General features: G+C 40.0%; 3 protein-coding genes across 13 annotated transcripts in view; 2 read left to right on the top strand and 1 right to left on the bottom strand.

Moving 5' to 3' along the window:
• Positions 1-10,928, top strand: part of flna (filamin A, alpha (actin binding protein 280)) — a 109,578-nt gene extending 98,650 nt beyond the window's left edge. For all 3 annotated transcript variants that reach the window (XM_061903107.1, XM_061903108.1, XM_061903106.1), the window contains 7 exons: positions 1-2; positions 1,835-1,950; positions 6,799-6,931; positions 6,993-7,169; positions 7,230-7,448; positions 7,515-7,712; positions 10,017-10,928. The exon at positions 1-2 is cut by the window's left edge and continues 136 nt beyond it. In XM_061903107.1, the coding sequence (XP_061759091.1) occupies positions 1-2; positions 1,835-1,950; positions 6,799-6,931; positions 6,993-7,169; positions 7,230-7,448; positions 7,515-7,712; positions 10,017-10,201 (1,030 nt within the window). In that variant the 3' untranslated portion in view covers positions 10,202-10,928. The remainder of the gene's footprint in view (positions 3-1,834; positions 1,951-6,798; positions 6,932-6,992; positions 7,170-7,229; positions 7,449-7,514; positions 7,713-10,016) is intronic.
• A 15,072-nt stretch (positions 10,929-26,000) lies between these two features.
• emd (emerin) lies at positions 26,001-42,900 on the top strand. Of its 2 annotated transcripts, none has more exons than XM_061903104.1 (7): positions 26,001-26,156; positions 28,270-28,348; positions 29,764-29,859; positions 30,880-30,914; positions 34,054-34,079; positions 40,557-40,613; positions 42,534-42,900. In XM_061903104.1, the coding sequence occupies exons 2-7, from the start codon at positions 28,270-28,272 to the stop codon at positions 42,742-42,744; spliced, it is 504 nt and encodes a 167-aa protein (XP_061759088.1). In that variant the 5' UTR covers positions 26,001-26,156; the 3' UTR covers positions 42,745-42,900. The 2 variants fall into 2 exon arrangements, with proteins under 2 accessions (XP_061759088.1, XP_061759089.1); XM_061903105.1 differs by lacking the exon at positions 26,001-26,156 and adding an exon at positions 26,254-26,317.
• A 948-nt stretch (positions 42,901-43,848) lies between these two features.
• On the bottom strand, positions 43,849-69,053 carry si:dkey-93l1.9 (uncharacterized protein LOC562339 homolog). 8 transcript variants are annotated; one of them, XM_061903103.1, is made up of 5 exons: positions 65,280-65,445; positions 54,464-54,698; positions 51,061-51,199; positions 48,284-48,339; positions 43,849-48,181 (listed from the first exon to the last, which is right to left on the bottom strand). In XM_061903103.1, the coding sequence occupies exons 1-5, from the start codon at positions 65,340-65,342 to the stop codon at positions 48,159-48,161; spliced, it is 516 nt and encodes a 171-aa protein (XP_061759087.1). In that variant the 5' UTR covers positions 65,343-65,445; the 3' UTR covers positions 43,849-48,158. The 8 variants fall into 7 exon arrangements, 3 of the variants coding, with proteins under 3 accessions (XP_061759087.1, XP_061759084.1, XP_061759086.1); XM_061903100.1 differs by lacking the exon at positions 48,284-48,339 and having other exon boundaries at positions 65,280-65,439; XM_061903102.1 differs by lacking the exon at positions 48,284-48,339 and having other exon boundaries at positions 51,061-51,196; positions 65,280-65,439.
• Between the last annotated feature and the right edge of the window lie 3,036 nt (positions 69,054-72,089).

Genomic DNA, 72,089 nt, shown 5'->3' with positions numbered 1-72,089 from the left:
AGGTGAGATAACAGACGCATGACGTTTTACACACATGAATAATTAGCTGGCTTGTATACAGTTCATTGGACCGGAGGAGCATGCCCCCAAACTTTATTGGAGTTATTGAATCTACATGTGTCGACTGAAAGGATTCTTAATGATTTTCACAGTATGAATTACTCATCTTAAAATAAAATACTCATTGGTTTTAATTAGGACTGAGGCGATATGGCTGAGAACTGTATCACAATACAAGTGTTTAATATCAATCAACACCAATAATTGTTGTTTTTTTATGAGCTTTGAAAAATAAGCATTTTTATTTGAAATTTAACATTCCTTTGATTTATAATCCCCTCGGCTATCAAGGCAGAAATGTCACCACAAGCATGGAAAATACATAAACGATTAAAACAAAATAGTAAAATCACATTGAGCACTTAACAAGCTCTTAAAATGAAGGTGCAAAAATAAGGAATATGTAAGATGCTTTATGAAGTGTAAGAAAATAGTGTGAAAATGTAAATTTAGAGAAACCTATTTTCTGCAGGTTTAGTGGCAGGAAATATAACTGTGCTCTAAAGGGTAAGTGCGGCAAAGGGGGTGTGGTATTGGCGGTCGTGCCTTGCATATTTTGCAGACCACATCGGTCTGACTACGTTTGGTGGGGGAAAAAATAAAAAATCCAAAAACCCGTCCAGGTGACTTCCTCAGGTGATCACTTCCTGCGTTGCTCGGTCACCAGAGAGCGAGTGCCTTTGGGGGACGGCGTGGCGAAGTTGGTAGAGTGACTGTGCCAGGAATCTAAGGGTTATTGGTTCAATCCCCACCTTCTACCATCCGAGTCATGTCCGTTGTGTCCTTGGGCAGGACACTTCACCCTTGCTCCTGATGGGTCCTGGTGAGCGCCTTGCATGGCAGCCTCCGCCGTCAGTGTGTGAATGTGTGTGTGAATGGGCTAATGTGGAAATACTGTCAAAGCGCTTTGGGCTCCTTTTTAAAAAGGGTTAGAAAAGCGCTATACAAGTACAACCCATTTACCATTTGTTCATGCAACCAATCTTGCTTCCATACTTCCGCATTCTTTCTACAAAAATAAATGTAACATTTTATCGAAAGTAGTTTTCATTGATATTGATTACATGTCTATTTAAATTTATTTTGACATTGTTTTATCCAAACTATTTTTGTATAGCAGGTCTAAACCTTGTCAAATCATATCTATCATAATTTATGCTTTTTTTTTTTTTTTGAAAATAAATTCCTATTAACCTGTGCTGTTTGTAACCAACACTTTGTATCCTGTTCTAAATTATTACGTGCTTGCTTTTCTTCCTGTGCTACTCATTGGGCTAAATCTGGGACCTCGGCTACCAGGGCCAAAAACAAATCAATTGAAAAATTGTTCAGGAATTTACTTTATTTAGTGTAAAATAAGAGATTTAAAACGATATATTTGCATTTCTTCCTAACACACTTTGATCCAAGAATGACCCTTTTACTAACACTGCACGCCATAGAGGACAATGAAAATGTCCACTATATTAGTGACAGAGCAGGAGGGGGCTTTATAATTTACTGGCATTTTATATGCTGCTCATAAAGTGAACAATTAATTTAGATAGAAAATTAACACATTTGTGCTTAAACTTCTTCACGTCTTCTGGTTGTTAGCATTACAGCCACAAGTGGGAGAAAAGCGTATTAGAACTGCGGTCCATATGAGCCACAGCTTGGAAAAGTATTTGGCGGCCTCTCAACCCCATGTTTAGGAAACCCTAGATTAAAACGTGTTTCTGGACGCCATGGTAGCGATTTGACGAAATAACCTTTTTGTTCCATGCTGCTTTAGGGGACTACGAGGTGTCGATCCGTTTCAACGACGAGCACATCCCTGATAGCCCCTTCATCGTTCCCGTGGCTTCGCCTTCAGACGACGCCCGACGCCTCACTGTTGCCAGTCTTCAGGTGAGGCTCTGAGACACACACACACGTCCGCGTGCAAGCACCCGCCAGGCCGCAGGTCATTGCCCAGAATGCAGCAGAAATCCTCCTCAGACAGGTGGGGGTACACTAAAATAAAGTAGATGGTAAAATGTAATAACGTAGATTGTAAAATTTAATGACAGTTTGTAAAAGCAAATAACGGTTGATGGTAAAAGTAAATAACGGTCGATGGTAAAAGCAACTAACGGTCGATGGTAAAAGCAACTAACGGTCGATGGTAAAAGCAACTAACGGTCGATGGTAAAAGCAACTAACGGTCGATGGTAAAAGCAACTAACGGTCGATGGTAAAAGCAACTAACGGTCGATGGTAAAAGCAACTAACGGTCGATGGTAAAAGCAACTAACGGTCGATGGTAAAAGCAACTAACGGTCGATGGTAAAAGCAACTAACGGTCGATGGTAAAAGCAACTAACGGTCGATGGTAAAAGCAACTAACGGTCGATGGTAAAAGCAACTAACGGTCGATGGTAAAAGCAACTAACGGTCGATGGTAAAAGCAACTAACGGTCGATGGTAAAAGCAACTAACGGTCGATGGTAAAAGCAACTAACGGTCGATGGTAAAAGCAACTAACGGTCGATGGTAAAAGCAACTAACGGTCGATGGTAAGAGCAACTAACGGTCGATGGTAAGAGCAACTAACGGTCGATGGTAAGAGCAACTAACGGTCGATGGTAAGAGCAACTAACGGTCGATGGTAAGAGCAACTAACGGTCGACGGTAAGAGCAACTAACGGTCGACGGTAAGAGCAACTAACGGTCGACGGTAAGAGCAACTAACGGTCGACGGTAAGAGCAACTAACGGTCGACGGTAAGAGCAACTAACGGTCGACGGTAAGAGCAACTAACGGTCGACGGTAAGAGCAACTAACGGTCGACGGTAAGAGCAACTAACGGTCGACGGTAAGAGCAACTAACGGTCGACGGTAAGAGCAACTAACGGTCGACGGTAAGAGCAACTAACGGTCGACGGTAAGAGCAACTAACGGTCGACGGTAAGAGCAAAAAACACGGTCGACGGTAAGAGCAAAAAACACGGTCGACGGTAAGAGCAAAAAACACGGTCGACGGTAAGAGCAAAAAACACGGTCGACGGTAAAATAAAATTGTAACATTTTTAATAAAATAAGATAGTAGATTGTGACATGAAATACAATTTTAAAATAGTGCTTTAACCAATGGTGGGGTATTTAGAAGTTTGTGCGTTTCGAATATGTGATACCGTCAATTCTTTATTTAGAATTCTACTTTGAATATTAGATAAAGTGGAGCTGGTTATAGGATTGCACTAATTATGATGAAGAGTAAAGAAATATAAATAGCTGACAGAGTAGACAAAGTGTGCGCAGCTGCTGCGTTGTTGGGCAGTGCAAGGCTTCTGGCATCCCAGAGGATTGTGTGTGTTTCTCGTGCCTCATTCTAAAGGCTCCCAACAGCCTCTCGCAGTTATGAGGCGCTAAAGGGTTAAAGAGGTCTGATATGGGCTGCTTTTCTCTCTGTTCTCTCACTCACTCACACACACAATCAAAATTACATCACAACTTGAAACTCAAGTCAAATACGTGATAGTAATCAGAATTTAAGTCAAAATTGTATTTGATATTCCTTGTTTGCACTCATGCACAGTTGTGCACCTACTTGAATGTTGAAATATTCTTCCATGGTAAAATATTCCTCCATTTGGCACTCATGCACACTTACATGAATGTTGAAATATTCCTCCATTTTGCACTCATGCACTCCTACAAACCCCGTTTCCATATGAGTTGGGAAATTGTGTTAGATGTAAATATAAACGGAATACAATGATTTGAAAATCCTTTTCAAACCAAAATTCAATTGAATGCACTACAAAAACAAGATATTTGATGATCAAACTCATAAACTTTTTTTTTTTTGCAAATAATTAACTTAGAATTTCATGGCTGCAACACGTGCCAAAGTAGTTGGGAAAGGGCATGTTCACCACTGTGTTACATCACATTTTCTGTTAACAACACTCTATAAATGTTTGGGAACTGAGGAAACTAATTGTTGAAGCTTTGAAAGTGGAATTCTTTACCATTCTTTCTTGACGTACAGCTTAAGTTGTTCAACAGTCCGGGGTCTTGTGGTCGTATTTTATGCTTCATAATGTGCCACACATTTTCGATGGGAGACAGGTCTGGACTGCAGGCGGGCCAGGAAAGTACCTGCACTCTTTTACTACGAAGCCACGCTGTTGTAACACGTGGCTTGGCATTGTTTTGCTGAAATAAGCAGGGGCGTCTATGGTAACGTTGCTTGGATGACAACATATGTTGCTCCAAAACCTGTATGGACCATTCAGCATTAATGGTGCCTTCACATATGTGTAAGTTACCCATGCCTTGGGCACTAATATACCATCACAGATGCTGGCTTTTGAACTTTGCGCCTATAATAAACCGGATGGTTATTTTCCTCTTTGTTCCGGAGGACACCACGTCCACAGTTTCCAAATATAATTTGAAATGTGGATTCGTCAGACCACAGAACACCTTTCCACTTTGCATCAGTCCATCTTAGATGATCTCAGGCCCAGCGAAGCCGGCGGTGTTCCTTGGTGTTGTTGATAAATGCCTTTCGCTTTGCATAGTAGTTTTAACTTGCACTTACAGATGTATCGACCAACTGTAGTTACTGACAGTGGTTTTATGAAGTGTTCCTGAGCCCAATGTGGTGATATCCTTTACACACTGTCGGTTTTTGATGCAGCACCCCCTGAGCGATCAAAGGTCTGTAATATCGCTTACGTGCAGTGATTTCTCCAGATTCTTTGAACTTTTTGATTTTACGGACCGTAGATGCTTAAATTCTTTGCAATAGCTTGTTGAGAAATATTGTTCAACAATTGCTTACAAATTGGTGACCCTCGCCCCATCGTTGTTTGTGAATGACTTAGCATTTCATGGAAGCTGCTTTCATACCCAATCATGGCACCCACCTGTTCCCAATTAGCCTGCACACCTGTGGGATTTTCCAAATAAGGGTTTGATGAGCATTCCTCAACTTTATCAGTATTCGTTGCCTTTTCCCAACTTCTTTGTCATGTGTTGCTGGCAACAAATTCTAAAGTTAATGATTATTTGCAACAAAAAAATAATTCATCAGTTTGAACATCAAATATGTTGTCTTTGTAGCATATTCAACTGAATATGGGAGGAAAATTATCATTGTATTCCGTTTATATTTACATCTAACACAATTTCCCAACTCATATGGAAACGGGGTTATTACATAAATGGTAAAATATTCCTCCATTTTGCACTCATGCCCATCTACATCAATGTTAAAATATGTAGTTTTGCTCTCGTGCACACCTAAATAAATAGTAAAATATACCTCAATTTTGCCCTCATGGCCACTTACATAAATGTTAAAATATGTAGTTTTGCACTCATGCCCACATACATAAATAGTAAAATATTTATCTTTGCACTCATGCACACCAACATCAATGTTAAAATATTCTATTTTGCCCTCATGAGCACCAACATTAATGTTAAAATAATTATTGCACTCATGCCCATTTACATACATTTTTAAATATTCTATTTCTAAAAATATATAAAATATATTTTTGCATTCGTGCTCACATAACTAAATCTTGCCAGCACAAGTGTTTTCCTCACTTTGTCAATGTGTTTGTCCAGCCCTCCTCTTTAGCCCTGTTAGCGAGCTCCTGGTAAGCAAATGTTTGTGTACTTATAAAACATGTATATATCCTTATTTGTTGTATGCTGTGTATGTCCATACAGTGTGGCAAAAAAGTATTTAGTCAGCCACCAATTGTGCAAGTTCTCCAACTTAAAATGATGACAGAGGTCTGTAATTTTCATCATAGGTACACTTCAACTGAGAGACAGAATGTGGGGAAAAAAATCCCGGAATTCACATTGTAGGAATTTTAAAGAATTTATTTGTAAATTATGGTGGAAAATAAGTATTTGGTCAACCATTCAAAGCTCTCACTGATGGAAGGAGGTTTTGGCTCAAAATCTCACGATACATGGCCCCATTCATTCTTTCCTTAACACTGATCAATCGTCCTCTCCCCTTAGCAGAAAAACAGCCCCAAAGCATGTTTCCACCCCCATGCTTCACAGTAGGTTTGGTGTTCTTGGGATGCAACTCAGTATTCTTCTTCCTCCAAACACCACGACTTGAGTTTATACCAAAATGGATACATGGATGATACAGCAGAGGATTGGGAGAATGTCATGTGGTCAGATGAAACCAAAATAGAACTTTTTGTTATGAACACAACTTGTCCTGTTTGGAGGAAGAAGAATGCTGAGTTGCATCCCAAGAACACCACACCTACTGTGAAGCATGGGGGTGGAAACATCATGCTTTGGGGCTGTTTTTCTGCTAAGGGGACAGGACGATTGATCCGTGTTAAGGAAAGAATGAATGGGGCCATGTATCGTGAGATTTTGAGCCAAAACCTCCTTCCATCAGTGAGAGCTTTGAATGGTTGACCAAATACTTATTTTCCACCATAATTTACAAATTATTTAAAATTCCTACAATGTGAATTCCTGGATTTTTTTTTCACATTGTCTCTCATAGTTGAAATGTACCTCTGTCATCATTTTAGTGGGAGAACTTGCACAATTGGTGGCTGACTACTTTTTTGCCCCACTGTATGTGCTGTATGTGTATGCCCATTAATGGTGTATATTGCAAATGTCCACACGTGGCGTGTGTACGATGTGTCCACACGTGTGGAGTTTAATGGTGTCATCCGCCTGCTTGAGTGTGAGAGTTACTGTGTTGAGCAGGAGTCTGGCTTGAAGGTGAACCATCCGGCATCGTTTGCGGTCAGCCTGAACGGCGCGAAGGGAGTGATCGACGCCAAGGTCCACAGCCCTTCAGGAGCTTTGGAAGAATGTTGCGTGACTGAGATCGATGAAGGTAGCTGCAGAGATGGTTGCAGGCGTTGAAGAACAAGTCTGACTTTGATATTTGCACGCAGATAAATACGCCGTGCGCTTCATCCCGAGAGAGAACGGTCTCTATCTGATTGATGTGAAGTTCAACGGCAGTCACATTCCCGGTAGTCCCTTCAAGATACGTGTTGGCGAGGCGGGGCAGGCGGGAGACCCCGGCATGGTGTCTGCGTACGGACCCGGCCTGGAAGGAGGCAACACAGGTAACCTTGCACGCACCTGAGCCGGATGTTCAGCTCGCTTGAATCCATGTTGACTTGCAGGGACCGCCTGCGAGTTTGTGGTCAACACCAGCACCGCCGGCCCCGGGGCCTTGGCGGTGACCATCGATGGGCCCTCCAAGGTGAAGATGGACTGTGTGGAGTGCTCTGAGGGCTACAAGGTCACATACACGCCCATGGCGCCTGGCAGTTACCTCATATCCATCAAATATGGCGGGCCCTACCACATCGTGGGAAGCCCCTTCAAGGCCAAGATCACGGGTGAGAACCAAGACTGAGCGCAAGCGGCGGATGATACAAACTCACGTTGTCGCCACCCTCCTTCAGGTTCCAAACTCGTCTCCAGCCACAGTATGCACGAGACCTCCTCCGTCATGGTGGACCCTGTGACACGTGCCATCAGCGCCACACAGCAGGGGGCGCCCGTCAAGTCGGACGCCAGCAAGGTGGCGGCGAAAGGCCAGGGTCTCACCAAAGGTTTTGTTGGTCAGAAGAACAACTTCACTGTGGACTGCAGCAAAGCAGGTGTGTTCCCCTAGTTGACCGTTAGGGGGGTTGAATCTTTGGGCAAATCCCGGGTGACGATTGTCGATTCAACGTGATTTTCTTAAAATGTTACAGGTTAGTTGACAAGTGGCCTAAAAATTTGTTTTAATTCCTCCTAAATGAATTGATATTCCTCTAAAAATATATATTTTATATTGATTTTTGACAATCTATTTAAAAGAATAACCATCGTGAATCAATGATTTGTACCCCAATAGTTTTTATCAAAATGTTATAAGTACACCTCTGCATGCTTATTGACATTAAATATAAATCAACTTAAAACAAAAAACTTAGTTTTTAGTGCATCGATTTGCCTGAAATTTAAAACCATTTTTGGACTGACTTGAACCTTTAGCCATGAAAATTTAATACATTCAAGTTGATCAGCAAAATTCACTCGGGAGCACAACAAATAAAACCTTTAATGAATAAAACAATTTGTGCTGATTAGTTTTAATCAGTGAGATGGCGACTTGTCCAGGATGTATGCTGCCTTCCGCCCGAATGCAGCTGCGATAAGCTCCAGCAACCCCGAACGGGACAAGCGGTAGAAAATGGATGGATGGTTTTAATCAAAATTAGGAAGTCAGGATTGTTTTGTCGGGCACAGCTTTTTAGAGCCATATTTATGAAGCATGAGAATAATGAAGCTTGTTCCTCCCCAGTGAGACCCTCTCCACAATTTGAAAAGAACTACCTTAAAGCTTACAAACAGCCCTTCTAGATCTGCATTTTGAGAAATATTACACAATACCATGCTTTCCAGGCTATAGAGTACAGCACAGATAATTAAGCCACACCCACCAAATTTTAGGATGAAAAATATATTTTTACATATTAGCCACACTGGGCTGTATTTTGTCTATTATAAATATACCCCAAATGTATGTGACACAGCAGTAAAACGGCTGATCAAATAAAACAGAAGTCATCATGGACCCACTACCTGCGCACAATAATTCTCCAATCCGCTAAACAGATGCAATAACTTCACGGTGAAGTTTTGGTTAATTTACTTAAGAATTTGTGAAACTGAAACGATACAAAAGAATGCTGCTGTTATAACACTAAAACAGTGGTAAACATGTTAGCATATTAGCTAAGACTGACGCCAGCTTTATTACATGATAGCACGAACAAATATGCCTAAAAACACTCCGACAGACAACACGTATGGGACAGTTTAGTAAGTGTAGTTATATTGTAGAACTTTTGAGCAGATGCTTTGACAGTTATACTTCCAGTTCAAGGGACAAAAACAGGAAATACATTTTCAACCCCGCAGTACCTGCAGTGAGCGAACTTAAACAATAACACACCTTTTCATTGAAAACTCTTTGATACAAAAACATTATGACCGTCCGTGAAGAACAATCCATAAATCAACCGCACCGTTTCATAAGCCGCTGGGTCCAAAGCGTTGGGAAAAAAGTAGCCATTGAGTTAAAAATACAGTAAATAATAGGGCTGTGAATCTTTGGGTGTCCCACGATTCGATTCAATATCGATTCTTGGGGTCACGATTCGATAATATATTGATTTTTTTCGATTCGGTTTCTCAATTCAAAAACGATATTTTTCCGATTCAAAACAATTCTGTATTCATTCAATACATAGGATTTCAGCAGGATCTACCCCAGTCTGCTGACATGCTAGCAGAGTAGTAGATTTTTTTTAAAAAGCTTTTAGAATTGTAAAGGACAATGTTTTATCAACTGATTGCAATAATGTAAATTTGTTTTAACTATTAAACGAACCAAAAATATGACTTATTTGATCTTTGTGAAAACATTGGACACAGTGTGTTGACAAGCTTATGAGATGCGATGCAATATGTAAGCCACTGTGACACTTTTTTTTTTTTTTTTTAATAATTGTCTAATGATAATGTCAGTGAGGGATTTTTAATCACTGCTATGCTGAAGTTATAACTAATATTGATACTGTTGATTTTTGTTTCATTACTTTTGGTTTGTTCTGTCATTTTTGTCTCCTCAATTGCTCTGTTTATTGCAGTTCTTAGTATTGCTGGGTCAGGTTTTGGAATTGGATTGCATTGTTATGGTATTGCTGTGTAGCGGTTTGTTGGATTGATTAAAAAAAAAAAAAGATTTAAAAAAAATAAGAATCGATTCTGAACCGCACAACATAAACTATTTGATTCGTATTCGAATCGATTTTTTTCCCCACACCCCTAGTAAATAACATCAGTCTTGTTCGCCAAAAATATTTCATTCAAGTGTCTTATCTCACGCATGACTTTCCTTTTGTGTGTCGCAGGTCGCAACATGCTGCTGGTCGGGGTGGACGGCCCCAAAGTCCCGTGCGAGGAAATCCTGGTCAAGCACTTGGGCAACCGCCTGTACAACGTCAGCTACCAGCTGAAGGACAAGGGCGAGTACGTCCTGGTGGTCAAGTGGGGGAACGACCACATTCCCGGCAGCCCCTTCCACGTCTCCGTCTAAGACAGCGAGCTGCAGCTTCCACTCTTGTTGTTGTTTACAGCTCCAAGTCCAAGCACGCCACACGCAGCGCTTCTTTTTTGCACCGACTACAAAACTTTACAAATGTCCTAAGAGCGTTCAGAACAATTTTTCCCGCTTTACAATCTGACATATTTTGACCAAGCAAAGTGTGTAGGAGAAGGCACCTTTTTTTTTGTACTGATGGTAAACTAGCACGTCATGTTTGAAACCACTCGGCTCCTTCAGATGGCGTCAAAGTGCCTTTTTAGGGAACAAGACTGCTAAAGTCTTAGTTGTAGCGCTAGCTCGTCCACTAATAACCTGCTGAGTGTGGCAATTTTTAGGCACTGCTGTTCTTTAGAGAAGCTCGTCAAAAGCGGGAAGCTGTAGTGTCACCTGCATGCTCACATTGCTAAAACAAAAAACTAACAAAAGTTTTTTTCCCCTGTGTCCTATTTCTAACGTGCGTGCGTGGATTCTCTGTAAAACACAAACACGGCGAGCGTTTGTTTCAAAAAGGGAACTTTTCTAAAACTATGCTGGACAAAAGGGTTAAACATGGCGTCTTTCCAAGACCGTGACCAAAAAACAAAAACAGATGTTGCTATTTCTCCTTTTTGAAGCGCCTTCTATTGCATTCCTGTTCTTTCAGCTCTATCTCTATGAATAAAAATGCTTTAAGTGTTTGTAAGACAGTATTTTGATACACAATAAACGTTGTCTAGAAGTTTTCTGCTTTGGTTTTTGTGTTAATGGTTTTACTCTAAAGCATGGGTTTCAAACTCTGGCCCGTGGGCCAAATCTGGCCGGCCGTGTAATTTCATTTGGCCCTTGAGGCAAAAAACCCTTGCAGCACTAACTCTTCCAGGATGCTACAATATCCACCCCCGCTAACACCAAACCCCACCACCACCCAACCCTGACCACCTCATTTTATTTTCAAATTTATTAGCTAGTGGAAAAAGTTAATGCTGAAATTTACTTCAAAAGGCTGCAAATACAAAAGAGGCATTACATTTTTTATTTAAATGTTATTTCTGTGATGTTTTTTCGTATGTTTTTTGAAAGTTGATTTTGCACTATTAGGTTGTATAAGCGTTGTTAAAGCAAATCAGTGTAGCAAATTGAACAATAATTAAGGTTTTCCTAATTCACTTTCTCTTGCTACTTCAAGGCTTAAATGTTTGATTCATTCCTTATTATTTTACTTTCAATATTTAATTTTATTGGCCTTTGGAAAATTTATTTTGATATTTACCTCAGAAGGCTGCAAATAGAAAAGAGGAATCCAATTTTTATTTAAATTTTATTTGATATGCCATTAATATTTTTTAATTACTATTTGAAACTCAATTTCGCATGTCACTAGAAAGTTATATAAGCCTTGCTTGTTCAATATTCAATGCAAATTTTGTTTGGGTCCCCTATTAAAAGGTTAATTTGTTTAACCTTGGCCCGCAGCTTTGTTCGGTTTAAAATGTTGACCCACTCTGTATTTGAGTTCGACACCCCTGATCTAAAGGGTGATGCAACTTCTGCACACACATCAAATTGCCAATCAGCGATTTTTTTTTTTTTGATTGATTCTTTTGTTTTTTTTTGATTGATACTTGTATTAGTAGATTGCACAGTTCGGTACATATTCTGTACAATTGACCACTAAATAGTAACACCCGAATAAGTTTTTCCACTTGTGCGCCACTCATTAGCTGTATGGATAATTTGCTGGATTATAAAAAGCAAATTAACCCTGTGTTCCACAAGTTTTGGGCACATTGCAAGATGTATAAAAGGGGGCACCAGGTAGCCCGTAAGGACCAGATGAGTAGCCTGCTGGCCTGTTCTAAAAATAGCTCAAATAGCAGCACTTACCAGTGAGCTGCCTCTATTTTTTTTTAAATTGTATTTATTTACTGGCAAGCTGGTCTCGCTTTGCTCGACATTTTTAATTCTAAGAGAGACAAAACTCAAATAGAATTTGAAAATCCAAGAAAATATTTTAAAGACTTGGTGTTCACTTGTTTAAATATATTCATTTATTTTATTACTTTGCCTCTTATAACTTTTAGAGAGAATACAAACATAAAAATGATTTTAGGATTTTTAAACACATATACCTTTTTAAATTCTTTCCTCTTTCCTGACAATTTAAATCAATGTTCAAGTCTTTTCTTCTTCTTATTGTAAAGTATTACAAATTTTAATATAATTCTTCATTTTAGCTTCTGTTTTTTTCGACGAATATTTGTGAAATATTTCTTCAAACTTATGATTAAAATTAAAAAATATATATTCTGGCAAATCCAGAAAATCTGTAGAATCAAATTTAAATCTTACTTCAAAGTCTTTTAAATTTCTTTTAAAATTTTTGATCTGGAAAATCTAGAAGAAATAATTTGTCAGAAATATAGCTTGGTCCAATTTGTTATATATTCAAGTGCAGATTGGATTTTAACCTATTTAAAACATGTCTTAAATATATATTTATTGTGAGAAATCATTAAGATGATCAGTGTTTCCACAAAGATAAATATCAATAGAGTTAAATGTAAATTGAGCAAATTTGCTATTTCTGGCAATTTAAGTGTGTATCAAACTGGTAGCCCTTCGCATTAATCAGTCAAGAAGTAGCTCTTGGTTTCAAAAAGGTTGCTGACCCCTGTCGTACATGAATGCCACTGGTACCATTTTATAACTAAATTCATTAAGATTTTTGTAATGCCAATTTAATTTTTGATGCAGTAATGATGTTCACTCCACCATAAAAGGCATTTTGTGTCTTTGAATTTGCAAAACACAATGTGGAATGCATTTGGCAGGATTTGGACTATCTGCTTAAAGTGTGCCGACATTGAACATTCCATGAAAAACTTAAGATTGCAAGCTTCCAGAATATATCAGAAGTCTTTTTATATCAATAATTTTTTAGATATTTAATGTCAAAATGTGCCCAAGACTTCTGGAACACTCTGTATTAATAGTCTGTATGTGATTTATGTTGTATTGCTTCTCTTCACTGGATTGGCCTGTTCTGCGTATAATATGATAGTAACTCTTTTATAGACCCCCTGTTAAATTCCTGGGGCCCTGGTAAGAAACTTCTGCTTTGTTCTTATGACCCACCCGGAACCCTGTGATGCTGGCCATCATTAATTAGTTATTTTCCGTTCATTTCAGTTAGGCCCTATTGGAATTGCTTCATTATTCTCCCACTTGGACCGTATTTTAGAGCAGTAATGGCATCGTGGGCTGGAAGCTGATTATTTTATTTACTTTGGAGCAGGTTAAAAATAAGACGATAACTTATCAAAAAAAACAAAATGTATAATTTAATATGTTCCACATGGCAATATGTGTACATCTGGGAGAAAGTGAAGAGGACACATTTTATTTTTACTGCTGCGATGCCATCAGCAGGCCAATCCTCGATCATGATATCCACGCAATATCAATACATATCATAGCAACATAATGCCTTTATTTCACAGAAAAGAGCAATTCGTATTATTTTTAAAGTACAATATAGAGACCACACAAATCCACTCTTCATTAGGTCAGGATTACTAAAACTAAAAGACATTGTAGAATTGAATACTCTATTTATGATGTTCAAAGCGAGAAATAAAATTATTCCGAAGGACATACAAAAGTTATGTGTTCACATCTGAAGATGAGAACCACAAAAGGCCGAATGACTTAAAACATCCAAAAGTGCGAACAAATTTGAAACAAATGTGCTTGTCTGCTGTTGGTGTGAAAGCATGGAATTCTCTAAACAAAGACGTAAAAAGCTGTAAAAATATCTTTGTATTTAAAAAGAGTTATAAATAGAGAAAACTGGAATGACGTCAAACTGAATTTTGATTTAGATTGGACGTGTCATTGTGAAAATGCTTTAAGTCATCCAAAATAATTTGTGTTAAAGAAGGGGCGGATAAATATAAGAATGTTATTCTTCCATCTGCTCCTTTCTGATCATGGAAATGTATAAGAAACAAAAAACAATGAAAGTGTCAATTGTACGTGGCTTTTATGTATGAATTTTCATGAAAGGAATAAATATAAATGATGATGATGATGAACTAAATCTTGGTTGTCAAACTCTGGCCCGCGGGCCAAATTTGGCCTGCCCTACAATTTCATTTGGCCCTTGAGGCAATATCAAATTAACATTAGAGCTGTCCCGCCGGTACTATAAAGGCACTGCCTTTAGCGTTGTCCACAATATGTTGTCACGTCCGCTTTTACTCCATACAAACAGCGTCCCGGCCATGTCACATGATATATGCGACTTGTACACACACTCACATAGCCATACAGGTCAGACTGAGGGTGGCCCTATAAACAACTTTAACACTGTTACAAATATGCGCCACATTGTGAATTGTTGGATTTGGTTGTCTTTTTATTTCCTCGTCAGATTTTAGAACAGCTAAATTGTGAGCCTTTTACATAGACCTTGAATTTGGAATGTTGGAATGAAGACATAACAATCTGTTATCTCAACTGTCCGAGGTAGGGAGGAGAAGAAGAGGGGCAGGTGAGAGTGAGTGAGGAGGGAGAAACTGACATTTTAGGATTAGATCAATTTGGACTGTGCCTTTGAAATGTATCTAGATTGATCTCCCAATGCGCTTTGGTTATAAAATATCAAAATGAGCAACCTCTGTCTCTGATTTAAAACCAGCTTATGTGTCATAAAAGAATCAGGGGGCGTTGACCGAAGGAAGAACGGGTCAGAACACAACAATTTGGGGGCTCGTCCGGGATGACACGCTGAAAATTGGACTGCTCTTGCAAACTTACGGACAGACTCACTTGGCCAACATTTAGGGTAAGCAGAGCCTTTTTGTAAAATCTGCATTAGGAGTCTGTCCAAAAGTCTTGTAAGTCAAACACTGTTATGTACCACAGAGACAGGGTGCTGATTTTGATAGGTTGGTTGCATTATTGCCTTGTCCGCCATTGCATAAAAGTTGTAAATAAGTGGTCAACTCAAGTTATTGTGTCTACACCATACAAGAATGACCAACACATTTCGGAAGAACATCCACACCGTAACACAACATAAACACAACAGAACAAATACCCAGAACCCCTTGCAGCACTGACTACCACCAAAACCCACCCCCCACCACCAACCCCACCCATCTCATTATTATTTTATTTTAAGATTTATTAGCCTGTGGAAAAATGTAATGTTGATATTTACCTCAGAAGGCTGCTAATAGAAAAGAGGCATTAAATGTTTTATTTAAGTTGTATTTATTTGACCAATTTTTTTTTTTTCGTTTGTTTTTTTAATGTTGATTTTGCACTATTAAGTTATATAATTATTGCTTGTTCCATATTCATTGTTCAAGCAAATCAGTGCAGCAAACTGAGGAATAATTAACAATTTATTCATGCGCTTTCTCTTGTTACTTTAAGGCTTGAATGATTGATTCATTCATTATTGTTATTTTTTTTTCAAATTTATTATTAGCCTGTGGACAAAGTGTATTTTGATATTTACCTCAGAAGGCTGCAAATAGAAAAGAGCCACTCAATTTCTATTCAAATTTGATTTGATATGCCATTGATATTTCTTTATTATTATTATTATTATTTGAAACTCGATTTTGCATGTCACTATAAAGTTATATAAGCCTTGCTTGTTCAATATTCAATGCAAAACTTGTTTGGGTCCCTTTTAAAAGGTTCATTTGTTCAACCTTGGCCCGCGGCTTTGTTCAGTTTTAAATTTTGGCCCACTCTGTTTTTGACTTTGACACCCCTGACATGCATTTTTAAGTAAGTCCAACATTTTTAGAGTATAACAAGTCTCTGATTCTTTTTAATAACATTGTTATTCTGAAGCTAACCAACAATAAATAAAATAATTCTTACCATTAATGCCACTTCTTGAACAGGTGCGGTAGAACCGGATGGATGGATTAAAATGGATGAGAATCTTTTATATTTTGAATGTTATTTTTGACACCGTGATTACCGGCGGAATTATTCATTACTTACCGTGTTTAGCAATGTCAGCTAAGATTTATCTGAGAGCCAGGTGCAGTCATCAAAAGAGCCACATCAGGGTCTAGAGCCATATGTTCCCTACCCCTGCCTTAGCAGAAAAACAGCCCCAAAGGTTGATGTTTCCACCCCCATGCTTCACAGTAGGTTTGGTGTTCTTGGGATGCAACTCAGTATTCTTCTTCCTCCAAACACCACGACTTGAGTTTATACCAAAATGGATACATGGATGATACAGCAGAGGATTGGGAGAATGTCATGTGGTCAGATGAAACCAAAATAGAACTTTTTGGTATAAACTCAACTTGTCGTGTTTGGAGGAAGAAGAATACTGAGTTGCATCCCAAGAAAACCAAACCTACTGTGAAGCATGGGGGTGGAAACATCATGCTTTGGGGCTGTTTTTCTGCTAAGGGGACAGGAAGATTGATCCGTGTTAAGGAAGGAATGAATGGGGCCATGTATCGTGAGATTTTGAGCCAAAACCTCCTTCCATCAGTGAGAGCTTTGAATGGTTGACCTAATACTTATTTTCCAACATAATCTACAAATAAATTCTTTAAAATTCCTACAATGTGAATTCCTGGATTTTTTTTCACATTCTGTCTCTCACAGTTGAAGTGTACCTATGATGAAAATTACAGACCTCTGTCATCATTTTAAGTGGGAGAACTTGCACAATCGGTGGCTGACTAATTACTTTTTTGCCCCACTGTATGTTAAAACGTCTCCGTTGTACCAAAAACCGATTCCCACCACGATAAATCTGCACCGCTGGGGCTATCCACGACCAATTACTGGATGTTGGACAAACACTTAACATTTGTGAATATTGTAACAAAATTATTCAAGCCTTTCTCGGCCGTAAAGCAATGTATTGTTGGTTGCAAAAAAGGGATTCAATGTAGTATTTGGTTATTGGGGCAGCACGGTGGAACAGGGATTAGTGCATGTGCCTCACAATGCGAAGATCCTGAGTAGTCCTGGCTCGGGATCTTTCTGTGTGGAGTTTGCATGTTCTCCCCCTGACTGCGTGGGTTCCCTCCGGGTACTCCGGCTTCCTCCCACCTCCAAAGACATGCACCTGGGGATAGGTTGATTGGCAACACTAAATTGGCCCTAGTGTGTGAATGTGATTGTCAATGTTGTCTGTCTATCTGTGTTGGCCCTGCGATGAGGTGGCGACTTGTCCAGGGTGTACCCCGCCTTCTGCCCGATTGTAGCTGAGATAGGCACCAGCGACCCTGAAGGGAATAAGAGGTAGGAAATGGATGGATGGATTTTGATATTGACACATATCATCTGTGCATACATTAGGGTAATGGTTCTCAACTTTTTTTAAGTGATGTACCCCCTGTGACCATTTTTTTAATTCAAGTACTCCCTAATCAGAGCAAAGCATTTCTGGTTGAAAAAAAGAGATGAAGAAGTAAAATACAGCACTATGTCATCAGTTTCTGATTTATTAAATTGTATAACAGTGCAAAATATTGCTCATTTGTTGTGGTCTTTCCTGAACTATTTGTATAAAAAAGATATGAAAATAACTAAAAACTTGTTGAAAAATAAACAAGTGATTCAATTATAAATAAATATTTCTACACATAGAAGTAATCATCAACTTAAAGTGCCCTCTTTGGGGATTGTAATAGAGATCCATCTGGATTCATGAACTTAATTCTAAACATTTCTTCACAAAAAAAGTGCACTTTAAAGGCCTACTGAAACCCACTACTACCGACCACGCAGTCTGATAGTTTAAATATCAATGATGAAATATTAACATTGCAACACATGCCAACACGGCCTTTTTGGTTTTCTAAATTGCAATTTTAAATTTCGCGCTAAGTATCCTAGATTGTAGCGGACATTTTGCTCCAGCACCGATCACAGCTATAAGTGGTCTGCTTTAGTCGCATAATTACACAGTATTCTGGACATCTGTGTTGCTGAATCTTTTGCAATTTGTTCAATTAATAATGGAGACGTCAAAGAAGAAAGATGTAGGTGGGAAGCGGTGTATTGCGGCCGCCTTTAGCAACACAAACACAGCCGATGTTTCCTTGTTTACATTCGGCTCTTACTGTAGACATGAGCGGAGAGTTTGCGTTGTTCCTCCTGCAGCTGTGGACTCTCTTGCCTCCTCCCACCAACCGCCACCGACCGTCGGATGCTGTGAGGGAAATCTTTTTTTAAATCTCAGCCCGGCTGCCTTGCCTCGTCGAGAAACGTGGCTTCCCTCGGAGACACTGGCTGTCACCACACCTCTGCGACTTTCAGGTACGACAATATAATCTCACTAAAACACGAGTAACACAATAGGCAGATAAGGGATTTTGCAGAATTATCCAAGTAAATGTGTCTAATAACATCTGAATCGCTCCCACTGCCCTCGTCTTAATTTTTTTTTCTAGTCCTTCACTCTCACTTTCCTCATCCACAAATCTTTCATCCTCGCTCAAATCAATGGGGAAATTGTCGCTTTCTCGGTCCGAATCGCTCTCCCTGCTGGTGGCCATGATTGTAAACAATGTGAGGAGTTCCACAACCCGTGACGTCACGCACACATCGTCTGCTACTTCCGGAACAGGCAAGGCTTTTTTATTAGCGACCAAAAGTTGCAAACTTTATCGTGGATGTTTTCTACTAAATCCTTTCAGCAAAAATATGGCAATATCGCGAAATGATCAATTATGACCCATAGAATGGACCTGCTATCCCCGTTTAAATAAGAAGATCTCATTTCAGTAGGCTTTTAACATCTATATTTATGGAACATGTCCACACTGAATATTGCATTGTTGCATTTCTTTTCACAGTTTATGAACTTACATTCATATTTTGTTGAACTATTATTCAATAAATATATTTATAAAGGATTTTTGAATTGTTGCTATATTTAGAATCCATCCATCCATCCATTTTCTACCGCTTATTCCCTTTTGGGGTTGCGGGGGGCGCTAGCGCCGATCTCAGCTACAATCGGGCGGAAGGCGGTGTACACCCTGGACAAGTCGCCATCTCATCGCAGGGCCAATGTGGTGCATTATGAAGTGTTTAGAATTTCATGGCTGCAAAACGTGCCAAAGTAGTTGGGAAAGGGCATGTTCACCACTGTGTTACATCACCTTTTCTTTTAACAACACTCAATAAACGTTTGGGAACTGAGGAAACTAATTGTTGAAGCTTTGAAAGTGGAATTATTTCCCATTCTTGTTTTATGTAGAGCTTCAGTCGTTCAACAGTCCGGGGTCTCCGCTGTCGTATATTTAGAATATATTTTTTAAATCTCACGTACCCGTTGGCATACCTTCAAGTACCCCCATTTGAGAACCACTGCATTAGACGACCCTTTGAAGAGAATTCCGTAAATGATAATGTACATAATGTACTGTTTAGTTTTGAGGTACCCTTTAAAAAACTGAAATCAAACCTAAACTTCTGGTTGCCGAAGTGGTTCAAAATAATATTTTGATATTGACACCTCACCTGTGAATACCCTTAGAGTGGTCAAGTCGTGTATCCACAGATGATGTGTCAATTCCAAAATATTACTATACTATGTGCATGGATAATTAACAGGTGATAATGCATATAAATTTAAATGCACTTTTCTTTCAACAAAATCTCAAAGTGCTACAAAGTTAAGTGTGGAGGAGACAAGACATACCCCAAAAAAAAATATATATAGTTTAAATGATCAAATCAAACTTTGTATGCATTTTTTTAGACACAGGCAAGTGTATAAAGACAAAGCAAAAACAAAACACGGCATGGCACTGACGATTTGAGGAAAAATGCCGACTTTGAGGCGTCCACACTGGAGAATAACTCAAATCCATCCATCCGTCTATCCCTCTTCTTCCGCTTATCCGAGACAGGGTCGTGGGGCAGCAGCCTAAGCAGGGAAGCCCAGACTTTCCTCTCCCCAGCCACTTCATCTAGCTCTTCCTAGGGGATCCTGAGGCGTTCCCAGGCCAGCCGGGAGACATAGTCTTCCCAACGTGTCCTGGGTCTTCCCCGTGGCCTCCTACCAGTTGGACGTGCCCTAAACACACCCCTAGGGAGGCGTTCGGGTGGCATCCTGACCAGATGCCCGAGCCACCTCATCTGGCGCCTCTCGATGTGGAGGAGCAGCAGCTTTATTTTGAGTTCCTCCCGGATGGCAGAACATCTCACCCTATCTCTAAGGGAGAGCCCCGCCACCCGGCGGAGGAAACTCATTTCGGCCGCTTGTACCCGTGATCTTGCCCTTTCGGTCATGACCCAAAGCTCATGACCATAGGTGAGGATGGGAACGTAGATCGACCGGTAAATTGAGAGCTTTGCCTTCCGGCTCAGCTCCTTCTTCGCCACAATGGATCAGTACAACGTCCGCAATACTGAAGACGCCGCACCGGATCTCACGATCCACTCTTCCCTCACTCGTGAACAAAAATAACTCAAATCAAGGAGTCAAAAGTGTGCTGGTTTGAAATTATCTAATTTTGGTAAAGCTTCTCCTTCTGGACTTCAGGATCTGTAACTTAAACCTCTGTTGTATCCTGGTTGAGCTTAGTGATGAGCCATCGTATGCCTTTTGGAACAAAAAGGTTATCAGGCCTATTTTTTTAAATTCCAGTTTCTGAATAACCCTCAGATGGATTGGGGGGGCTGTTCCAAAGGTTTGGTGCGGGCGAGCAGAAAGCTCCCGGTGCCGGGTTCTTGGAGGGGCAGGGTGTTTCTGGACCGTGGGGTGATGAGTTCTTGACGGTAGGTATGGGAAATGAATGCATTTATGAATGAGGGACAACATTTCGGAGTCTACCCGTGACGAGACAGTGAGCCAAAGCAATGCTTGAAGTTAAAGTTAAAGTTAAAGTTAAAGTTAAAGTACCAATGATTGTCACACACACACGAGGTGTGGCGAAATTATTCTCTCCATTTGACCCATCACCCTTGATCACCCCCTGGGAGGTGAGGGGAGCAGCGGGCAGCAGCGGTACCACGCCCGGGAATAATTTTTGGTCATTTAACCCCCAACTTAACCTCCAATTCCAACCCTTGATGCTGAGTGCCAAGCAGGGAGGTAATGGGTCCCACTTTTATAGTCTTTGGTATGACTCGGCCGGGGTTTGAACTCACAACCTCAGACTAGGCCACTGAGTAGGTTAGGATGGGGGAGGGGGGTATGCTCGTGTTGATGGGCTCTCTCAGGGCCCTGGTTGTTATTCTATGGAGAGAGGATCTTAAAAAGTCCTTTACAATCTCATTAATACCACAGAAATGGCCAACTCTTCAAATTTTGGCAGAGTCCCCCTGAAAAAAAGTTCTCTCAATATTTAGGGAATGTAAGGCCTTGAACTGCAGGCAGCACTTTCAATAAGCTGCACAGACTTTAAAAGAGCATTTAGAGACACCTTGTGGAAATTACTAAAAACATATTAGATTAGATTAGATAGTACTTTATTTATTCCGTCAGGAGAGTTCCTTCAGGAAAATTCAAATTTTCAGCACAATCCCATTCAAGATCAGACAAACATTGCAGGGAGACAGAACGGGATCGCTGACGGGTCTGCCGGCTTCCAGCGCCCCTTACAAAAAAGATGAGATACAGGTAAACAAGTGGGAGGAATGGGAGAAAAAAAACGAAGATTAAAATAAAATAAAAAAATCGGTCTTAGCCTGAGCCCTGGAGAGGGAGTGCAGACTGAGGCCCAGGAAAAAAAAAACAACAACTCATAGCCATAGTACACATCCCTCTTGCATGTGTGTAAGAGGGAAACATCAACCATCAAAGAACACAGAGGACATTAAAATCATTAAAGCAGCAGATATAACCAGACACTTCTACATACAGCTATGAATAAAAAGTAAATGAAACATATCCACTGTGGTGGCCTCTGTGGTGTTCCACGCCATCGTCCGCTGGGGTGGAGGGAGCATGGCCAGAGACAGGAGCAGACCCAACAAAGCAACCAAGACAGCCGACTCCACTCTCGGCCAATGTCCAGTCCGCATGGATGAGCAAGGATACGTCCAAGGTGACTGAAGTGTCCGACACCTGCTCACCCAGCCAAGACACCGCGAAGCCTCTCCGTCCCGGTGCTCAGTGCTAGCTCCGCAACCCTGTCCCCTCATCCGCATCTCCTCCAGTCCCTCCAAACCGACTCCGGTGTGGCAGACACCCAGCAGCTGGTCTCCATGGCCAAAAGGCTCCTGGGAGGCAGATCCAGAAGTCCCCAAAAAAAGCACCACAGAGGTCACGAAAGTGCCACCCTTTGTCACACAGTCCCGAAGGGTCCTGGACCAAAAGGCAAACAAATATAATAACACATGAAAACAAGAGGGAAACACAGTAGGATGACACAAGAGCACAGAGCTCCTGCCAACAGCAGCCACTACAGCAGCGCCATTTTGGAAAAAAAACATCGCAGCCTGGAGATTTTTACAGACATCTTCAAAAATCTCTCGGAAGGATCCAGATGCTGTGTGAAAGTTAGATCAGGAAACACAGACTTCTGCGATATCATCACAGGAGAAAGACCACCACGACCATGTTCTTAGTAAGGCAATGGACCAACCACCCTCTGGTGGTACACAACACCAGACCTGGACTCTGCGGACGACATGGCTTTGCTGGCAGAATCAAGAGCAATCTTTCAAGAAAAGACATCCACTCTTGAGTGAAATGCAGCTATGGTCTACAGATCAGCTGGCAAAAGACAAACACCATGCAGATTGGGGACCACCAGCCAACCGACCAGGTAACAATAAGTGGAGAATTGTTGGTAAAGATCCACATACCTTGGAAGTAAATTTACATCCGGTGGGAATGTTGAGACGGACATCAGTTCCCGCATCGGTAAAGCCAAAGCTGTCTCCAGAAGAATGCAGCCAATATAGTCTCGTGGGGGAATATCCATGACGCTAAAAGTCAAAGCTCTTCAGGTCTGTTGTACCTCCTACAGATTTCTGTGCTAGCAAGACCTGGAAAATCCCTGTAAGGATTAGGAGAAACTGGATGCTTTCCAACAACGCTGTCTAAGAACAATCCAGAAGATCAAATGACCAACAAAACTAAGACACAACCACTCAGCCAAGACACAGAAACATGACATGATGAAATACTTGGAATGCCACCAAAACATGACCCAGAGGTAGCAATGACATGCTCCCTGGTGGAAGAAGATAGGAGACGACCAAAACACACACACAGACAAGAACTCTTCTCAAAGACCAAGACCTCAACTTGGCAGGGGCTGAAGAGGTATCCCATGATTGAACAAAATGGAGAAGGCTTGCTGCCAAAGTTCTCAACAGAAGCTAAGTCAGACTAAGTTTTTGCTAGGAACATTCTCTAAAGGTCTGTTCCAGGTTGGGTTTCTAACTGAACATTGGGGAACCCTTAAAGCCTACTGAAATGAGATTTTCTTATTTAAACGGGGGATAGCAGGTCCATTCTATCTGTCATACTGGTCATTTCGCGATATTGCCATATTTTTGCTGGAAGGATTTTAGTTTCTCCTATGTCCCACTCTCCCTTGAGGAGGGGGTCAGGTCCGTATGACCATGGATGGACGTACTGGCTGTCCAGAGTCGGGACCCAGAATGGACCGCTCGTCCAGAGTCGGGACCCAGGATGGATTGCTTGCCTGTGTATCGGCTTGGGACATCCTGCGCTGCTGATCCGCCTCCGCTTGGGATGGTTTCCTGCTGGCTCCGTTGTGAACGGGACTCTCGCCTGCTGTGTTGGATCCGCTTTGGACTGGACTCTCACGGCTGTGTTGGATCCATTATTGATTGAACTTTCACAGTATCATGTTAGACCCGGTCGACATCCATTGCTTTTGTCCTCTCCAAGGTTCTCATAGTCATCATTGTCACCGACGTCCCACTGGGTGTGAGTTTTCCTTGCCCTTATGTGGTCCAACCGAGGATGTCGTAGTGGTTTGTGTTGTGGTTTGTGCAGCCTTTGAGAAACTAGTGATTTAGGGCTATATAAGTAAACATTGATTGATTGATTGATTGATAGAGAACATCGACGATAAAGTTCGCACTTTTGGTCGCTACAGAAAAGCCCTGCATTTACCGGAAGTTGCAGACGATGACATCACCCGTTGATAGCTCTCACATCCTCACATTATTTTTAATGCGACCCTCCAACAAAAAGAGCTATTCGGACCGAGAAAACGAACAATTTCCCCATTAATTTGAGCGAGGATGAAAAATTTGTGTTTGAGGATATTGATAGCGACGGACTAGAAAAAAAAATGAATAAAAAAGAAAAAAGTTTAAAAAAAGAAAAACGTGACTGCATTGGGACGGATTCCGATGTTTTTAGACACATTTACTAGGATAATTCTGGAATCCCCTTATCTTTCTATCTGGGTTGCTAGTGTTTTATTGAGTTAACAGTACCTGATAGTCGGAGGTGTGTGTCCACGGGTGTTTTGACACCAGTGTCTCAGGAAAGTGGACGGCAGCTTTATGGACGGCGCAAGCTCAGCTGATCTCCGGTAAGAAGCGAATTTTTACCACAATTTTCTCACCGAAACCTGCTGGTTAACAACGTGGTCGGGAACCATGTTCGCCTGACCGCTCTGATCCATAGTAAAGTTTCACCTCCGGGAATTTTAAACAAGAATCACCGTGTGTTTGTGTGGCTAAAGGCTAAAGCTTCCCAACTCCATCTTTCTACTTTGATTTCTCTAATATTAATTGAACAAATTGCAAAAGATTCAGCGACACAGATGTCCAAAATACAGTGTAATTACACAGTTAAAGCAGACGACTTTTAGCAGTGTGTGTACGCAGCGCTCATATTTCCTAAAGTCCGTGACGTCACGCTTACACGTCATCAATACGCAACGTTTTCAAGAAGAAACTCCCGGGAAATTTAAAATTGCAATTTAGTAAACTAAAAGGCCGTATTGGCATGTGTTGCAATGTTATTATTTCATCATTGATATATAAACTATCAGACTGCGTGGTGGGTAGTAGTGGGTTTCAGTAGGCCTTTAATTAACGTTATTTTAATGTTCCGTGTCCACAGTGAACCATACGAACCAAATTAAATCAAGTTTGACTAAAAAAAGTGATAAAAATCGATCCCCATGATAAAAAAATATTATTATTTTTTTTTAAAATAAGAGGCCTAAAGTTAAAATTCTGCAGAGGGCCTCAACGTGGCCAGTGGTGCTCACGTTAGTGTGTGCGTGTGGTCTGCTGTGCAAGTTGTACATGGACTACTCTGAGTCATGTCTATACGAGGGCCACATCTTGATAAATTTGCGCCATGCCACAATTTTTTTTTTTTTTTGAACCACCCTTGAATAAAAAGTTTCAAACTTCTTATTTGTAAAACGATTTCACAGTTTTTTAAAATCAAATTTGGATTTCATTTGATGCATGCTTATACAAAACTTATTGGGGAACATATTGTTCAATAATCAATGTTTTTATTGCAAAATAATTATTCAAAAAAAAAATTCTAGCAAAACATCCAATTTGGGATCCGAACCCACAAGTGATACTATTCCTGCTCATGAGCCCGCCACCAAAACATGTTGCCATCGACAAGAACGACATCATGCCCAAACAAGGTTATATAACTATGCTAATAAGGCCTTAAGATGTGGTTGTCAAAAAGTAATAGTGTGCCTCATTTATCACGACTAAAATGTATTTACCGAAATGGCGACTCGTCCAGGGTGTACCCCACCTTCGCCCGATTGTAGCTGAGATAGGCGCCAGCGCCCCCGCGAACCCAAAAGGGAATAAGCGGTAGAAAATGGATGGATATATATAGAAATTATTAATTCACGTCTCCATTAAATCCACTGTAGTGACGTCATTCAGACATTCCAGGGGTGACGCCCTCTTTTCAACTTATCAAGCTAACCCGTCCGCACGCTTTTTTTTCCACAACCCGGAACTCTTTTCTTTGTCAAACGTAAGTTTGAATCTTTTCATTTTGCATTCCAACCTCTTTTTTGTTTTATTGTTTTTCATTTCTGACTTTTTGACTGGACAATTTTACGGACTTGTGCCCATAGTTTGACGTATTAACCTATCTTTTCCGCAAAGAATCTGCGTAACTAGCGATAAACAGGAGTATGTCTATCTATCTATCTATCTATCTATCTATCTATCTATCTATCTATCTATCTATCTATCTATCTATCTATCTATCTATCTATCTATCTATCTATCTATCTATCTATCTATCTATCTATCTATCTATCTATCTATCTGTCTATCTGTCTATCTATCTATCTACAAACCCCGTTTCCATATGAGCTGGGAAATTGTGTTAGATGCAAATATAAACAGAATACAATGATTTGCAAATCATTTCCAACCCATATTCAGTTGAATATGCTACAAAGATAACATATTTAATATTACAACTGCTAAACATTTTTTTTTCTTCCAAATAATCCTTAATTTTAGAATTTGATGCCAGCAACACGTGACAAAGAAGTTGGGAAAGGTGGCAATAAATACTGATAAAGTTGAGGAATGCTCATCAAACCCTTATTTGGAACATCCCACAGGTGTGCAGGCTAATTGGGAACAGGTGGGTGCCATGATTGGGTATAAAAGCAGCTTCCATGAAATGCTAAGTCATTCACACATAAGGATGGGGTGAGGGTCACCAATTTGTAAGAAAATTGTCGAACAGTTTTAGAACAACATTTCTCAACGAGCTATTGCAAGGAATTTAGGGATTTTACCATCTACGGTCCGTAAAATCATCAAAAGGTTCAGAGAATCAGGAGAAATCACTGCACGTAAGCGATGATATTACGGACCTTTGAACCCTCAGGCGGTACTGCATCAAAAACTCACATCAGTGTGCAAAGGATATCACCACAAGGGCCCAGGAACCCTTTATAAAACCACTGTCAGTAACTACAGTTGGTCCCTACATCTGTAAGTGCAAGTTAAAACTCTACTATGCAAAGCGAAAGCCATTTATCAACAACACAAAGGAACGCCGCCGGCTTCGCTGGGCCCGAGCTCATCTAAGATGGACTGATGCAAAGTGGAAAAGTGTTCTGTGGTCTGACGAGTCCACATTTCAAATTATATTTGGAAACAATGGATGTTGTGTTCTCCGGAACAAAGAGGAAAATAACCATCCGGATTGTTATAGGCGCAAAGTTCAAAAGCCAGCATCTGTGATGGTAAGGGGGTGTATTAGTGCCCAAGGCATGGGTAACTTACACATCTGTGAAGGTACCATTAATGCTGAATGGTCCATACAGGTTTTGGAGCAACATATGTTGTCATCCAAGCAACGTTATCATGGACGCCCCTGCTTATTTCAGCAAAACAATGCCAAGCCACGTGTTACAACAGCGAGTCTTCGTAGTAAAAGAGTGCGGGTACTTTCCTGGACCGCCTGCAGTCCAGACATGTCTCCCATCAAAAATGTGTGGCGCATTATGAAGCGTAAAATACGACAGCGGAGACCCCGGACTGTTGAACGACTAAAGCTGTACATAAAACAAGAATGGTAAATAATTCCACTTTCAAAGCTTCAACAATTAGTTTCCTCAGTTCAAAAACGTTTATTGAGTGTTGTTAAAAGAAAATGTGATGTAACACAGTGGTGAACATGCCCTTTCCCAACTACTTTGGCACGTGTTGCAGCCATGAAATTCCAAGTTAATTATTATTTGCAAAAAAAAATTAAGTTTATGAATTTGAACATCAAATATCTTTTCTTTGTAGTGCATTCAATTGAATATGGGTTGAAAAGGATTTGCAAATCATTGTATTCTGTTTATATTTACATCTAACACAATTTCCCAACTCATATGGAAACGGGGTTTGTATCTATCTATCCATCTATCTATCTATCTATCTATCTATCTATCTGTCTATCTATCTATCTATCTATCTATCTATCTATCTATCTATCTATCTATCTATCTATCTATCTATCTATCTATCTATCTATCTATCTATCTATCTATCTATCTATCTATCTATCTATCTATCTATCTATCTATCCATCTATCTATCCATCTATCTATCTATTTTTGTAATCAATGCAGATGTCTTTGGGTGAAAAAAGTGATGAAGAGCTCAGCAAGATGCTGACAGATTATGGAATAAAACATGGACCAATAGTTGGTAAGAAATGCAAATATTTTCTGCTCAAAACTCACTGAAGTGTTTGGTTATTCAATTTTTTTTTTGCCTAGCTATCATAAATACATAAATAATAGTTAATCGTTGTTGAGAAGTGGATATTGTAGTCAAGTCATTTTTGGAAAATGGATGTATTTGTTTAATTAAACGTCTTCTTAATGCACATTATTTGGAGATAAAATGGTGGAATGTTTGTGTTTATTTTTTTATAGAGGTTAAAGTGTGTCTTTAATATGAAAAACTTTTTTGGGGACTGAATTTATGAATCTTTGAATATTTTGTTTTGGGATTTTGTGAACTGAATTGTTTATTTACATCAAATTATGCTGACAAGTTCATAAAATAAAAATGTATGGGAAAACTTTGTGTGTTTAAAAATTTGGTGTGTGAACACAGTGTTTTGGTATTCAGTGTAAAACAAAATCAGTGTGAAGTAACTCAGTTTTTAAATGTCTTAATATGTGAAATGATTTTTACACTTTTGTAATCAAATCTGGATTTAACTTAATGCATGTTTCGTACAAAACTTATTGGGGAATACATTCTTCAAAAAGTAATTTTTTAGTGCAAAACAACAATTTTTAACTAAATTCTTGCGAATAGGAAAGGTGGGAATCGAACCCATTACATCCGTACTTTTTGGGCAAAATGTGTTTGTTTTGAAAATTCAGTGTGTGAAAATACATTGTTTTGGAATCCAGTTTAAAGAAATTGAGTTTATAAAATTAAATGTAAAGACATGCAGTGTGAAATTATTCAGTGTAAAAATAATTCTGTGTAAAATACTTCAGTGTATAACATTCAATGTAAAATAATTAAGTGTAAAATAATTCAGTGTATACAATTTGATGTAAAATAATTCACTGTAAAATAATTCAGTGTAAAAAAAATTCTGTGCAGAAATAACCGTTGCTTCAACTCAAGACTCATTTCACTCAATCTATGCAACTGAGGAATAAATACTGACGATTTCATTACATTTTTATTTAATTTCATTTATCAGATGTGGCTCTTGAGTTTTGAAGCAACAAATGTTTCTGCATTGATTTTTTGTTTTTTTGCACAGCATTTTACATTACTTTATCTGAACAAAGTGAGTTTGCGCACATATTTTGTTCATTCAAATCTTGCGGATTGAATAAAAAATTTTCAGCAACATGTTTTTAAAAATGTTTTTTTTTTTTTTTTAAATACATTGTTTTGAAACTTATTGTGTAAAAATCCGGTGCAGAAATATTAGTTGTGTCTAAACTCATGACCTATTCTGGTGAATTAAATGAAAATGTAATGAAATCGTCAGCACAATTTGATTTCTAACATCCAGTTCACAAAATATAAATGCAAAGCTACTTAAATTCAGTGAAATCACAAATTTACCTCCATGTTTTTTCCGGTAGACTCCACTCGCAGGTTGTACGAGAAGAAGCTTGACAAGGCCATGAAAAAGCAGCCAGAGAAAGCCTCCTCGGATAAAACTTTCTACAGGGAGGAAGGTGAGAATCTATTTTATTTCCTGCTGACAACATCCTGGATCTGTTTTCTTTGCTGAAATCTCTAGATCAGTGGTTCCCAAACGTTTTTCACCAAGTACTGCCTCAGAAAACACTTGGCTCTCCAAGTACATTAGAACACAGTAGCACAACAGCCAGAAGTATTTAAACAAGTCAGAGGTTTTATTTAACAAGTATATTTAATATGTTTAGCTATTTTAACATTCCACACAGATTTGAACAGTAACACTGGGTTTGAATGTTTAATTATAAGTGATTCTTTGGCGTACCACTAGATGGAGCCCACCGTAGTTCACGATCACTGCTCTAGATCCACTTAAGATCCATCAATACAAAACGTAAACCTTTCTTTTAAATGTTTTATGCTCTTTTTGATCAAGAAAACCCAGTTTTTTTATGGCAAAAACACAAAACATGCAACATTTCCCTGCCAAAATGTTCAAAGTGGAATATTTGATGTGAAGTATTTTGAGCCTGAAGTAGGCCGATAATTCATAACGTTGATTTTGATTCATTATTATTTTTTAAACAATGACATTTAAAAAAAAAATACAGTAACTCTTAAAGATCCACTCATAAAAGTGTTGGATAAGGCCACATATTATTGTTTTACATCTTTCAATATTGCTGTCGTATCGGAAGTGTAAAAATTGTATTGGTACACTCCTATTTATCTATTAATGCCTTTTAATCATGAAGTTTTATTTATCTACTCAAATATTAATATTTGTGGTGGATTTTGTTCCACAAGCAATTTGTTTTTATCATGAAAATACATTTTGTACCACATTATCCCACACTCTCCATTTAAAAACCTAATCAAAATGTTAAAATTATAATTTACATGATTTTGTCCCGTGTTAGGATCACAACTATTACAAACACACAATGAACATGTTTTTGGTAAAAGTGCCTCATAATAAAAAAAACATTGTCGTGAAATCCAAAAACAAAGCAAGAAAAGCAGTGAAAATTGTTTGTTATTGTTTTGTTTCTTTACAGAAGAAGAAGTAACATACATCACGTATCACAACACGGTGAGTACTTTTATTATCAGCACTCTTTGATTCCAATTTATATGCTTTAACTCTATTTCATAATCTCACATTCCTTCATAATAATAATGATAATACAAAATAATAATGATGATGATAATAGCAATAATGATAACAATAATAGTAATAATTAGAGATGTCCGATAACGGCTTTTTTGCCGATATCCGATATTCCGATATTGTCCAACTCTTAATTATCGATTCTGATATCAACCGATACCGATATATACAGTTGTGGAATTAACACATTATTATGCCTAACTTTGTTGTGCTGCCCCGCTGGATGCATTAAACAATCAATTCAAGTTATGGAAAAAAATCCCAACAAAGAACTGCCATGCATTTTTTTTTTTTAACATGCCTCAAAACAGCAGCTTGGAATTTGGGACATGCTCTTCCTGAGAGAGCATGAGGAGGTTGTGGTGGGGGGGATTGGGGGCGGCGGTGTTCAAGTGGGTAGCAGGGGTGTATATTGTAGCGTCCCGGAAGAGTTAGTGCTGCAAGGGATCTGGGTATTTGTTCTGTTGTGTTTATGTTGTGTTACAGTGCGGATGTTCTCCCGAAATGTTTGTCATTTTTGTTTGGTGTTGGTTCACAGTGTGGCGCATATTTTCAACAGTGTTTAAGTTGTTTATACGGCAAGCCTCAGTGTGACCTGTATGGCTGTTGACCAAGTATAAATTGCACTCACTTGTGTGTGTGTGAAAAGCCGTAGATATTATGCGATTGGGCCGACACGCAAAGGCAGTGCCTTTAAGGTTTATTGGAGCTCTGTACTTCTCCCTACATTCATTTACCACTCCGTACAGCGGCCTTTTAAAAAGTCATAAATTTTACTTATTGAAACCGATACCAATAATTTCCGATGTTACATTTTAAAGCATTTATCGGCCGATAATATCGGACTGCCGATATTATCGGACATCTCTAGTAATAATGACAATAATAATAATAATGATCAAAATAATTATAATGGCAATAATAATGATTATAATAACGATAATAATAATAATAATGATAATAATCATGATGACAATAAAGATGATGATAATAAAAATTATGATAATAATACCCTGCCTTCCGCCCGGTTGTAGCTGAGATAGGCATCGCGACCCCAAAAGGGAATAAGCGGTAGAAAACGGATGGATGGGTAATAATTATGATAATAATAATAATGATAATACTAATGATAATGATGATAATAATAATAATGATAATAACATTTATGTTTTTAATAATATTGATGTTGATAATAATAAAAAAGTTGATAATCATATTAATGTTAATGATAATAATAATGATGATAATAATGATAATAATAATATTAATGATGATGATAATAATAATAAAGATAATAATAAAAATGATAATAATAATATTGATAATAATAATGATGCTGATAATAATAATAATGATAATAAAGATAATGATAATAATAATGATGAGGATGATGATAATGTGTATAATAATGATAGTAATAATAATAAAAATAGTAATGATACTATAAGAATAATGATAACAATAATGATGATGATGATGATAATAATAATAATATTGATGGTAATAATGATAATAGTGATATTAATGATGTTAATGATCAGGGTAATAGTAAAAATAATAATGATAATGACAATAGTAATGATGATGATAATAGTAATGGTAATAATGATAATAACAATAATTATAATAAAAATAATGATAATAATAATAATGATAATAATAATAATAATAATAATGATAATATTGATAGCGTTGAAAGGGCTCTCGCCGTCGCTGTCCCGCAGGGTTCATGCGAGTCAGCCAGCATGCCTTACTGACCTTACGTGACCTGCCCAAAAAAATTTCGGGACCCCCAAATATAACATTTTTCTCCATACCTGACACCTACAAAATAGGGGTACTTTTTGTGCATTTTAAAGGCCTACTGAAACCCACTACTACCCACCACGCAGTCTGATAGTTTGTACATCAATGATGAAATATTAACATTGCAACACATGCCAATACAGCTTTTTTAGTTTACTAAATTATCATTTTAAATTTCCCGGGAGTTTCGCCTTGGAAACGTCGTGTAATGATGACGTGTACACAGGACGTCACCCGTTTTTAGGAAATATGGGCGCTGCGCACACACACAGGTAAAAATCGTCTGCTTTAACCGCGTAATTACATAGTATTTTGGAGATCTGTGTTCCTAAATCTTTTGCAATTTGTTCAATTAATATTGGAGAAGTCACAGTAGAAAGATGGAGTTGGGAAGCTTTAGCCTTTAGCCACACAAACACACGGTGATTCCTTGTTTAAAATTCCCGGAGCTAAAACTTTACTATGGATCAGAGCGCGGTCAAGCAGACATGGATCCCGACCACATGTCAACCAGCAGGTTTCGTTGACAAAATTGTGGTTAAAAAGTCGCCACTTGCCAGATATCAGCTGAGATTGTGTTGACCGTACAGCCGTCGTCAACACCCGTGAGACATGGCGTCAAGACACCCGTGGACAAACCCCTCCGACTATCAGGTAATATTAAACTCACGAAAACACTAGCAACACAATAGAAAGATAAGGGACTTCCCAGAATTATCCTAGTAAATGTGTTTAAAAACATCGGAATACGTCCCAATGCTATCGCGTTTTTTTTTTTAACTCGTTTTTTAATTTTTTTTTTTTTTTTTCTAGTCTGTCGCTATCAATATCCTCAAACACAAATCTTTCTACCTCGCTCAAATTAATGGGGAAATTGTCGTTTTCTCGGTCCGATTAGCACTTTTTGTTGGAGGCTCCCATTAAATTCAATGTGAATATGTTAGGAGCCCCCACATTTGCGACGTCATCGTCTGCGACTTCCGGTAAAGGCGAGGCTTTTTCAGCAAGTACCAAAAGTGGCAAACTTTATCGTCGATTTTCTCTACTAAATCCTTTCAGCAGAAATATGGCAATATCGCGAAATGATCAAGTATGACACATCGAATGGACCTGCTATTCCCATTTAAATAAGAAAATCTCATTTTAGTAAGCCTTTAAGAGCCTCAAAAAGACATCCCAACATTTCAATAGGGCCCTAAAAATAATAACAACAACAGTCCATCACCTCACATTCCTTCTGCTTTCATTTTCTTAGGTCAAACAAGAAGGATACTCTGACATGTGAGTGCAGTTTAACACACACACACACGCACACACAGGCACACACACACACGCTTAACATCAATCTCTTAAAATGAAGGAATATGTAAGAAATGCTTCGTAAAGTGTAAGAAAATAGCGCAAAGTGTGAAAATGCAAACAGAGAGAAACCGAGGAAGAACTATTTTCTGCAGGTTTAGTGGCAGGAAGTTACAGTTGTGCTCTAAAGGGTGAGCACACCTAAAGTGGTGTGGTATTAGCAGTCTTCCCCTGCATCATTTACAGACCACACTGGTATGACTATGGTACCTTTTTAAAAAAAATCCAAAAACCTGTCCAGGTGACATTTTTCTCTTTTACCCACAATTTCTTAATTTTTACATTCTCTTCTCACTCCATGCAAAGAATCAACCAAACCCGACCGTTGATACTGTCACCTGATTGGCTGTTAGCGTGACACTCCCACTGATCGGGGATGACTTTCTGCATTGCTCGGTTACCAGAGTGCGAGTGTCTTAGTTCATGCAACTAACCTTGCTTCCATACTTTCACTTTCTTTTCACCAAGAAGGAAAAAAAATTATCAAATGTTTTAGTGAGCCCATTTTTTATTGATATCGTTTTATCGACCAGCCCTATCACTAACAGATAACAACACTTCTTTCAGGTAACCAACCATCCACGCTTAACGTAAAGGAACATGTGCGGGAAAAATTAATGGCACAGTTAGTCTGCGTTTATTCATGATTAATGTGATCCTTTTTTGGGATGAACTCAAAGAGATCCCTGATGTGTGCGTGTGTGTGTGTGTGTGTGTGTGTGTGTGTGTGTGTGTGTGTGCGCGTGCGCGCGCGCGTGCGTGCGTATGTACAAACCCTGCTTCCATCTGAGTTGGGAAATTGTGTTAGATGTAAATATAAACGGAATACAATGATTTGCAAAACATTTTCAACCCATATTCAATTGAATGCACTACAAAGACAAGATATTTGGTGTTCAAACTCATAAACTTTATTTTTCTTTGCAAATAATAATTAACTTAGAATTTCATGGCTGCAACACTTGCCAAAGTAGTTGGGAAAGGACATGTTCACCACTGTGTTACATCACCTTTTCTTTTAGCAACACTCAATAAACGTTTAGGAACTGAGGAAACTAATTGTTGAAGCTTTGAAAGTGGAATTCTTTACCATTCTTGTTTTATGTAGAGCTTCAGTCGTTCAACAGTCCGGGGTCTCCGCTGTCATATTTTACGCTTCATAATGCGCCACACATTTTCCATGGGAGACAGGTCTGGACTGCAGGCGGGCTAGGAAAGTACCCGCACTCTTTTTTTACGAAACCACGCTGTTGTAACACTTGTCTTCCTGAAATAAGCAGGGGCGTCCATGATAACGTTGCTTGGATAACAACAGATGTTGCTCCAAAACCTGTATGGACCTTTCAGGATTAATTGTGCCTTCACAGATGTGTAAGTTACCCATGCCTTGGGCACTAATACACCCCCTTACCATCACAGATGCTGGCTTTTGAACTTTGGGCCTATAACAATCCGAATGGTTATTTTCCTCTTTGTTCTGGAGAACACCACATCCTCTGTTTCCAAATATAATTTGAAATGTGGACTCGTCAGACCACAGAACACCTTTCCACTTTGCATCAGTCTATCTTCGGTGAGCTCGGGCCCAGCCAAGTCGGCGGCATTTCAGGATATTGTTGATAAACGGGTTTGGCTTTGCATAGTAGAGTTTTAACTTGCACTTACAGATGTAGGGACCAACTGTAGTTAATGCCAGTGGTTTTATGAAGTGTTCCTGAGCCCATGTGGTGATATCCTTTACACACTGATGTCGGTTTTTGATGCAGCGCCTGAGGGATCAAAAGTCCGTAATATCATCTCTTATGTGCAGTGATTTCTCCAGATTCTCTGAACTTTTTGATTATTTTACGGACCGTAGATGGTAAAATCCCTAAATTCCTTGCAATAGCACGTTGAGAAATGTTGTTCTAAAACTGTTCGACAATTTGCTAACAAAGTGGTGACCCTCATCCCATCTTATCCTTGTTTGTGAATAACTTAGCATTTCATGGAAGCTGCTTTTATACCCAATCATGGCACCCAACTGTTCCCAATTAGCCTGCACACCTGTGGGATGTTCCATATAAGTGTTTTATTAGCATTCCTCAACTTTATCAGTATTTATTGCCACCTTTCCCAACTTCTTTGTCACGTGTTGCTGGCATCAAATTCTAAAGTTAATGATTATTTGCAAACAAAAATTGTTAATCAGTTTGAACATCAAATATGTTGTTTTTGTAGCATATTCAACTGAATATGGGTAGGAAATGATTTGCAAATCATTGTATTCCGTTTATATTTACATCTAACACAATTTCCCAACTCAAATGGAAATGGGGTTTGTGTATATATATATATATATATATATATATATATATATATGTATATATATACACAAAAAAAAAAATATATATATATATATAATATATATATTAGGGCAAAAAAGTATTTAGTCAGCCACCGATTGTGCAAGTTCTTCCACTTAAAATGATGTCAGAGGTCTGTAATTTTCATCATAGGTACACTTCAACTGTGAGAGACAGATAGTGAAAAAAAATCCAGGAATTCACTTTGTAGGAATTTTAAATAATTTATTTGTAAATTATGGTGGAAAATAAGTACTTGGTCAACCATTCAAAGCTCTCACTGATGGAAGGAGGTTTTGGCTCAAAATCTCACAATACATGTCCCCATTCATTCTTTCCTTAACACGGATCAATCGTCCTGTCCCCTTAGCAGAAAAACAGCCCCAAAGCATGATGTTTCCACCCCCATGCTTCACAGTAGGTATGGTGTTCTTGGGATGCAACTCAGTATTTTTCTTCCTTCAAACACGACGAGTTGAGTTTATACCAAAAAGTTCTGTTTTGGTTTCATCTGACCACATGACATTCTCCCATGTGCTCTCTGGCAAACTTCAGACGGGCCTGGACATGCACTGGCTTAAGCAGGGGGACACGTCTGGCACTGCAGGATTTGATTCCCTGTTGGCGTAGTGTGTTACTGATGGTAGCCTTTGTTACTTTGGTTCCAGCTCTCTGCAGGTCATTCACCAGGTCCCCCCGTGTGGTTCTGGGATTTTTGCTCACCGTTCTCATGATCATTTTGACCCCGCGGGATGAGATCTTGCGTGGAGCCCCAGATCGAGGGAGATTATCAGTGGTCTTGTAGGTCTTCCATTTTCTGATAATTGCTCCCACAGTTGATTTTTTCACACCAAGCTGCTTGCCTATTGTAGATTCAATCTTCCCAGTCTGGTGCAGGTCTACAATTTTTTCCTGGTGTCCTTCGACAGCTCTTTGGTCTTGGCCATAGTGGAGTTTGGAGTCTGACTGTTTGAGGCTGTGGACAGGTGTCTTTTATACAGATAACAAGTTCAAACAGGTGCCATTAATATAGGTAACGAGTGGTGGACAGAAGAGCTTCTTAAAGAAGAAGTTACAGGTCTGTGAGAGCCAGAGATCTTCCTTGTTTGAAGTGACCAAATACTTATTTTCCACAATAATTTACAAATAAATTCTTTAAAATTCCTACAATGTGAATTCTTCGATTTTTTTTTCACATTCTGTCTCTCACAGTTGAAGTTTACCTATGATGAAAATTACAGACCTCTGTCATCATTTTATATACACACACACACACACACATATATATATATATATATATATATATATATATATATATATATATATATATATATATATATATATATATATATATATATATATATATATATGTGTGTGTGTATATATATACATATATATATATACACACACCTACAGAGTACATATACAATTTCAGTCAGCCACCGATTGTGCAAGTTCTCCCACTTAAAATGATGACAGAGGTCTGTAATTTTCATAATAGGTACACTTCAACTGTGAGAGACAGAATGTGAAAGTTGAATTTATACCAAAATGGATACATGGATGATACAGCAGAGGATTGGGAGAATGTCATGTGGTCAGATGAAACCAAAAAATAACTTTTTGGTATAAACTCAACTCGTCGTTTTTGGAGGGAGAAGAATACTGAGTTGCATCTCAAGAACACCACACCTACTGTGAAGCATGAGGGTGGAAACATCATGCTTTGGGGCTGTTTTTCTGCTAAAGGGACAGGACGATTGATCCGTGTTAAGGAAAGAATGAATGGGGCCATGTATCGTGAGATTTTGAGCCAAAACCTCCTTCCATCAGTGAGAGCTTTCAATGGTTGACCAAATACTTATTTTCCACCATAATTTACAAATAAATTCTTTAAAATTCCTGCAATGTGAATTCCTGGATTTTTTTTTCACATTCTGTCTCTCACAGTTGAAGTGTACCTATGATGAAAATTACAGACCTCTGTCATCATTTTAAGTGGAGAACATGCACAATCGGTGGCTGACTAAATACTTTTTTGCCCCACTGTACATACACACACACATATATATATATATATATATATATATATATATATATATATATATATATATATATATATATATATATATATATATATATATATATATATATACATACATATACATGTGTATATATATATATACTATTCGTTCAATCAATTTTCATATTAAAACCAAAATGATCATCTAAACATAAACACATTTTGTTTGGTTTTAGTAAGTACATTTTGTATTTTTTTATATGTAAAGCTACTACAGTAAATACAGTAAAATTTAATAACCTACTCAGTGGCCTAGTGGTTAGAGTGTCCGCCCTGAGATTGGTATGTTGTGAGTGCAAATCCTGGTCGAGTCATACCAAAGGCTATAAAAAAAATGGGACCCATTGCCTACCTGCTTGGCACTTAGCATTAAGGGTTGGAATTGGGGGGTAAATCACCATAAATGATTCCCGGGTGGGGCACTGCTGCTGCCCACTGCTCCCCTCACTTCCCAGGGGGTGATCAAGGGGATGGGTCAAATGCAGAGGACGAATTTCACCACACCTAGTGTTGTGTGTGACAATCATAGGCACTTTTCACTTTTACATGTGGTAAGCCAGTAAAACAATCTTGTTATATATATATATATATATATGTTATATATCAATGATGAAATATTAACATTGCAACACATGCCAATACGGCCTTTTTAGTTTACTAAATTGCAATTATAAATTTCCCGCGGAGTTTCTTGTTGAAAACGTCGTGAAATGATGACACGTATGCGTGACGTCACGGACTGTCAGGAAATAATGGCGCAGCACCACTTGCAGCTAAAAGTCCTCTCTTTTCATCGCGCAATTACACAGTAATTTGGACATCTGTGTTGCTGAATCTTTTGCAATTTGTTCAATTAATAATGGAGAAGTCAAAGTAGAAAGATGGAGGTGGGAAGCTTTAGCCTTTAGCCACACCAACACACGGGGATTCCTTGTTTAAAATTCCTGGATCAGAGTGGTCAAGCGAACATGGTTCCCGACCACTTGTCAACCAGCAGGTTTCGGTGGTAAAAAGTCGCCTCTTACCAGAGATCAGCTGAGCTTGCGCCGTTCATGCAGCTGCCGTCGACTTCCCTCAGACACTGGCGTCAACACACCCGTGGACACACCCTTCCGACTATCAGGTACTATTTAATCTCACTAAAACACTAGCAACACAATAGAAAGATAAGGGATTTCCCAGAATTATCCTAGTAAATGTGTCTAAAAACATCTGTATCCGTAACAATGCAATCGCCTTTTTTTTTCCAACTTTTTTTATTTCATTTTTTATTTTTTAGTCCTTCGTTATCAATATCATCATCCACAAATCTTTCATCCTCGCTCAAATTAATGGGGAAATTGTCGTTTTCACGGTCCGAATAGCTGTTGCTGCTGGAGGCTCCCATTATAAACAATGTGAGGACGTGAGGAGCCCTCACCCTTGTGATGTCATTGTCTGCGACTTCCGGTAAAGGCAGGGCTTTTTTCATTAGCGATCAAAAGTTGCAAACTTTATCGTCGATGTTCTCTACTAAATCCTTTCAGCAAAAATATGGCAATATCGCGAAATGATCAAGTATGACACATAGAATGGACCTGCTATCCCTGTTTAAATAAGAAAATCTCATTTCAGTAGGCCTTTAAGAAGCTAATTAAAGGGTCCCAACATATTGAAAAAAAAAAAGAATATAATCAATGAAATATTTGTTTAATGCATTAAATTGTTATTAGAAATATTTATTGATTTCATGACCACACAATCACAAGTCCTTGTTCAGAGTGTACTCCGCCTTCCGCCCGATTGTAGCTGAGATAGGCACCTGTGCCCCTCGCGACCCCAAAGGGAATAAGCGGTAGGAAATGGATGGATGAATAGACAATCAGAAGTGAAGCACATTTCTATGCTTGTAAAAAAACTCAATGACTGTACTGTCCGCTAGTTTGATGACTAATACTCAGTTTTGGAATCACGTTAATATTATCCACGCAGGCTGATGCGAAGACGCGACGCCGAAAATGAAGAAGAGGAGTCGGATGATGAGATACAGTAAGTGATGAACATTTCACATCACGGTTGTTATTGTTATTGTTGTCACGCTATTGTTTTGTTTTTTTTAAACACTTGAAGTCACACGAAATTGCTGTATTTTCTTGTCTTTAAAGGGGAACATTATCACCAGACCTATGTAAGCGTCAATATATACCTTGATGTTGCAGAAAAAAGACCATATATTTTTTTAACCGATTTCCAAACTCTAAATGGATGAATTTGCTCTTTTTGCGATGACGTCAGAACCTGACGTCTCCGAGGTAATACAGCCACCATTTTCATTTTCAACACATTGCAGACACCGGGTCTCAGCTCTGTTATTTTCCGTTTTTTCGACTGTTTTTTGGAACTTGGGAGACATCATGCCTCGTCGGTGTGTTGTCGGAGGGTGTAACAACACTAACAGGGAGGGATTCAAGTTGCACCACTGGCCCGAAGATGCGAAAGTGTCTGCCCCCAGAACCCCATTGAATGTGCCAAAGTGTCTCCACATTTTACCGGCGATGACAGACATAGCACAGAGATGTATGGTTAATCTGCAGATGCATTTGCAACGATAAATTCAACGAAATCACAAAGGTGAGTTTTGTTGATGTTGACTTATGTGCTAATCAGACATATTTGGTTGCGGCGTGACTGCCAGCTAATCGATGCTAACATGCTATGCTAATCGACGCTAACATGCTATTTACCGGCGGTGCTAAAGCAGACATGGCACAGAGATGTATGGATAACCTGCAGATGCATTGGCAACTATAAAGTCAACAAATTCACAAAGGTGAGTTTTGTTGATGTTGACTGCCAGCTAATCGATGCTAACATGCTACGCTAATCGATGCTAAAATGCTATGCTAATCGACGCTAACATGCTATTTACCGACGGTGCTAAAGCAGACATGGCACAGAGATGTATGGATAACCTGCAGATGCATTTGCAACTATAAAGTCAACGAATTCACAAAGGTGAGTTCTGTTGATGCTGACTGCCAGCTAATCGATGCTAACATGCTACACTAATCGATGCTAACATGCTATTTACCGGCGGTGCTAAAGCAGACATGGCACAGAGATGTATGGATAACCTGCAGATGCATTTGCAACTATATTACGTTTCCTTCCACCCACATTTAAAGCGAAAAAAACACTTACCAATCGAAGGATTTAAGTTGCTCCAGTGTCACAAGATGCGAAAGTCCCGATCGTTTGGTCCGCACATTTTACGCAGCTATTCGGCCATGCTATGGCTATGAATAGCGTCAATAGCTATTCGCTCAATAGCTTCAGTTTCTTCTTCAATACTTTCATACTCCAACCATCCGTTTCAATACATGCATAATCTGTTGAATCACTTAAACCGCTGAAATCCGAGTCTGAATCCGAGCTAATGTCGCTATATCTTGCTGTGCTATTCGCCATTGTTTGTTTACATTGGCAGCACTGTATGACGTCACAGGGAAATGGATAGTCGCATCGCAAATAGCGAAAATCAAGCACTTTAAAGCTTTTTTTCAGGGATATTCGGGGACCGGTAAAATTTTGAAAAAAACTTCAAAAAATACAACAAGCCACTGGGAACTGATTTTTATTGTTTTTAACCCTTTTGAAATTGTGATAATGTTCCCCTTTAAATACATTAGTAAGTCCACAATATAACTTCCTTGGCAGAAGAAATGTGAAATATTGTTCTGGCTTCTCAAGAGACAAACAGTAATCGCTTGTTTATGGCTGTTAATTGGTTCCAAACATGATCGTGATAAACACCTTTCTGCCATGTAGGAATTATTCATTATCAATTGATCATCACTATCATAACTAGAACTTCAAAAACTGTTTACGACTTTATAATAATGTTTTTTGCCATTATGAGAGCCCCCTTGACATGAAATAAGTCACGTTTACACTCTTAATTTATTACAGCAAGGCAGCCCAAACATTTTCCACGGAGGGACCCACCCACCGCAGACGCAGAGCTTCCAATCAGAACGCAGCACCGGCCAAGGAGGCGGTCCAGTCGGGATGCAGCATGTGGGGAACGATGAAGATGCTAATGCTGCTAGCGCTGCTAGCTGCTGCCTACTACACGTACCGCCACATGATCAGCCAGGAGAATCCTTCCAAGCTGGAATGATGACGTCATCCTTCACGGATATAATATTCAACCACCAGCAATATTTTGTGTGGTTCTTGTCAATGCTGCCTGCACATCAAGTGAAAGATGTCATGCGACGTCATGTGACATCCATTTGCCAAAATAAAAACATAATGTGGCCACAAATTCATAAAACTGTGTGAAACTTTGCAAGCATACTGTCTCACATTTTTCCTGCTTCTCTGTCAAATACACCAGTGTTTTTCAACCACTGTGCCGTGTGCCGCGGGATACAGTCTGGTGTGCTGTGGGAGATTGTCTAATATCACCTATTTGAGTTAAAGGCCTACTGAAACCCACTACTTCCCACCACGCAGTCTGATAGTTTACATATCAATGATGAAATATTAACATTGCAACACATGCCAATACGGCCTTTTTAGTTTACTAAATTGCAATTTTAAATTTCCCGGGAGTTTCGTCTTTGAAACGTCGTGTAATGACGTGTACGCAAGACGTCGCGGGTTTTTAGGAAGTATGAGCGCTGCACACACACACAGCTAAAAGTCGTCTGCTTTAACCGCATAATTACACATTATTTTGGAGATCTGTGTTGCTGAATCTTTTGCAATTTGTTAAATTAATATTGGAGTAGTCAAAGCAGAAAGACGGAGTTGGGACGCTTTAGCTTTTAGCCACACAAACACACGGTGATTCCTTGTTTAAAATTCAAAGAGTTGAAACTTTACTATGGATCGCAGCGGACATGGATCCCAACCGAATGTCAACCAGCAGGTTTCGGTGAGAAAATTGTGGTTAAAAAGTCGCTTCTTACCGGATATCAGCTGAGCTTGTGCCTCCCATACAGCTGCCGTCGACCTCCCTGAGACACTGCGCGTCACTTCCGACTATCAGGTACTGTTAAAGTCACTAAAACACTAGCAACACAATAGAAAGATAAGGGATTTCCCAGAATTATCCTAGTAAATGTGTCTAAAAACATCTGCATCCGTCCCAATGAAATTGCTTTTTTTTTTTCTAGTCCGTTGCTATCAATATCCTCAAACACGAATCTTTCATCCTCGCTCAAATTAATGGGGAAATTGGCGTTTTCTCGGTCCGAATAGCTGTTTTTGTCGGAGGTTCCCATTAAAATCAATGTGAATATGTGAGGAGCCCTCACACTTGTGACATCATCGTCTGTGACTTCCGGTAGAGGCAGGGCTTTTCTCCAGTTGCAAACTTAATCGTCGATGTTCTCTACTAAATCCTTTCAGCAAAAAATATGGCAATATCGCGAAATGATCAAGTATGACACATAGAATGGACCTGCTATCCCCGTTTGAATAAGAAAATCTCATTTCAGTAGGCCTTTAAAATTGTTTTCAGCCCAGTAATTATAGTCCGTAAATTATGTGTTGTTAAATGTCAGTGTTTTCTAAAGCTCGGCAGAGTAACCGTGTAATACTCTTTCATATCAGTGGTTGGCAGCCGGTGCTAATTGCTTTGTAGATGTCGGAAACAGTGGGAGGCAGTGTGCAGGTAAAAAAGGTGTCTAATGCTTAAACCAAAAATAAACAAAAAGTGAGTGCCCCTTAGAAAAGGCATTGAAGCTTAGGGATGGCTTTGCAGATCGAAACCAAAACTGAACTGGCTACAAAGTAAAGAAAAACTGAATGCTGAACGACAGCAAAGACGTACTGTGGAGTAAAGACGGCTTTCACAAAGTACATCTGAACAAGGGCGTAGAATTGGGTAGGGACGCTAGGGACACGTCCCTACCAATATCCAGCCGCAACTGTGTAGTGTAGTCACTATCAATACAAGCGCTGCCCGTAATGTTTAGTCAATGATTATGGCACAGAAAGGGTTAAATGTCGGTCTCTGCTAGAAGTCCCGCCTCTAACCCAAATATCGCTCCCTGATTGGTTGCCGGTTTCATGGTAACTTACGTGTGATTGGCTGTCCCCGCTGTCACTCCTTCTGCTTGTAAAAGCTAGCCTACATGCTAGTTGCTAGCGACCAGTGCAAGTTGTCATAATGTTCGGCATTTGTTGTTCCTGGCACACGGTAGCTAGATGGATTTTAATATCAGTGCTGTGATTGACATTGTGTTTGTGTCTGTTTGCGTGCGTGTGTGCTGTAGGTTTTGAAGGATGTAAATGAAAAGAAAACTGAATATAAGAGACTTCTTTAGGAGTCAAACTAAGTTACTTCAAGGGTGTATAGAGGCTCAACAATATTGAATAATTCAATAATATATCACTCCAGTCACACCCCTTAGAGTGCAATAATGAGCATATACCATGGACTGGAGTTATATATTGCTTTTATAAAACGGTTACAAATAAAGGCATTATGAAATAGGAATACTCAATCAATTTAATGTAGTTTTATTCAACCAGAAATACATATTATCCAATAAAATAGCCTCACTGTGGAAAAAATAGTCCCACCTATCCAGACGTTAGCTCCAAATTAGCACTGCATTTCGTCTTTTCCTCCGCTTTTTTTCAGGTGAAAGTCAATGCTCAGTCCCCTGTACCATTGTTAACCCTCCCCGGAGGTGAAAGTTAACCTTAAACATGTGAATTCAACTACTTTAGTCTCCGTCTTTTAACATCGTAAAAACATCAGCTGTCTTTTACTACGGACTGCAACATTCCGTTGTCATGGATACATGACAACAACTTCCATTCATACCAGTCATGCGTGCCTGAGGCAGAGTGATAGCCTGCGCTGTGATAAGGCTTTAGAATATTTAAACCACCGTTAACAGCCAATCAGATCACCGGTTTTAACCTCTCCGTTTTATTTTTTAAATTACTTTTTTAATTTCATGTATTTGTGTAAAAGTGAGCAACAGTTTGAAAATACCATAGAACAAAACTTTGTGGTGGAAATACGATAAAACCTCACTAGATGATCGTGTGATTTTACAATGATAAAATATAATTAATTAATATTAAGTAATATTCATATTTAATAAAAGCCTTTTTGCTCAGGCAGTAACTGTACCATCAAGCTCTATGGTCGTTGTCCCTAATGTATCTGTCATGCATCAACATATTTTTTTGTAAGGTGACAGACAGCAGAGAGGCTGGAGGAGATGGAGGAGGAGAGGCCAGAGAAGTTAGAGGAAGAGAGGCAGGAGGAAGTAGAGAAGGAGAGGCTGGAGATTATTACAGTTCATTTATGTTTATTTACAATGTTGTATTGCATGAATGTATTTCTGATGTTGTTGATGGACAGTAGGCTATGATAATTGACGGTATGATGCACAGTTGCACTACAGCCCTACACTACAGAGTAAAGATGAGAACTCTTCCAAGTTGTCTCCTTTGCTTTCATTTTAGTTGCTTTACCCTAACATCTGCATGACGTGAAATTATGATTGCTAATGTAAAAAAAAAAAAAGGAAACTTTCAGAGTGCTGCCTTGGAGCACTTTTGTGTCCCCACCAATCTCAAAATCAAGCCTACTCCCTTGCATCTGAACATGACATGACAATCAACTGTCCCCACAAAGAAAGATAAAAACAACTGAAATATTGTTGAATTGCTAAAACAAAGTAGATGCAGGAAATATCGCTCAAAGGAAGACATGAAACTGCTACAGGAAAATAACAAAAAAAAGAGAAAACGCCACCAAAATAGGAGCGCAAGACCAGAGTTAATACACTACATACAGGAATACAGCAAAAAACTCCAAATAAGTCAGGGCGTGATGTGACAGGTGGTGACAGTACACCTACTTTGAGACAAGAGCTATAGTGATGCATGCTTGGTTATGCTTTAAAGTCATATCCAACAATTGCACCGACTTTTTACTGTCAACTGAGTTTCATTTTTTGATGATTTATGCTGGTGGTGTGCCTCCGCATTTTTTCAACGCAAAAAATGTGCCTTCACTCAAAAAAGGTTGAAAAACGCTGAAATACACCATCAGCAGCTTCTTCATGTTGTGACAGTTCTTATTCTGAAAAACTGGTGAGTTGAGTTATTACTGTAGATCAGGGGTCACCAACGCGGTGCCCGCGGGCACAAGGTAGCCCGTAAGGACCAGATGAGTCGCCCACTGGCCTGTTCTAAAAATAGCTCAACTAGCAGCACTTACCAGTGAGCTGCTTCTATTTTTAAAATGTTATTTATTTACTAGCAAGCTGGTCTCCAAAATCCAAGAAAGTATTTTAAAGACGTGATCTTCACTTGTTTAAATGAATTATTTTTTTATTTTTTAGTTTGCTTCTTATAACTTTCATGAAGACAATTTTAGAGAAAAAATACAACCTTAAAAATGATTTTAGGATTTTTAAACACATATACCTTTTTTACCTTTTAAATTCCTTCCTCTTCTTTCCTGACAATTAAAATCAATGTTCAAGTATTTTTTTTTTATTGTAAAGAATAATAAATACATTTTAATTTAATTCTTCATTTTCGATGAATAATATTTGTGAAATATTTCTTCAAACTTATTATGATTAAAATTCCAAAAAAATATTCTGGCAAATCTAGAAAATCTCTAAAATCAAATTCAAATCTTATTTCAAAGTCTTTTGAAATTCTTTTAAAATTTTTGTTCTGAAAAATCTAGAAGAAATAATGATTTGTCTTTGTTAGAAATATAGCTTGGTCCAATTTGTTATATATTCTAACATAGTGCAGATGGGATTTTAACCTATTTAAAACATGTCATCAAAATTCTAAAAGTAATCTTAATCAGGAAAAATTACGATTATGATGTTCCATAAATTCTTCTTTTCATTTTTTTCGGTTGAATTTTGAATTTTAAAGAGTTGAAATTTAAGATAAACTATGTTTCAAAATTTTATTTTCATTTTTTTCCTGTTTTCTCCTCTTTTAAACTGTTCAATTAAATGTTTTTTTAATAATTTATTCTCTACAAAAAACCTTCCGTAAAGGGAAAAAAAAGAACGACTGAATGAAAGACAGAAATAACCATTTTTTTTATATATATAGATTTATTTATTAAAGGTAAATTGAGCAAATTGGCTATTTCTGGCAATTTATTTAAGTGTGTATCAAACTGGTAGCCCTTCGCATTAATCGGTACCCAAGAAGTAGCTCTTGGTTTCAAAAAGGTTGGTGAACCCTGCTGTAGATCAACAAATGAATGCTTTGATTAATTGACAAAAACACCAACTTTTTTTGAAAAGTTGTCTCGGAAGAGTAGAACATTTTAATAGTTGCATGTGTGGATCAACCATATTTTCACATAATATGAACATGTGTTCAAAATGGTGACTTGCAACAAACATTGAAGATGAGCATAGAAAGACGACATTCTGAATAACGAGCATAAAAAGTACTTTTTAAATAGCTTAGCATGTGCAAAAGAAAACAATGTCATAAAAACACTTTAAGATAATGTTCAAAAGACCGTCGTGTTGAGTTGAAAAGGCGGAGGATTTATGTGAGGTATGGCTTCCATCATGATTGGCTGTTGTGCTGACCTGGAAGGTAAGAAGAAAGTCCACTTAGTGCTTCTCTTTGTATTTACCTTTTTCTTTGTCGCTGGTCTTGTGACACGCGACACTGTAGTGGGCAATATCAACCTGGCCATGTTGCCACCTTCGCAGGCAGGACCGCCAAGTAAGTCGAAGAACGCAAACTGGAGTACAAAAAGGTAAAAGGAAGATAAAAGAAGTCAGGAAGTTGGTAAAAAGAAACTAAAAAAGGTCAAGGACAGTTGAAACAAGGGTTAAAAAAAGAGGTAAACACAGGTAAAAAGAATGTAGAAAGAATGTTGTTGCATAAGAAAGGCAAACAAGGGTAAAAAGAAGGTAGAATAAAGTAAAATGAGAGTAAATATTAAGTAAAAAAAGAGGTGAAAGGTAAAATTAAGTATTAAAAAAGTAAACAAGAGTTTAAAGAAAATAACAGAAGGTAAAAGGGTAAACCAAAGTAAAACGGAGTCAAACAAGGGTAAGAAGAAGGTCTAAAAGTAAGCAGAAGGTAAACTAAGGTAAAATGAAGGTTAAAAATGTTTAAAACAGGTAAACAAGGGTAATAAAAGGTGAAGAAAAAAAAGTTCAAAGAAGATAAAAATAATGTTTAAGGTAAAAACAGAGTCAAGGAAGGTGGACACATTTATAAAGATAGTAAAAGGTAAAACAAAGGTCAAAAAAGTTAGAGTTAAACATGGTTAAAAAGGTCAAAGAAGGTAAAAAGAAGTTAAAGGAATAACTAAAGACAATAGAATATAAAAAGAAGGTAAACAATGCGAAAAAGAAGATCAAAGAAAGTTAAAAGGTAAAACTTTGGTATAAAATAATAGAGAAGGTAAACAAGTGTAGAAAGAAAGTTAAACAAGATAAAACAAAAAGAAGGTAAAAGGTAAACCAAAGTGAAAGGAAGTTAAAAAAATGGTAAAAAGGTCTAAGGTAAAACAGAAGGTAAACAAGGGTAAAAGGAAAGTGAAAGAAGCTAAAAGTTCAAATAAGGTAATAAAAAAAAAGTTCAAATAAGGTATAGAAGAGTCCAAGTAAAACGTTGCAAATAATGTCAAAGAGGGAAATGTTGAAAAAAAGTACAAAAAAGGTAAAAAAAAAAGAAGGTAAATGTAGGGTAAACAAGGTCAAAGAAGGTGGAAAAAGTTATAAAGGAGGTAAAGATAAAACAAATGTAAAAAGAAGGTAAATAAGGTTAAAAGGGATTTAAAAAAAAAAGGAAAATAAGGTAAAGATAAAAATAAAATAAAGTTAAAAACTACAAAAATAAAGATAAAAAGAAGGTGAAAAAAGACCCAAAAAAAAGCAACAGAAGGTCAAATAAAGTAAAAAGAAGGTCAAAGAAGGTAAAAAAAAACAAAACAAGGGAAATGAAACCTTCAAAAGAAGGTAAAAAAATTAATTTGCTCAAATTTACTTCTTCCACACTGTTGTGTTGGAAGCGATTGTTACTGTCTGACGGCTTCTGCGTCACAACAGACAAGTTGTGCTGACAGTGAATGGCGCCCACTAGAGATGCGCGGATAGGCAATTATATCATCCGCAACCGCATCACCAAAGTCGTCATCCACCCGAACCAATATTTTATCAGAACCGTACCCGCCCACCAACCGCCCGCTGAAATACATCAGAGGTCAGCCGCCTTTACCACTCACAGAGCTATTTAAGCCTGTTTCACAGAGTAATGAAGACATTTGGAGCCGCTAACGCTCTCGCGACTATCCAATTGTGCTCATACTGATGACAAAAATATGGGCGTGCTGTGAAGCCATTGCCTTTGACACCTTCAACAACATGTACGAACCGATTGTTAGTCCGGCAACATGTTGTGTGTAGCTTCCACAATCACACGTACAATATTGAAAGGTATACTGGGTGATACAGAGTGAAAGAAACAACTTTAACACTTACTAATATGCGCCACGCTGTGAAGCCACACCAAACAAGATTGACAAACACATTTCGGGAGAACATGTGTTTGTCATGTGGCGGGGTTTTCTGCTAGCGGGGTGTATAAAATAGTCAGGGATAGTCACGGATACAAAGGATTCTGGGTATTTTTTGTGTTGCATTTATGTAGTGTTACTGATCTTGTATTGTGTGGCTTCACAGCGTGGCGCATTTTACTAAGAGTGTTAAAATTGTTTATATCACAACCATTAGTGTACTCTGTGTCACCCAGTATGCCTTGCAGTCGTGTGCGTGTTGCCGCGGAAGCCACACACAACATATTGCTGGACTGACAAGCAGATTGTTCATGTTGTAGAAGGCGACAAAACTAATGGCTTCATAGCACGCCCTAATACTTATTATCTGGGTGACTGCCGGCAGTCATTCTAGAGGATAATAGCGGTTCCTATTGCCTTCTTCGCTTTATGACACGGGTCTTAAAATTATGTGGGTGACTGCCGGCAGTCATTCTAGAGGATAATAGCGGTTCCTATTGCCTTCTTCGCTTCATGACACGGGTCTTAAATGGCTTTTTGAATGGTAAAGGATACCGATCCCAGAACCATGTATATCAAATATTTCCGGATGGTTCAACCGCCACCCGCCCGAATATAATTAAAATAAATTTTTTCGTCATGTCAACCGCCCGACCCACGGTTTATCCGCGGACTCCGCGGATGAGACCGCAAACCGCGCATCTCTAGCGCCCACCCTCTCACACCTATCAGGTGCGCCCACACCACACACGGGGCGCTAACCCCACATACGGGAGGTCAACATGTGACCTGAGACCAAGGTCATCTTGAGTCTAGTTTCCAGACAAGATGGGTCCCATCATTCTTGTGTAAAGGAAACATTTGGAACAAAACGTTTGTCTGTCTGCACAAAACATAGCAAGTTTAACTAAAAGGTGTATAAACATTCAAGTGTACCTCAGGGCGTGTCCCTCAAAGCCCAGGGCTGTGATGAAGATGTTAACAAGGACGGTGAAGAAGACAAAGACCGTGGCCAAGTTGTTCATCATGTTCAATTTGGCGTGCTTGCGCACGTCGTTCAAATCGTACTTCACTGCTGGAGCAAACACAAGATAGGGTAAAAAAGAAACATGCTTTAAAATAAGGAGATCAGGTGAATGCGGCATCATTAACAGCCACAACCGCGGTCAAGAACTCTTCGGAAAAAAACTAAACAATTCGGCCTAGCGAGCTAATAAAGAGTCGGCGAATAGCCTGCACAGCAGCTGTGAGACCATCAAACATGACTTTTAACGCCATCACCTGCTACATTTTCCGCCAAGTTTGAATCTAAGCATGTTTTATTCTGTTGCACACGTAGCATTTAGTAGGATATTAGCGTTATGTGTCATACTTGATCATTTCGCGATATTGCCATATTTTTGCTGAAAGGAACATCGACGATAAAGTTTGCAACTTTTGGTCGCTAACAGAAAAGCCCTGCCTTTACTGGAAGTCGCAGACGATGACGTCACCCGTTGATGGCTCCTCACATCCTCACATTATTTTTAATGGGAGCCTCCAACAAAAAGAGCTATTCGGACCGAGAAAACGACAATTTCTCCATTAATTTGAGCGAGGATGAAAGATTTGTGTTTGAGGATATTGATAGCGCTGGACTAGAAAAAAAAAAAATCGAGTTAAAAAAAAAAATGTTTTTAGACGCTTTTACTAGGATAATTCTGGGAAATCCCTTATCTTTCTATTGTGTTGCTAGTGTTTTAGTGAGTTTAATAGTACCTGATAGTCGGAAGGGTGTATCCATGGGTGTGTTGACGACCAGTGTCTGATGGAAGTCGACGGCAGCTGTACGGACGGCACAAACTCCACAGATCTCTGGTAAGTGGCGACTTTTTACCACAATTTTCTCACCGAAAACTGCTGGTTGATATTTGGTCGGGATCCATGTTCTCTTGACCGCTCTGATCCATAGTAAAGTTTCACCTCCGGGAATTTTAAACAAGGAATCACCGTGTGTTTGTGTGGCTAAAGGCTAAAGCTTCTCGACTCCATCTTTCTACTTTGACTTCTCCATTAATAATTGAACAAATTGCAAAAGATTCATCAACACAGATGTCCAAAATACTGTGTAATTATGCCGTTAAAGCAGACGACTTTTAGCTGTGTGTGTGTGCAGCGCTAATATTTCCTAACAGTCCGTGACGTCACGCATACACGTCATCAAGCTGCGACGTTTTCAACAGGACACTTTGCGGGAAATTTAAAATTGCAATTTAGTAAACTAAAAAGGCCGTATTGGCATGTGTTGCAATGTTAATATTTCATCATTGATATATAAACTATCAGACTGCGTGGTCGGTAGTAGTGGGTTTCAGTAGTCCTTTAAATTGGTCATATTAGGATTTATTTCTTCTTGGTGGTCTACATAACATATGGTGGTCAAAATGGTGCATAGATGATGTTCTTTGATACTTTGACTTCGCCTCTTCCCCACCACCTTTGTTGTGTTTTTTTGCGCTTCCATAGCGAGACTACCGACAGACTGAAGTTTGAACTATACGCTACTTTGTACTAGAAATGACGACATATGCATGTACGAGCCAGTCTGCCCCACAACAAGAGGGTTGAGAAAAAGAAGGAGCTTATTGACTAGTGTAGAATTACAATGGCGGACACGTGCAAAGCACTCTGGGTAAGTCTCTACCTTATATGGATAAAACGCATACTTGCCAACCTTCCCAATTTTCCCGGGAAACTCACGAATTTCAGTGCCCCTCCTGAAAATCTCCCAGGGCAACCATTCTTCCAAATTTCTCCCGATTTCCACCCAGACGACAATATTGGGGGCGTACCTTAAAAGCACTGCCTTTAGCAGCATTGCTCACCTGAAATCTTCACCCCTTAACATGCGGACCTGAGTGAGGACAACCTGTTGTCACACCCGCTTCTTCGACATACCAACTTTTCACACACACACACACACACACACACACACACACACACACACACACACACACACACACACACACACACACACACACACACACACACACACACACACACACACACACACACACACACACACACGTGTGAACACAAGGCATACTTGGTCAACAGCCATACATGTCACACTAAGGGTGGCCGTATAAACAACTTTAACACTGTTACAAATATGCGCCACACTGTGAACCTACACCAAACTAGAATGACAAACACATTTTGGGAGAACACCCGCACCGTAACACAACATAAACACAACAGAACAAATACCCAGAACCCCTTGCAGCACTAACTATTTTCTGCTTAAGTAACGAGTAACTATAATGAATTACTTTTGAAAAGTAATTTTCAGAACACTGGCAGTAACGTGGTGTTGAGTCGAAACCAGGGGTGTCAAACTTTTTTGTCAAACTGTTTTCATTGAGGGCCACATCGCAGTACTGAATGCCTTCAGAGGGCCGCATTTAAAACAATTAATCAAAAATAATAAAAACATTTGACAGCATTGATATAAATATGTACCAGTAATCACCTCATATTACATTATTGCCTATGCACTTATTAGAATTGTTCATGTACAAATGCATGGATACATCATACGTAAATGGGGCAAGCAAGTAGTACGTGTATTTTTATCTTTACTAACATATTTTTTGTAATACTGTATGAATATTATGTGTAAGTTATCACTCAACTCGTATGCTTAAAGGTTGTTGCTGTAGTTATTATCAATTGTGCTGAAGTTGTACTTTTCTATCTGTGCAAAGGGACAACTTGCAAAGCCATTTTTTTTCCTTCTAAAATTTAGTGGGCGTGGACAGAAAATACGGTAAATATCTCCTTCGGTTAAGCGGAAGATAATGAATGGATGGAGATGGGCATATTTCAAATGACAGAAGATATGATGGATCTATGGATGATGCATCGAAAAAGTAAAAAACTGCAGCACAAGCTGCTATAAACAAGCAGCCATTGAGTTATTTAAATTTAAAACAAGGGTAAACATCAAGTGTGCCTTGGTCCAAGGTCGAACTGCTTGAACTGGTTTAAATTAAAATGCCACAGTAGGGAAGGGATCTTGTGTGAGAGTAAGAGGGGGGCGGAGGGTTAATCATTTTGCAATGCAGTCTGCTGAAAATGATGGAAAGCGCCACTCTACATATCAACTGGCGCTGTGGTCGCAAAACACATTTTAAGGTGTTCAACACTCTGCTGCCATCTGGTGGCTAGAATGGATTTCGTCACGTTTAATGTGTCAGGTAAACCCGCTTCGAATGGGGCCGTGTGGGTCCCCCTTGCTACTGTGTTCATTGCCGATATGAGCACGCGGAAACACGCAAAAAGATGACTGTTTCCTTGCCAATGAAGACGAGCAGCAGGCCCACGATGACTTGCAGCGAGATGGACACGGCCAGGAGGACGATGAGGGGGATGTAGAAGCGGTACTGGGGCCCCACGTAGAGGACGGTCTTCAGCTGCGACGAGTTGGCCATCAGCAGGGCCACGTCCAGCATGCTCTGTGCCGCACTCTTCTTGGTGGAGTAGTGGTTGAGGTTCATGGGCCGGTACTGTTTGCCCGAGAGTGACGTCCCCGCCTATGGAGGATACCGCGGAGGTGAAAAAATATATACACACTTTATTTTCTTTTTTTTTTGTCGTGCTCAGAAGTTTACATACCCTGGGAGAATGTATGATCTCTTGGCCATTCTTCAGAGAATATGATTGATACAACAACAACCTTCTTTCCACTCATGCTTAATGGTTGTGTGAAGCTACTTATTGGCAAACAACTGTGTTTAATCTTTTTAAATCAAAATGACAAAAGAAAGTACCCAAATGACCCTGATCAAAAGTTGACATACCTCAGTGACTTTGATCTGATAACATGCACAAAACTTGACACAATCAGGTTTGAATGGCTAATCAAGGTTCCAATTCTCACCTGTGACCTGTTTGTTTGTAATTAATATGTGTGTATTAGAGATGCGCGAATAGGCAATTATATCATCCGCATCCACGTCACCTTAATCGTCATCCACCCGCCGTTCACTCGAACCATCATTTTGTCAGGACCGAACCCGCCCGCTAACCGCCCGCTGAATTACATCAGAGGTTGGCCGTCTTTACCACTCACAGAGCTATTTAAACCTGTTTCATAGAGTAATTAAGTCAATTGGAGCCGCTAACGTTCTCACGCCTTTTCAATAGCGTTCATCCTGAAGACAAGAATATGGGCGTGCTGTGAAGCCATGGCCTTTGACAACTTCAACAACATTTACGAACCGATTGTTGGTCCAGCAACATGTTGTGTGCAGCTTCCGTAATCGCATGTATGAGATTGAAAGGCATACTGGGTGTTACAGAGTACACTGATGGTTGTGATATAAACAACTTTAACACTTACTAATATGCGCCACGCTATGAAGCCACACAATACAGGATTGACAAACACATTGCGGGAGAACATCCTCACAGTAACACAACATAAACACAACACAACTAATACCCATAATCCTTTGTATTCATGATACCTCCTGAATATATTTTACACCCCACCCACCTTACCGACGCAAGATTGAAAGGCATACTGGGTGATTCAGAGTACACTGATGGTTGTGATATAAACAACTTTAACACTTACTAATATGTGCCACGCTATGAAGCCACACAATACAGGATTGACAAACACATTTCGGGAGAACATCCTCACAGTAACACAACATAAACGCAACACAACTAATACCCATAATCCTTTGTATTCATGATACTTCCTGAATATATTTGACACCCCGCCCACCTTACCGACGCACAGGGGTGGGGGTGGCGGGGTTTGGGGAGTATAAAATAGTCAGGAAGTTTCATGAATACAAAGGATTATGGGTATTTGTTGCGTTGCGTTAATGTCGTGTTACTGTGAGGATGTTCTCCCGAAATGTGTTTGTCGTTCTTAATCGGTGTGGCTTCAAAGCGTGGCGCATATTACTAAGAGTGTTCAAATTGTTTATATCACAACCATTAGTGTACTCTGTGTCACCCAGTATGCCTTGCAGTCGTGTGCGTGTTGCCACGGAAGCCACACACAACATGATGCTGGACTGACAAGCAGATCGTACATGTTGCAGAAAGCGACAAAGCCAATGGCTTCATAGCATGGACTAATACTTATTATCTGGGTGACTGCTGGTAGTCATTCAAGAGAATAATAGCGTCTCCTATTAACTTCTTCGCTTTATGACACTGGTCTTAAATGGCACGGGTCTTAAATGGCACTTTGAATGGCAAAGAATACTGATCCCAGAACCATGTATATCAAGTATCTCCGGATGGTTCAACCGCCACCCGCCCGAATCTAATTCAAATCTATTTTATTCGTCATGTCAACCGCCCGACCCGCAGTTTACCTGCGAACTCCGCGGATGAGACCGCAAACCGCGCATCTCTAGTGTGTATTAAAGGCCAGTGAGTTTCCGGGCTTCGGACAGACCATTGCATCTTTCATCCAGTGTTGCACACATGTTTCTGGATTCTGAGTCATGGGGAAGGCAAATTAATTGTCAAAAGATCTGCGAGAAAAGGTCATTGAACTGCATAAAACAGGAAAGGGGTATAAAAAGATATCCAAGAAATTGAGAATGCCAATCAGCAGTGTTCAAACGCTGATTAAGAAGTGGAAAATGAGGGATTTAGGTAGACCAGCAAAGATTTCAGCCACAACTGCCAGTAAAATTGTTCAGGATGCAAAGAAAAATCCACAAATAATTTCAGCTGAAATACAGGACTCTCTGAAAAATTGTGGTTTGGCTGTTTCAAGTTGCACAATAAGGAGGCACTTGAAGAAAAATGGGCTGCATGGTCCAGTGGCCAAAAAGTTAAATTTTGGTCTCATCACTCCAAATTACTTTGTTCCAAAAGTTTTGAAGCTTGTCTCTGTGCTGTTTGGCGTAATGTAAGCGGGATACTTTGTGACATTTGCGCAGAAATGGCTTTCTTCTGGGGACTTGGCCAAGAAATCATAAATTCTCCAAGGGTGTATGATCCGCGGTTTGCGGTCTCATCCGCGGAGTCCGTGGATAAACCACAGGTCCGGCGGGTGATATGACGAATAAACAGATTTTAAATAGATTCGGGCTGGTGGCGGTTGAACCATTCGGGAATATCTAATATACATAGTTAAGGGATCGGCAAACTTTATCACTCAAAGAGTCATTTTGACCTGTGTCTCAAAGTAGAGAAGACAATAGGAGCCGCAAAACATTCTTGCGAATATCTGCTGGTGGTCACCCAGTTAACGAGAATAAGGACGTGCTATAAAGCCAACGCCTTTGACGCCTTCTACAAGATGTACAAACTGCTTGCCAGTCCAGCAACATGTTGTATGTGGCTTCCGCAGACACACGCACACGACTGCAAGGCATACTGGATGACACACAGTACACTGAAGGTTGTGATATAAACAATTTTAACACTCTTACTAATATGCGCCACACTGTGAAGCCACACCAAACAAGAATGACAAACATATTTCTGGAGAACATCCTCACAGTAACACAACATAAACGCAACATAACAATTACCCAGAATCCTTTGCATCCATGACCCCTGTACGTCGGTAAGGTGGGTGGGGTTGGGGGCACGGGGATGTAAAATATTGTCAGGATGAGACATGGATGCAAAGGATTCTGGGTATTTGTTGTGTTGCATTTATTCTGTGTTACTGTGAGGATGTTTTCCCGAAACGTGTTTGTCACTCTTGTTTGGTGTGGCTTCACAGTGTGGTGCATATTAGTAAGAGTGTTAAAATTGTTTATATCACAACCATCAGTGTACTCTGTGTCACCCAGTATGCCTTGCAGTCGTGTACGTGTATTTGCGGAAGCTGCATAAAACATGTTACTGGACTGGCAAGCAGTTTGTACGTGTTGTAGAAGGCTTCAAAGGCGTTGGCTTCATAGCACGCCCTTACTCTCGTTAACTGGATGATAACCAGTAAATATTCGCGAGAGTGGTTGCGGCTCCCATTGTTATCTTTACTCTGTGAAACGGGTCAAAATAGTTCTGAGTGGTAAAGGTTGCCGACCCCTGATATATACAAAGCGGGCGGGTGGCGGGCGGTTACGGTATTGATAAAATGTAGGTTCGGGTGGTTGGCGGTTTGATGACGACTTTAGTGATGCGGTTGCGGATGATATAATTGCCTATCCGCGCATCTCTAGTATGTAAACTTATGAGCACAACTCTCCACTAGTTGGCGTAGTGAATGTGAACCCCTTTAGATCCGACCAAAACATCCGCTCTTACTTGCTAGCATTAGCTCCTACCTAGCTAAGGACATAACTTAGTTTTTCCGAATGTGGTTGTGAAGACAGTGAGTGCCGAGAAGAAGAAGTGGATGATATTCATGGAGTTAAAGAAATAAATCATCAAAAACATGACCAAGCATTGATGCTCGCTAACTTGGGGAAGCAGTTGGAGCGCAGTACTGCATCGGGGATGTTACTAGATCTTTAAACGAAGGACATTTATCCATGGAAATACGGAGAAGCAGCTGGGCGGAAATACCATAGGACAGGCCTGGGCATTTATTTTGACCCGTGGGCCACATTTAGAGAAAGAAATGTGTCTGGGGGCCGGTATATCTATCTATCTATGTATTTATACTGTATATATATATATATATATATATATATATATATATATATATATATATATATATATATATATATATATATATTAGAGATGCGGGGTTAACATGACGAAAAAATAGATTTTAATTAGATCCGGGCAGGTGGCGGTTGAACCATCCGGAAATATTTGATATGCATTGTTCTGTGATCGGTATTCTTTGCCATTCCAAGTGCCATTTATGACCCGTGTCATAAGGCGAAAAAGACGATGAGAGACGCTATTATTCTCCTGAATGACTGCCGTTAGTCACCCAGATAATAAGTATTAGGGCGTGCTGTGAAGCCATTAGCTTTGTCGCCTACTACAACATGTAAGATCTGCTGGTCAGTCCAGCATCATGTTGTGTGTGGCTTCCGTAGCAACACGCACACGACTGCAAGGCATACTGGGTGACACAGAGTACACTAATGGTTGTGATATAAACAATTTTAACACTCTTAGTAATATGCGCCACGCTGTGAAGCCACACAAATTAAGAACGACAAACACATTTCGGGAGAACATCCTCACAGTAACACAACATAAACGCAACACAACAAATACCCATAATCCTTTGTATTCATGACAATTCCTGACTATTTTGTACACCCCACTAGCAGCAAACCCCGCCACCTCCCCCGTGCGTCGGTGAGGTGGGCGGGGATGGGGGCACGGGGGTGTAAAATATATTCAGGGGTGTCACGGATACAAATGATTATGGGTATTTGATGTGTTGCGTTTATGTTGTGTTACTGTGAGGATGTCCTCCCGAAATGTGTTTGTCAATCTTGTTGGGTGTGGCTTCACAGCGTGGCGCATATAAGTAAGTGTTAAAGTTGTTTATATCACAACCATCAGTGTACTCTGTATCACTCAGTATGCCTTTCAATCTTGAACGTGTAATTGCGGAAGCTGCTCACAACTTGTTGCCGGACCAACAATTAGTACGTACACGTTGTTGAAGGTTTCTAAGGCAATAGCTTCACAGCACGCCCTTATTCTTGTAATCAGGATGAGCGCTATTGGATACTCGTGGGAATGTTAGCGGCTCCAATTGTCATCATTAGTCTGTGAAACAGGTTTAAATAGCTCTGTGAGTGGTAAAGGCGGACAACCTCTGATGTATTTCAGCGGGCGGTTGGCGGGCGGGTACGGTCCTGATAAAATGTTGGTTCGGGTGGATGACGACTTTGGTGATGCGGATGATATCCGTGCATCTCTAATATATATATATATATATATATATATATATATATATATATATATATGTATGTAAAAATAAATATATTTATATATATATAAGGACACACACAGAGACACACACACACACACACACACGCACACGCACATGCACACGCACACATATAAGCTGTGAAAATGTGCTGTACAGAATGTGTGTTTGGGTCCTAACACTGATACAAAACCGAACAATAAATTCTGATTGAATGCTAAAAACGTTATGACAGACAGCCTTAAAAAACGGGATGGAATTTTACATTTTCTACTCAATGAGACACCCAGAAAGTACATGACAATAATGTGGGATTTACAATATTAACTATGAACGATAAAACACTGAATATTGACAACATATGAACGTCGCTCCTCTTTTACTTCTCACACCCCCTTCTCGATCTACAATATTTACAATCAAGTGAAATACAACAAAAATGCAAACAAACACGACGAAATATGAACGGAAAGAGTAAAAAAAAAACCCACCTACAATCTGATATAATATCACTTTTATTCCAGAACTTTGTTATAAAAATCTCCTTCCTTGTCTGTCCCTGACACCCACATTTCAGGCTCTGAAAACACTCTGTGGAAACGCTCCCAACCTACACTGCTTGGTCTGAACTGCTGTGATTTACATTACCATAGTAACCAATTTAAGGGGTCGGCAACCTGCAGCCCCGGAGTCGCATGCGGTTTATTGATCATTCGGATGAGGCTCAGCCAGTTTTTTCCGGGAGGTTTCCGATTACCAGTGCCTCTTCCAGAGCAAATTGTCTCCGAATTACACCCGGATAACAATATTAAGAACGTGCCGTGATGGCATTGCCTCAAACGTCCTCCAGAATATGTTGTCGCGTTTTTTACACCTTGCTATCTGCATGCCAGCCAATCTCATGCGATGTGCGGCCTCTATAAATGTACGTAAGTGACTGCAAGGCATACTTGGTCAACAGCCATACAGGTTACACTGAGGGTTGTGATATAAACAACTTTAACACTCTTACTAATATGCGCCACACTGTGAACCCACACCAAACAACAATGACACATTTCGGGAGAACATCCGCACTGTGACACAACATAAACACAACAGAACAAATACCCAGAATCCCATGTATCCCTAACTCTTCCGGGCTACATTATACACCCCCGCCCCCGCTATCCCCCAACCCCACCCTCCCCCCAACCCCGCCCACCTCAATCGACGCACGGAGGGGGGCGGGGAATTCTGTGGTAGCGGGGGTGTATAATGTACCCCGGAACAGTTACGGATACATGGGATTCTGGGTATTTGTTCTGTTGTGTTTATGTTGTGTTAGGGTGCAGATGTTCTCCCGGAATGTGTTTGTCATTCTTGTTTGGTGTGGGTTCACAGTGTGGCGCATATTAGTAAGAGTGTTAAAGTTATTTATACGGGCACCTTCAGTGTGACCTGTATGGCTGTTGAACAAGTATGCCTTGCAGTCACTTACGTGTGTCTGCAGTAGTCACGGGCATCATGTGACTAGTCTGGCAAGCTGATAGTTAAGGCTGTAGAGGGCGCCAAAGGCAGTGCCATTACATTACTCCCTTATTATAGTTGTTAGGGTGAAGATCAGCGGACATCCGAGAGAATAGTTGCTCTGGAATTCGGAAGTCCCCTGAAAAAATTGGGAGGGTTGGCAAGTGTGATGACGTCAAGCAGCATTCAAATTAATCACGCGGGCCGCACTAACATTATATTTTCATATTAAGGTGCGGACCCCTGGTTTATAGATACCACAAAGCAAAACAAAAACTTTGTAAGCAGTGTTATTTCATTTTAAATTTCAAAAGAGTTTTGTGGCTCCCATTGTTTTCTTTATTTTGTTAAACGGGTCAAAATTGCTCTTTGAGTGGTAAAGGTTGGCGACCCCTAAACTAGTTGAATAACCATCCATCCATCCATTTTCTATTGTATCTAATTAGATGACCATAGCAACTAGTTAGATGACCATTGTATCTAATTAGATGACCATAGCAACTAGTTAGATGACCATTGTATCTAATTAGATGACCATAGCAACTAGTTAGATGACCATAATAACTAATTACATGACCATAGTAGCTAATATATCATGCAAAAGCACAGAATCCAAGCATTGAAATACTTTGTATAGTTCAAGACTTACGGTCTTTAGAAAACATCCCTGCACAACATAATGGCAGCTACACTTTCCATCTTCCATCCATCCATTTTCTACCGCTTATTCCCTTTGGGGTCACAGGGGGCACTGGTGCCTATATCAGCTACAATCGGGCGGAAGGCGATGTACACCCTGGACAAGTCGCCAAAAATGTAAAACTTTCCATCTTAAAGATCTAAAAAAATTATTACGTAATGTCCGGGCGGGCCAGATTGAAAAACTTAACGGTCCGCATGTGGACTAATGAGGTGCCCAAGGAGTCCCACTTAATGGTTGCCAACCTTATGATATCATAAAATAATTTAAAATAAACTAAACCTATATCAACACGCCCATATTTAAACAGACCCAGAAGAATATGACTTCATCCTTTAATCATCTCAAAAAACATTTTTTAATTGACAGTTGGCCCTCGTTTCTCATCTAATTGGTTCCAGGCCTGACCTTGGTAAACAGATATCAGTGAAGTAGGATTATTGTTAATAAATCAAGTATCATACTTGCCAACCTTGAGACCTCCGATTTCCGGAGGTGGGGGGCGGGGGGCGTGGTCGGTGGTGGGGTGAAGGCGTGGTTGGGGGCGTGGTCGGGGCGGGGGGCGTGGTTAAGAGGAGAGGAGTATAATTCACCAACTGGAGTATTTCATATATATTTCATATATATATAAATGTATATATATATATATATATAAATGTATATATATATATATATATATATATATATATATAAATGTATATATATATATATATATATATATATATATATATATATATATATATATATATATATATATATATATATATATATATATATATATATATATATATATATATATATATATATATATATATGTATGTATGAAATACTTGACTTTCAGTGAATTCTGGCTATATATATTTGTTTTATTATATATATAAATAAGAGAAATAGTTGAATTTCCGACGGCACCTATCAAATACACAGTAATTAAAACACAATTGTTCTACTAACTGTACTGTGCTTGCTGGTTACTAAAAAAAATTCCAACAACACTTACCTTCCACTATTTGAGTAACTTTTGTTCTGCCATTTGCGTATTGGCGAGCGATCTCCGAATCCGGGAACATATCCTTCACGGATTTGTTGTAGACATTCGCAAATGAGAACGGGATGTTGCTTCCAGCTATCAGCATAGCCATCTTTGTCTCAGCAAAAGTTACACCATCGGGTCTCCATTTTGCGAGGTTGCCCATAATACTGGGTTGTGAACGATGCTGCGCTGCGGACGCTTTGTTCTTCGCTGACCGTTCATGAAAACCCTGGAGGGTTGGCAAGTGTGTATTCTATTCCATGTACAGTAGATGGCGGTATTGTCCTGTTTAAGAGGGTCCCAACATTGCTGAGTCAGGTTCTCATGGAGCTGGAGGGGGCGTGGCCTCCAGCTCCGCCTGAATTTCGGGAGAAAATTTGTCCCAAGAGGTATTCGGGAGAGGTGCTGAATTTCGGGAGTCTCCCGGAATATCCGGGAGGGTTGGCAAGTATGTTGAGTATTTTCATTGTTGGAAGGAAATCATTTGTCTAAGACCTTCTAGATACATTTTTGACATGATGATTCCTCTAAATATGAAATGACAGCTAAGGGACAAGCGGTAGAAAATGGATGGATGTATGTGGAAGCTATTTCCAAATTTGCCATAAAGTGCATTATACAAATTTGCAAAATGCGCAACCACATTTTGCAAATTGTGCCCATTGATTTGCAAAATGTGCACCACACATTATTCAATATATAGCTGGAAACAATTTGCAAAAAAATTGCGCATTATACAAGTTTGCAAAATGGTGTTAGCATTTTGCAAATTGCTCCCATTGGTATTGTGCTTACAACATCGACAGCTAGATTTTTTTTTGTGGACATGTTTCATAAATATTGATGTTAAAGATTTCTTTTTTGGTGAAGAAATGTTTAGAATTAAGTTCATGAATCCAGATGGATCTCTATTACAATCCCCAAAGAGTAAACTTTAATTTGATGATTACTTCTACTGTATGTGTAGAAATCTTTATTTATAATTGAATCCCTTGTTTATTTTTCAACAAGTTTTTAGTTATTTTCATATCTTTTTTTCCAAATAGTTCAAGAAAGACCACTACAAATGAGTAATATTTTGCACTGTTATACAATTTAATAAATCAGAAACTGATGACATAGTGCTGTATTTTACTTCTTCATCTCTTTTTTTCAACCAAAAATGCTTTGCTCTGATTAGGGGGTACTTGAATCAAAAAAATGTTCACAGGGAGTACATCGCTGAAAAAAGGTTGAGAACCACTTCTATAGGCTACTAGCAGTTAGCAGCTACACGTCAGATAAGCAAACAATCTAGACATAAGTAATAATCATTGAAAAATAAAACAGCACATTTGTCACTATAAACAAGTGTCTAATAATTGTAGTTACATATTAGTTACACATCCAAGGTCTCCAATACAGAATTAAAAGTATTTTCCACCGTAATTTACAAATAAATTCTTTAAAAGTCCTACAATGTGAATTCCTGGATTTTTTTTTTCACATTCTGTCTCTCACAGTTGAAGTGTACCTATGATGACAATTACAGACCTCTGTTCATTATTTTAAGTGGGAGAACTTGCACAATCAGTGGCTGACTAAATACTTGTTTGCCCCACTGTATGATTCAATGTCTTTAGCTTGTGGCCCAGTGGCATATTGATCGATTTGGCCTCTGGGGGCAAATAGTTTGGGCACCCCTGGTCTTGGGATTTTCTTTGGTTTCATCCCCGGACCCCACAGATTGTGATTTGTTTTATTGCCCTAGGCGTGCAGGTGTGGCAAGAAGCAGGCGTGTCAGTGACTTACAAGGCCAGAGACCAACTCTTCAAGACACAACATGTTTCACCGCCAAAAGAAAGTCCTCAACTCAAGTCTCCTCACACAGAAAGTATGGTGTCGGGTAAAAGTTGTGTGGACTTTTGTGTAACGCACACACACCTCAGGTAGGTGAGAGATGACGCCTACACAACAACTGCCTCAGGTAACAGAGCCGCCATTCAACGTCCTTGAGAAACCACAAGTCCTACCTAGTCCTATAGTATCTGTGCGCTTACCTCAACGTCCGAGGGTTTATTCAGAGCCACGGCCTCTTTGTGCCGTGCGTTCCCTCGGTCCATGTTGTGGTCTTCTAGGCTAAGTCTGAAGAGAGTCGTTGCCAGGAGCACACTTGAGAGACAGGATGAACGAGTCAGGAAGCTCCTCCAGTTTCACCGGAGAGACGAAATAGGCTCCTCCCACTGCCTGGCTTGGGGATAATAACATATGTACCATATATTTCAGGGCTTGTGACTCCGCCCCTTTCGGCTGGTCCCAACAAAACAATAGTCACTGCCCGCGGGACATTTGTTATTTTTTTAACGACACATTCTAAAAATACTATTACAGCAACAACAACAAAAAAACATAAAAAGTGGAATAAAAGAGCAAAAAGGTGAAATATAACTAGAAAAAGTTGCAATGTTGACACTGATGCTGCAACGCTGTCATGCAGGCTGTTTTTTTTTTCTCATTACAACTGTAAATGCTAAAAAAATGTATTATTAATCAAAATCCATGTTCATATCAATTGTTGACATATTTAAGGATCCGAGATTATTTCCCCCTTGAAATATTATTTGGGCAAAATATTGCAGGTTGGGTTTGTGTCAGACTTGTCCAGGGTGTACCCCGCCTTCTGCCCGATTGTAGCTGAGATAGGCACCAGCGCCCACCGCCACCCCAAAAGGGAATAAGCGGTAGAAAATGTATGGGTTTGTTTCATTGAAAAAAACGTGGAAAAATATTACAAACGTAAAATCAACAGATAGATCTAAAGTTCATCTCTAGCGACTTAAGAATTGAAAGTAAAAAAAATAAAACAAATAAAAGGAATAATTTATGATTTATTTTCAACACTTTTATGAGTGGGGCCTTTTTGGATCCCCAATATTTCCATCCATCCATCCATCCTCTTCCGCTTATCCGAGGTCGGGTTGCGGGGGCAGCAGCCTAAGCAGGGAAACCCAGACTTCCCTCTCCCCAGCCACTTCATCTAGCTCTTCCCGGGGGATCCCGAGGCGTTCCCAGCCCAGCCGGGAGACATAGTCTTCCCAACGTGTCCTGGGTCTTCCCCGTGGCCTCCTACCGGTTGGACGTGCCCTAAACACTTCCCTCGGGAGGCGTTCGGGTGGCATCCTGGCCAGATGCCCGAACCACCTCATCTGGCTCCTCTCGATGTGGAGGAGCAGCGGCTTTACTTTGAGTTCCTCCCGGATGGCAGAGCTTCTCACCCTATCTCTAAGGGAGAGCCCCGCCACACGGCGGAGGAAACTCATTTCGGCCGCTTGTACCCGTGATCTTATCCTTTCGGTCATGACCCAAAGCTCATGACCATAGGTGAGGATGGGAACGTATATCGACCGGTAAATTGAGAGCTTTGCCTTCCGGCTCAGCTCCTTCTTCACCACAACAGATCGGTACAACGTCCGCATTACTGAAGACGCCGCACCGATCCGCCTGTCGATCTCACGATCCACTCTTCCCCCACTCGTGAACAAGACTCGTAGGTACTTGAACTCCTCCACTTGGGGCAGGGTCTCCTCCCCAACCCGGAGATGGCACTCCACCCTTTTCCGGGAGAGAACCATGGACTCGGATTTGGAGGTGCTGATTCCCATTCCGGCCGCTTTACACTCGGCTGCGAACCGATCCAGTGAGAGCTGAAGATCCCGGCCAGATGAAGCCAACAGGACCACATCGTCTGCAAAAAGCAGAGCCCTTATCCCGCGGCCACCAAACCGGAACCCCTCAATGCCTTGACTGCGCCTAGAAATTCTGTCCATAAAAGTTGTGAACAGAATCGGTGACAAAGGGCAACCTTGGCGGAGTCCAACCTTCACTGGAAACGTGCCCGACTTACTGCCAGCAATGCGGACCAAGCTCTGACACTGATCGTACAGGGATCGGACTGCCATAATAAGACAGTCCGATACCCCATACTCTCTGAGCACTCCCCACAGGACTTCCCGAGGGACACGGTCGAATGCCTTCTCCAAGTCCACAAAGCACATGTAGACTGGTTGGGCAAACTCCCATGCACCCTCGAGAACCCTGCCGAGAGTATAGAGCTGGTCCACAGTTCCACGACCAGGACGAAAACCACACTGTTCCTCCTGAATCCGAGGTTCGACTATCCGGCGTAACCTCCTTCCAGTACACCTGAATAAACCTTACCGGGAAGGCTGAGGAGTGTGATCCCACGATAGTTGGAACATACCCTCCGGTCCCCCTTCTCAAAGAGTGGGACCACCACCCCGGTCTCCCAATCCAGAGGTACCGCCCCCGATGTCCACGCGATGCTGCAGAGTCTTGTCAACCAAGACAGCCCCACAGCTTCCAGAGCCTTAAGGAACTCTGGGCGGATCTCATCCACCCCTGGGGCCTTGCCACCGAGGAGCTTTTTAACTACCTCAGCGACCTCTGCCCCAGAAGTAGGAGAGTCCACCACAGATTCCCCAGGCACTGCTTCCTCATAGGAAGACGTGTTGGTGGGATTGAGGAGGTCTTCGAAGTATTCCTTCCACCTACCCACAACATCCGCAGTTGAGGTCAGCAGAACACCATCCGCACCATACACGGTGTTGACAGTGCACTGCTTTCCCTTCCTGAGGCGGCGGATGGTGGTCCAGAATCGCTTCGAAGCCATCCGGAAGTCATTTTCCATGGCTTCCCCAAACTCTTCCCATGTCCGAGTTTTTGCCTCTGTGACCGCTGAAGCTGCACACCGCTTGGCCTGTCGGTACCTGTCCACTGCCTCTGGAGTCCTATGAGCCAAAAGAACCCAATAGGACTCCTTCTTCAGATGGACGGCATCCCTCACCGCTGGTGTCCACCAGCGGGTTCTAGGATTGCCGCCCCGACAGGCACCAACTACCTTGCGACCACAGCTCCGGTCAGCCGCCTCGACGATAGAGGTGTGGAACATGGTCCACTCGGACTCAATGTCCAGCACCTCCCTCGTGACATGTTCAAAGTTCCTCCGGAGGTGGGAATTGAAACTTTCTCTGACAGGAGACTCTGCCAGACGTTCCCAGCAAACCCTCACAATGCGTTTGGGCCTGCGTTTAGTGACAGATAAAAAAATATTAATAAAACAAAATCGATGTTGTTACGAATTATTGACTTATTCAAAGGCCTGGTTACTTCTCCATTGAAATATTGTTTGGGGAAAATATTGCAGGTTGGGTTTGTGTCATAAAAAAACATGAAAAAATAATACAAAAATAAATTCGACAGATAGATCTGAAGTTCATCTCTAGAGACTTAAGAATTGAAAGTTTAAAGGGGAAAATTCTCGCAATTTCAAAACGGTTGAAAACAATAAAAATCAGTTCCCAGTGGCTTGTTGTATTTTTTGAAGTTTTTTTCAAAATTTTACCGGTCTCTGAATATCCCTAAAAAAAGCTTTAAAGTGCTTGATTTTCGCTATTTGTGATGCGACTATTCATTTCCCTGTGACGTCATACAGTGCTGCCAATGTAAACAAACAATTGCGAATGCCACAGCAAGATATAGCGACATTAGCTCGGATTCAGACTCGGATTTCAGCGGCTTAAGCGATTCAACAGATTACGCATCTATTGAAACGGATGGTTAGAGTATGAAAGTATTGAAGAAGAAACTGAAGCTATTGACCGAATAGCTATTGACGCTATTCATAGCCATAGCATGGCCGAATAGCTGCGTTAGCATCGCCGGTAAAATGTGCGGACCAAACGATCAGGACTTTCGCATCTTGTGACACTGGAGCAACTTAAATCCGTCGATTGGTAAGTGTTTTTTTTGCATTAAATGTGGGTGGAAGGAAACGTAATATAGTTGCAAATGCATCTGCAGGTTATTCATACATCTCTGTGCCTTGTCTGCTTTAGCACCGCCGGTAAATAGCATGTTAGCATCGATTAGCGTAGCATGTTAGCATCGATTAGCTGGCAGTCACGCCGCGACCAAATATGTCTGATTAGCACATAAGTCAACATCAACAAAACTCACCTTTGTGATTTCGTTGACTTTATCGTTGCAAATGCATCTGCAGGTTATCCATACATCTCTGTGCCATGTCTGTCATCGCCGGTAAAATGTGGAGACACTTTGGCACATTCAATGGGGGTCTGGCGGCAGACACTTTCGCATCTTCGGGCCAGTGGTGCAACTTGAATCCCTCCCTGTTAGTGTTGTTACACCCTCCGACAACACACCGACGAGGCATGATGTCTCCAAGGTTCCAAAAAATAGTCGAAAAAACGGAAAATAACAGAGCTGAGACCCAATGTTTACAATGTGTTGAAACTGAAAATAGCGGCTGTATTACCTCGGCGACGTCACATTCTGACGTCATCGCCTCCAGAGCGATAAACAGAAAGGCGTTTAATTCGCCAAAAGTCACCCATTTAGAGTTCAGAAATCGGTTAAAAAAATATGTGGGTTTTTTTCTGCACCATCAAGGTATATATTGACGCTTACATAGGTCTGGTGATAATGTTCCCCTTTAAAAAAAAGGAAACATGTATAATTAATTTAACGCCTAGTGGTTAGAGCAGGGGTCTCAAACTCAATTCACCTGGGGGCCACTGGATGCAGAAACTGGGGGAGGCTGGGCTGCAAGAATAGATTTCTTAAAAAAATCAAACAAGCACTTTTTAATGAATTTACCTTCTTTTTATGGCTTTCCCGGCCTAGCAACATCCTTGCCAACTCTCGCGATATTTCTGGGAAACAACCGAAAATCAGAGCCCCTACCGACAATCTCCCAAGGCAATCATTGTCCCGGTTTACACCCGGACAACGATCTTAAGGGCGTGCCATAATGGAGCTGCCTTAAGCGTCCTCTGGAGTCTGCGGTCTCGTCCGCGTTTACATCATACAAACAGTGTGCCGGCCCATTCATACATTCCACAAAAGTGACTGCAAGACAAACTTGATCAACAGCCATACAGGTCACACTGAGGGTGGCCGTATAAACAACTTTATCACTGTTACAAATATGCGCCACACTGTAAACCCCACACCAAACAAGATTGACAAACACAATTTGGGAGAACATCCGCACCGTAACACAATATAAACACAACAGAACAAATACCCAGAATCCATTGCAGCCCTAACTATTTTGGGCTACAATAGGGGGGGTATATTGTATACAATAGATGTATATTGTCACGCCTGTAAATCTGGTTTTATGTTTGATCATGTTTTGTTTTGTTTTCTGGACTCTTGTTCCGTTTTTTCACTTCCTGGTTTGTTTTTGTTACCATGACAACTCTTTGATTTTCACCTTGCCCTCCTAGTCCCGCACCTGTTCCTAATTATCACAGCCGCTACTTAAGTCATTTTCTTTCTGTCCATCAGTCTGGGAACATTAACTATCATTGTATTCTACGACCTTTGCTGCTCATTGATCCCCTGCCACGCACCTTGCTGTTTATGCCTCTCGTTTTTTGTCACAGTAAGTTTTTGTTTGAAATTATGTTTTTGATAGTATCTTTTGTTTGTTTTGTAGATTGTATTGCCATTGTGCTGTTTTCGTTCTAAGTTTTAGCATTGATTATTATCCGCCATCGAGCGTGCTTTTTGTTTTGCCTTTTTGTATGTTGAGTATAATTAAAACATTATGTACCTGAATTCTCGCCTAGCTCGTCCTGTAATCCCTCTGTGTCGAAGGAGTCAACCAAATCCAAGTCCAGGTCTGACATATATTGTAGCCCGGAAGAGTTAGGGCTGCATTGGATTCTGGGTATTTGTTCTGTTGTGTTTATATTGTGTTACGGTGCGGATGTTCTCCCAAAATGTGTTTGTCATTCTTGTTTGGTGTAGGTTCACAATGTAGGAAAATATTTGTAACAGTGTTAAAGTTGTTTATACGGCCACCCCGTTGTGACCTGTATGGCTGTTGATCAACTACCGGTATGTCTTGCAGTTGCACGCTGCGTCAACACGCCAAATACAACATGTGGCTGGGTTGGCACGCTGTTTGTATAGGTTGTGGAGGACGCTAATGACAGTGCCTCCACGGTGACCCCTAAATATTATTGTCTGGGTGAAATTAGGGAGAATGACTACCCCCGGAAGGGACACTGAAAATTGGGAGTCTCCCGGAAAAATCGAGGGTATATAAGTACGACGCTGTAAAGCGCTTTTCATATAAAACTGGCGGGCCGCACCAACAATAAAATTTCGTATTTTGGTGCGGGCCGCAAAATAACGTCTCGCGGGCCGCGTGTTTGAGACCCCTGGATTAGAGTGTCCGCCCTGAGATCGGTAGGTTGTGACTTCAAACCCCAACCGAGTCATACCAAAGACTATAAAAAAAATGGGACCCATTCCCTCCCTGCTTAGCACTCAGCATCAAGGGTTGGAATTGGGGGTTAAATCACCATAAATGATTCCCGGGCGCGGTGCCGCTGCTGCTCACTGCTCCCCTCACTTCCCAGGGGGTGATCAAGGGCATGGGTCAAATGCAGAGGACAAATTTCACCACACCTAGTGTTGTGTGACAATCATTGGTACTTTAACTTTAATTTAACTTAACACTTTTATGAGTGGGGCCTTTTTGGATCCCTAATGATTTTAGTGTTTTATTTTTTTTTTAAAGAAAAACTGTCTGTTTAAAAAATAATAATACCTAAAAATCAATGTTGTTAGGAATTATTGACCTATTCAAGGGCCTGGTTACTTCTCCATTGAAATATTGTTCGGGGAAAATATTGCAAGTTGGGTTTGTGTCATAAAAAACATGAAAAAAATAATACAAACGTAAAATCGACAAATACATCTGAAGTTTATCTCTAGAGACTTAAGTATAGAAAGTTAAAAAAATAAAATAATTT

The sequence above is a fragment of the Nerophis ophidion genome, linkage group LG06 (genome assembly GCF_033978795.1).
Source record: "Nerophis ophidion isolate RoL-2023_Sa linkage group LG06, RoL_Noph_v1.0, whole genome shotgun sequence".
Lineage (NCBI taxonomy): Eukaryota > Metazoa > Chordata > Actinopteri > Syngnathiformes > Syngnathidae > Nerophis > Nerophis ophidion.
This window is presented reverse-complemented; position numbering and strand designations above follow the sequence as displayed.

Coding starts and splice junctions, on each gene's coding strand:
- emd (XM_061903104.1), top strand. CDS start 28,270: ATGTCTTTGGGTGAAAAAAGTGATGAAGAGCTCAGCAAGATGCTGACA. Junction 29,860..30,879: donor AACTTTCTACAGGGAGGAAG/GTGAGAATCTAT, acceptor GTTTCTTTACAG/AAGAAGAAGTAACATACATC. Junction 30,915..34,053: donor ACATCACGTATCACAACACG/GTGAGTACTTTT, acceptor TCATTTTCTTAG/GTCAAACAAGAAGGATACTC.
- si:dkey-93l1.9 (XM_061903100.1), bottom strand. CDS start 65,342: ATGGACCGAGGGAACGCACGGCACAAAGAGGCCGTGGCTCTGAATAAA. Junction 51,200..54,463: donor CCTGCTGCTCGTCTTCATTG/GCAAGGAAACAG, acceptor TGTTTGCTCCAG/CAGTGAAGTACGATTTGAAC. Junction 48,182..51,060: donor TTTGAGGGACACGCCCTGAG/GTACACTTGAAT, acceptor CTTACCTTCCAG/GTCAGCACAACAGCCAATCA.